The 54,904-nt window shown below is 42.4% G+C and overlaps 1 protein-coding gene, 1 long non-coding RNA gene and 1 pseudogene across 2 annotated transcripts; 1 reads left to right on the top strand and 2 right to left on the bottom strand.

Moving 5' to 3' along the window:
• Window positions 1-25,601: 25,601 nt before the first annotated feature.
• Window positions 25,602-52,517, bottom strand: LOC118722819 (annotated as a pseudogene).
• Window positions 39,742-40,373, top strand: LOC118722821. The gene is made up of 2 exons (XR_004989137.2): window positions 39,742-39,807; window positions 40,055-40,373. It is a non-coding gene; the product is annotated as an uncharacterized LOC118722821 (long non-coding RNA).
• COMMD2 (COMM domain containing 2) lies at window positions 40,105-54,579 on the bottom strand. The gene is made up of 5 exons (XM_036444820.2): window positions 54,421-54,579; window positions 54,250-54,327; window positions 53,290-53,372; window positions 52,414-52,587; window positions 40,105-40,688 (listed from the first exon to the last, which is right to left on the bottom strand). Exons 1-5 carry the CDS (start codon window positions 54,485-54,487, stop codon window positions 40,491-40,493), a joined length of 600 nt encoding a protein of 199 aa, XP_036300713.1. The 5' UTR covers window positions 54,488-54,579; the 3' UTR covers window positions 40,105-40,490.
• Window positions 54,580-54,904: the final 325 nt, after the last annotated feature.

Raw genomic sequence — 54,904 nt, 5'->3', positions numbered from 1 at the left:
CTTAGAACAACCACTAATCCCAGCAAATGCCAGCAACAATACTTGAGGAATAATACAAACTACAATATCTGCTATTATTAAGCAAGGCTACGATAAACAGAAGTAAAAAAAACAAACAAAAACAAAGTAATTAAAAAATACTAAGCAACAATAACAACAAAAGAATAAGCATATCAATTTCACTAAAAAGCATAAAAATTCAATATCATCAACATTCACGCAAACAACAACAAAAGGATAGAGAGGAAAACATTTTTTTTTTTTAAACTAGTTAATATAGTGAAGAGAGTGGTATTTATGCACTTGGAGCAGGGGTTGAAAATTAGATCTATAAGTATGGTGAGAATTTTAGCAGGGGGTATACAGAAAGAATAGGGAAAAACTAAAGCCGGAAAAAGATAAGATAAAAAGGAGACAAAAAGGGTAAAGGTTACCGTGTTTCCCCGAAAATAAGACATCCTCCAAAATTAAGACCTAGTGCATGGAAAGATAAGACATCCCCTAAAAATAAGACCTAGGAGGATCTACAGCACAGGTAAACACCTAACCACAGCCGCACACAACAATTTCAATAAAATACAACTAAAATATAAAATGGACATTGCCCAGAGCTACAGGAAAGTCCCCCGTTTCCAGGAAGGCAATTTCCCCCTGCAGTCCCTCAGGATATGCCAAACTGGGCAGTCCTTCCCTAGTACTCAGAAGCAAGGGGGTGAAGGGGATCAGGTGCAAGATGGGTCTGCGCCAAGGTATCCAGATGTTCTGCTTTTGGCGGGACAGTCCCGATTCTTAACAATTTGTCCTGTGTCCCTTGACGTTTTAAAAAAAGGTCCTGATTTTTTGGGAAGATCACGCCAAACCCAGCACTGGGTCTTGCAGAGCACTATTCTTTCTGCAGCCGCTGTCTCTTTCGGCGCAGCTCTGGGGGTGGGGCTGCTCTGGCCGGGGGGGCCGCTTGGGGCTGGGGCTACTCGGGGCGTGGGGCCGGTTGGGGCAAGGGGCCACTCGGGCCACTTAGCTGCTCAGAACTCAGCGGCTAAATACTCCCTGAGCGACTCTCAGACGCTGTTTCTATCTGTTCTGGGACCAGGCTCAGAACAAGTCCGTCTGTTTGGCCGCCATCTTGTCCCTCTCCTTCCCATAACACATCTATTACTAAACGCAATTGCCTATTATTTCTGCTTGGGCTCCAGCTTTCCTTCCCTGGATTATGGCAGAATCTTCACCATTCTCCTAATCTAATATCATAGCAGTTGTCCTCTATTTCTTTTGTTCTCATTGTCACCCTCCTATATCTACCATCCTGCTGTAAAAGGGATACTGTTTTGACTTTGTAGTATCTTTATGAATGCATACAGATTGCCAACCTCAGACTAGCATTCCTAGTTGATGACTGAACATTTCTATTTGGTTCACTACTAAATGCCGGGGCTGACCAGCAGACCCTGAACAGCAGATGAACATATTGCTCTCACACAGGTTTCTGTGAAAGATAGTGCTAAGGCCGTGGTTGGCAAACTGCTGCTTGTGAACCACATGTGGCTCTTGGTTCCTTGAGTGCGGCTCTTCCACAAAACACCACAACCTGGGCGAGTCTATTTTGAAGAAGTGGCATTAGAAGAAGTTTAAATTTAAAAAAACTTGGCTCTCAAAAGAAATTTCACTCGTTGTACTGTTGATATTTGGCTCTGTTGACTAATGAGTTTGCTCACCATGGGCTAAGGGAGTCTTACTTCAGTAGTAAAAGCAGTCCTGTTTACCTGCCTCGTTGGCTTTTTGTTGTAACAACAGCTTAAACTCAAATTAACCCTGAGAAAGTATATGCTTCTACAATGTCTAGTCTTTAAAGACTAAACATAGAGATTCTAGCAAAACACCCCTGGGGATCAGACTTGTTTGAAAAGTCAAGGTAGGGGCTGTCACCTTTGGCAAGGTCCCCTCAGAGGTCCCAGACCTTTCAGAGAATCCTCCTTACAGACATTCCAACTAGGTCTGTGCTTCCCCACAACTAAACACTATATGTGGGCTTGCAGTGACTGACTTAAAGTCTTCTTCACGCAACAGGCACCTTTTCCCCAACTTTTGTAACTCTCAACAATAAAGAATCACTATGTTCTCAACCACACTGTGTTAGCTTTCTTTTTCTTGTTTGTTTTCATTTATGTTTTATTGTATTGGTTGGTTCATTTTTGTTTGTTTTATTTTTATTTTTATTTTTAAAATTTAATAAATCTTTATTGCTCAGATTATTACAATTGTTTATCCTTATCCCCCACAAAAGCTCCCTTCCACCTGGTTCCCACCTCACCCTCTGCCCTTATTGTCCTCATCCATAGGTGTACGATTTTAGTACAGTCTCTTCCTGCACCTGCCACAACCCTTTCCTCCTGATAATTATCAATCCACTGCCTTTCTTTACCCCTGATTATATATATATATATATATTTTTAAATCAATCTTTATTGTTCATATTATTACAAAAGTTCCTCATTTCTTCCCTCCTCTACCAGGTTCCCACCCCACCCTCCGCCCCCTCCCCACCCCCCATTGTCCTCATCCATAGATGCACAGTTTATGTTCAGTCTCTTCCTCCCTCTCTTTCCCCCGAGATCAGTCCACTCCCCTCCCATATCACCGACTCTACTACAATGAACCACTATTATTGTTCATCAGGTTTTTCAATCTCCTTTTGTTATTGTTGTTGTTGTTGTTGTTTTAATTAATAAGCTTTTACACTTCTAAGAATAAATTTTAAAATCTAATAATTTTAAACCTTGTATTTTTTTCTGCCCTGGGAATTGAGAGCAAACTTGTTTACATGTAAACTTGCCCTTAGGCTATCAAAAAGTGTAGCCATTCAAGTGTAAATGGACACATTGTTTAAGCATAGCTGCTGGTTGGAATTGGATTACCTGTTCTGGGTGGGAAGGGCTTGTCATTCCCTTTCTCCATTAAAATTAAGGTGTTAGCTTTAAAACCTCTTTTTGGCAAGAGACCTTAAACTTTCAGAACTTAAAATTTTTCAGATAGTAAATCAGTTACTTAGCATTTTCTCAAATCAATAATACCTCCACATGCCCAAGGATATACTTCACACAAAAGACATTTCCAAATAGATCAATCAATCTCATCCAGGCCCCACACAAGGCACTCATAGATCAACACCCCAGCACTATACTAACTCAACACATCCAGATCTAAGCCTTCCTCATTTGATTCAGCAGACCCTCAAGTTCCTCCAAAAGTTTCCAGCCATGTCTGAGAGGCAGCCTTGGAGTGGAGGCAGCAGAGGAGCGAGCTGTTTTGGGCCTGGCTGTTCCGGGCCTGGCCTCTGCTTCTCTGGTCCGTTCCACAACCAGCTGCTCCAGGTCTGGCCACTGCCGCTCCAGACCTGGCTGCTCCGGGCGTGGCTGCTGCTGCTCCGGGCCTGGCCACACCTGACCCAGCGGCTCTGGGCCCACTTGCTCCGGGCCCAGCCACTCCGGGCCTGGCCACTCCCAGTCTGGCAGCTGCTGCTCCGAGCCTGGCTGCACCCGACCTGGCCGCTCAGGCCTGGCCGTACCCGATCTGGCCGCTACGGGCCTGGCCGCTCCCAGCCTGGCTGCTCCAAGTATGGTTGCTGCTGCTCTGTGCCTGGCTGCTCCCAACCCGGCTGCTCTGGGCCCGGCTGTCCTGGGCCCGGCCGCTCCGAGCCTGGAAGCTCCTGGCCTGGATGCTCCGGGCTTGGCTGCTGATGTTCTGGGTCTGGCTGCTCCTGACCCGGCTGCTCTGGGCCCGGCTTCTCTGGGCCCAGCCACTGTGGGCCTGGGTGTTCCTGGACTGGCCACCCTTGGCTTGGCTACCTCCGCCTCAGGCCTGGCTGCCACTGCCCCAGGTCTGGCTGCTCCAGGCCTGGCTGTTGCTGCTCTGGTTCTGACTGCTGCTGCTCTGGGGCCTGGCTGTTGCTGCTCCGGGCCCGGCTGCCACTGCCTTGTGCCTGGCCATTCTAGGCCTGGCCACCGTCGTTCCAACATTCTGTCCTTTTTTTTTTTTTTTAAACGCATTTATGTTGCAATGTTGGCTGCTGAGTTGAGTTCTGACTTAGTCTTCGATTTTTCAAGATCTTCTTTATATTATTTCTTAAGTAATTTTTACTATCTTTTGCTCTCCTTTGATTTCTTCACATTGAAAACTTCTTCAGTTTCTTCCTCCTTGTCCTGGAAGCTCAGCAGGTTGGCCTGTGGCACCCCTTTGTTCTCCGCGGGCTCCTGTGCTGGTTCAGCCTGTTGCAGGGGTTGGTGCCGCCCAGGAAGCAGCCCCCGGCCTTGGCTCAGTGGCCTGCGCTCAGCGTTCGAAGGCCCAGGGGCACAACCCCCCCGGGGGGGGCCCCGTCGCCCGGCTGGCCGGTGTCTGGCAGGGGCTCCTGCTCCTCGTTGTGTTCCTCCAATCTGGAGCTTTTTTTCTCCTTCCCACTAGGGGTGTCTAGCATCAGAGTCAACAGACTGTCCTCTGCGCGCAATGTGCGCGACTCCGGGGGCTGGCTTTTCGCCGCTCCCCCAGGACTCCACCTCACAGCCCCATCTCCCTCTGCTTGAGCCTGGGTCCCCAGGGATTTTCCTAGAACTGGGGTTCAGAGCAGTCGGGAGTGGGGCTCAGCACCGCTGGAGGCTTTGTTTCTTCCCACAGGGGCATTCCAGCATCAGGGTCAACATTCCGTCCTCTGCACGCAATGTGAGGGACTCCGGGGGGCTCTGCTTTTCGCCGCTCCCCTGGGATTCCGCCACACAGCCCCGTCTCCCCCTGCCCAAGCCTGGGTCCCCAGTGTTGGGCCCATAACTGGGGCTCAGCGCTGCCGGTTCTGGGGTTCAGCCCAGGCCGGTGTTTTTATTTCCTTCCTGCTAGAGAACGCCAGGCAGGCACCTAGCCTTCTCCTCTCCGGCTGCGTCCTCTCTGCATGCATGCGCGTGTGCGTGTGCGCAGCATGTCTCCGTACCTTAGGATTTTTCAGCTCTTCTGATTTTCCTTCTGGTTTTCTCTTTCCTTCTTGTTGTAGAATTTTCAGTCAGTCGACTACCTGAAGCTCTGGGCAATGTCCATTCTATATTTTAGTTGTATTCCATTGAAATTGTTGTGTGCTGCTGCGGTTAGGTGTCTACCTGAGCAGCCATCTTGGATCCTCCCAGACAGTTGAACCCCTGATTATATTATATTTACCGGTTTACTCTGTTCCTCAGATTTTTAATTCACTTGATTTTTAAATTCACTTGTTCTTATATATATGTACCATATTTTCCGGTGTATAAGACGACTTTTGAAACAAAAAAAATTCAACCGAAAATTAGGAGCAAAAGACCTAAAATGCACAAAAATTACCTGCAGATCTTGATGGCAAAGTAAGTCTTTTCTTTGAAGGGGGGGATAGTCTTATACAGTGAATATAGGCCTAAACCTATGTTTTAACTGTAAAATTAGGGGGTCATCTTATACTCAGGAAAATACGGTATTGGTTGATCATAATTTTTATCTTTAAAAATTATGATCAACATAATTTTCTTCCTCTTCTTAAAGAATACTTTTCAGCATTTCATATAATACTGTTTTGGAGGTGACGAACTCCTTTATATTTTTCTTATCTGTGAAGCTCTTTATCTGACCTTCAATTCTGAATTATAACTTTGCTGGGTAGAGTAATCTTGGTTGTAGGTCCTTGCTATTCATCACTTTGAATATATCTGGCCTGCATAGTTTCTGTTGAGAAAACAGCCAATAATCTTATGGGTGCTCTCTTATAGGCAACTAACTGTCTTTTTATTGCTGCTTGTAAGATTCTTTCTTTGTCTTTTGCCCTTGGCATTTTAATTATGATGTGTCTTGGTGTGGTCCTCTTTGGCTTCCTTTCGTTTGGGGTTCTGTGTGCTTCCTGGACTTGTAAGTCTATTTCTTTCACCAAGTGGGGAAGTTTTCTGACATTATTTCTTCAAATAGGTTTTCAGTATCTTGCTCTCTTCTTCTGTTCCCCCATAATATTGATGTCGGTATGCTTAAAGTTGTCCCAAAGGCTCCTTACACTATCTTCAACTTTCTGGATTCTCTTCTCTTCTTGCTTCTCCAGAGGAGTGTTCTTTGCCTCTTTGTATTCCAAATCTTTGACTTAATTCTTGTGTTCCTCTAGTCTGCTGTTGGGTCTCTGTATAATATTTTTTATTTCAGTCAGTGTTTGTTTAATTTATATTAGTCCTTTTTCATATCCTCAAAGGTCTCATTAAATTTATAGGCCTTTTCTAGGAAATTCTTGAAAAACCTTATAACCGTGGTTTTGAACTCTATGTCTAGTTGTTTGTTCTCCTCCATTTCTTTCATTTGTGATCTGTTTCCTTACCTCCTCATTTTTGCTGCTTCCCTGAACTGATAGAGCAGCTTTGTGTGTCTGGTGTTTTATATGGGCCAGTGGGTCAGCCTCCCCAGTTACCTGAGGTAGACACTCTTGGTGCTCCTTTTTATGGACTGTGTATACAGCCTTGTTGTAGTTAAGTCTTGATTGTTGGTATCGCTGGGAAACCTTCTGTATTGAAGACAGTCTTTCCAAAATTGCAAAAGCCTCTGTGCTCATCTTGAATGGGGCGGAGTCTCATGGCTGAGCTGACAGTCTTGGTTTCCCATCAGCCCTGCCCTTGTGCGCTCACTTCAGACCTCTACCTTTCATGGATCCTCTGAGTTTCTGCCTGACAGTCTAGATTCCCCCTGTAAAAGCATGGGTGCCCCAGGTACTTGTGTCTGTATATAATATTTTTAATCCCAGTGCAGTTGGATTTAGGATTCAGTGTAGTCAGGAGCTTCCGACTGCTTCCACTATGGAGAAGCTGTGGCAACCTCCACAGTCAGACCTCTCTGCACGCACTCACTCGTGTGACTCTAAACCCTTCCCGCTGCAGCTCCCAGCTCCCCCGAGTTTCCCAGTCTCTGAGTCTCTGGGTGCCTTTCTCTATAGTCCAGACTCCACCCTTATGAGCCTGGGTCCATGGGGTTTCAGTTGGGGCTGGGGTCCAGTGCAATTGGAACTGGGGTTCAGTGCAGTCAGGAGCTTCCTTTCCCCTCCCACCAGCCAGGCACTGGGCTGCCCTTCCTCTTTGCACGTGAGTCTCCCTACCTCAGCACTTTGCGGTTCCCCTGATCCGTGAGTCTCTCTCCTTCTTTCTAGTTGTAGATTTCCCACTCAGCCAGCTTTCCTGTGGTTTGGGATGATATGCATTCTGTCTTTTAGTTGTTGTTTTTAGATTATTGTGCGAGACAGCAGTTTAGGCCCTTACATAGGCCGCCATCTTGTTTTTTTCCTGTTTGTTTTATTTTTAAATGTGGTAAAATATACAGTATGTAACATAAAATTTACCATCTTATTCATTTTTAAGTGGACATTTCAATAGTGGTAACTACTTTTACATTATTGTATAACCAATGTTCAGAACTCTTTTCATGTTGCAAAACTAAAATTCTATGCTCTTTATTTTAAAAAAATATATTTTTATTGATTTCAGAGAGGTAGGGAGAGGGAGACATAGAAATATCAATGAGTCTACGGCCATACCACCCTGAACGCGCCCGATCTCGTCTGATTTCGGAAGCTAAGCATGGTCGGGCCTGGTTAGTACTTGGATGGGCGAAATATCAATGATGAGAGGGAATCATAGATCAGCTGCCTACTGCACACCCCTACTGGGGATCACTCACAACCCAGGCATGTGCCCTGACTGGAAATGGAACTGAAACCTCCTGGTTCATAGGTGGAGGCTCAATCTCTGAGCCACACCAGCCAGACAAATTCTGTGCACTGCCCACTTCACTTTACTCCCACCTCCTTCTGTTTTCTATAATCCCCATGTTGCTTTCTTTATAAATTTGACTACTCTATCTAGTACCTCACATAAGAGGTACTTGTTTTTTCTAACTAGCTTATTTCACTTAGCATAATTTGTCTATGTTATAGAATGTTTAAGACTGAATAACACCTGGCTTGCTTCCACCCTTGGGCTATGGTGAATAATGCTACAATAAACATGGTGCTCAAATATCTCTTTGAGAGTCTTCTTTTGATTCTTGTGACTACGTATCCAGTAGTAGAATTTCTGGATTACATGAATTATGTAGGTTACTTAACATCTGCACTTTGGGTTCCTTGTCTGTATAACTTATTTTATTATATTACCTATCTTATAGGGTTATTGTAAAGATTAGATGAAGCAACACCTAGAGAACACTTATAAAACATCATCATTATCCCATTTTAACAAATAATTTGAGGCATAAGGAAATCAAGTAACCTGCCTAAGTTCACGGATCTAGTAAAAAGTGGAGCCAGGATACAAACTTAAGTTCACAGCCGAAGTCTGTTATCTTAAACACTGTGCCTAAGTGATTTTACATCCCAATTGAGTGAAGCTTTTACTGAGTAACTCCACCCAACTTGATTATGGATTGATTTCATTAGATGACACAGTTTTGGAGGAAGATGGGGGAAAGGAAAGGAGGGAGCCTTAAACACCCAAAAAGAAAAAGAACAATTAGAATCTTGATGTAACAGTAAAAAGTATGACAAATCAGCAGTAAAATGTAACAAATAATTCTGCTATTATTATTAGCATAACTTGTCAAAAATGATATAAACCAGGTAGATTCAACTCTGTTTTATTTTTAAGTAGCCAAGTCTCAGTAACCTGTAGAGTATATGCCTGTAAGGAGTGAGGTTATGAGAGTTTATTTGTATGTGCTGGGAAGTGCATATGAAATTTTGCGCCCTAACTCCACTCACCTCATTAGTCATTTGACATTTACTTTTTTTTTTAAAATAAATCTTTATTGTTCATATTATTACAAAAGCTCCTCATTTCCCCCCCTCCACCAGGTTCCCACCCCATCCTCTGCCCTTTCCCCACCCCCCACTGTCCTCATCCATAGGTACACAGTTTATGTTCAGTCTCTTCCCGCACCCCCCACTCCTCTTTTCCCCGAGAATTGTCAGTCCACTCCCCTTCCGTACTTCTGATTCTATTATATTTAACAGTTAATATTGTTCATCAGGTTTTTGAATTCCCTTGGTTTTAGATTCACTTGTTGATAGTTACATATTTGTTTTTCATAATTTTTAATCTTTATTTCCTTCCTCTTCCTAAAGAACCCCCTTCAGCAATTAATATAATTCTGGTTTGGCGGTGGTGAACTTCTTTAGCTTTTTTTTATTATTATTATTAGTGAAGCTCTTTATCTGGCCTTTGATTCTAAGTGATTGCTTTGCTGGGTAGAGTATTTTTGGCTGTAGGTTCTTATTATTCATCGCCTTGAATATTTCTTGCCATTCCCTTCTGGCCTGCATGGTTTCTGTTGAGAAATCAGCTGACAATTGTATGGGTGCTCCTTTATAGGTAACTACCTTCTTTGCTCTTGCTGCTTTTAATATTCTCTCTTTGTCTTTTGCTCTTGGAATTTTAATTATGATGTGTCTTGGTGTGGTCCTCTTTGGATTCCTTTTGTTTGAGGTTCTGTGTGCTTCCTGGACTTGTAAGTCTATTTCTTTTCCTAGGTGGGGGAAGTTTTCTGTCACTATTTCTTTCAATATGTTTTCGGTATCTTGCTCTCTGTCATTTTCTGGGACACCCATAATTCTGATGTTGGTTCACTTGAAGTTGCCCCAGAGGTTTCTTACACTATCTTCAACTTTCTGGATTCTCTTGTCTTCTTGCTTCTGCAGAGGAGTATCTTCTGGCTCTTTATGTTCCAAATCTTTGACTTGATTCTTACAATCTTCCATTCTGTTTTTAGGACTCTGTATAATATTTTTTTATTTCAGACAATGTGTTCTTTATTTCTACTTGATCCTTTATTATTTCTAGTTGATCCCTTTTCATATCTTCGTAGGTCTTGTTTATTTTATCGGCCTTTTAAAGGAGATTCTTTTTTTTTCTTTTTTTTCTTTTTTTTTAAATATATTTTATTGATTTTTGTACAGAGAGGAAGGGAGAGAGATAGAGAGTTAGAAACATCGATGAGAGAGAGTCATCGATCAGTTGCCTCTTGCACACCCCCTACCGGGGATATGCCCGCAACCAAGGTACTATATGCCCTTGACCGGAATCGAACCCGGGTCCCTTCAGTCCCCAAGCCGACGCTCTATCCATTGAGCCAAACCGGTCCCGGCTTAAAGGAGATTCTTGAAAAACCTTATAAGTGTGGTTTTGAACTCTATATCCAGTCGCTTTTTGTCCTCCATTACTTTCGTTTGTTATCTGTTTCCTTGTCTCGGCATTTTCTCTGCTTCCCTGAATTGGTAAGGTGGGATGATTAGCTGTATCTATGCCAGGTGACAGCCTTATTCAACTAAACTTGGAAAACTGCAAGAGCCTCTGTGCTCAGCTTGGATGGGGAGAAGTTTCAAGATGGAGCCTACACCCTTGGCTTCCAGTTATCCCCGCCCTATGAGATTTCTGAGTCTCAGTGTTCTTCAGTGTCCTTTCATACTCACTGCAAGCACCTCTGAGAGGAAGGTGCCCTAGAATTTTGCCCGCTACCAGACAGTCTAGTCTCTCCCCCAACAAGCCCGCAACTGGGGTTCAGTGCAGTTGGAAATGGGGTTAAGAGCAGTCCGGAGCTTATGTCTCCTTCCTGCTAGGGCAATCCAGCACTTCAATCAACAGTCTGTACTCTACACAGAATGTGCACGACTCAGGGGCTCTGCCTTTCGCTGCTCCCCTGAGCTTCCGCCTTACAGCCTAGATTCCCTCTGTATGAGCCTGGGGCCCGAGGGTCTCGCCCAGAACTGGGGTTCAGTGCAGTCGGAACTGGGGCTCAGCACAGTCCAGAGCTTTTGTATCCTTCCCACTAGGGAACGCCATCCAGGCACTCAGCCGCCCCTCCTCTCTGGCTCCATCCTCTCCACACGCGCAACATGTCTCTGTACCTTAGGCTTTTACTGCTCCTCTGATTTTCCTTCTGGTTTTCTCTTTCCTTCTCGTTGTAGAATTTCCAGTCAGTCGACTTTCCTATAGTTCTGGATAATGTCCACTTTATATTTTAGTTGTATTTTTTGAAATTGTTGTGTGAGGCTGCAGATAGGCAGTTACCTATGTCGCCATCTTAGTTTCTCCTGACATTTACTTTTAAGTTATTTCTCTCTCCTTTCTCTTCTTAGGGATTTATATGAAGACCATTTTTTATAAAAAAATACATGTCTAAAATGAAAGAGGGATGTGTAATCATTATCAGTAATATTTTAAAACAATCACAGCTTTAAGTTCAGTACTTCCATTTCTTTATGACAATGCTTCTAAAAACCATGTAAACAGCTAAAAAGTTTTCCTGCAACTCTGCTTATCACACAGGGAGATTACACAAAAATATTAAGTAAGCGATTTGTTCAGAGAGGCTTACACTGTAGTCTTCCATAAAGATGAGCACATGGACAAATCTGGTATTGTGGTCACTCTGAGTGAAAGTGGTTCAGCTTAGCCACATGTTTCACTGAATTCCACCAAAGGCTGTACAGTGATACCCAAGAGAGCTGCAAGATGCTTTTGTTTTGGGAAACAGTGGCACTGGAACTTATTTTATGAAGAAAAACTTACTAGGTGCCCGGCTAGCTCAGTCAGTAAAACATGAGAAAAACTTACCTTAGCTGCAGGGCATACACAGTCTGTCCACTAGTTCTGTCCTTTGCAGTCCTCTACCTTCAGCCTTCACCAGCTGGGCTTTCATCCAGATCACTCTACTGACCCTGCCTCTGGCTTTAATCTCATAACACCTATCCTTTCAGTAGCATCAGTGGACTTAGTCTCTCTTTCTTGAAATATTTTCTTTTCTTGGCTTCTGGGGTCCTACATTTTCCTGGTTTTCTACCTACCACTCATGCTGCTGTTTCTGTTTTTGACAGCTTGTCTTCCATCCATCTGACTCCTAAAGACAGAAGGGCCAGGGCCCAAAGGGATTACATCAGGTTCCCAGCCCATAGCTCTCCATGTCCTCTCGCTGTTTACATACCAGGTATGTTTTCATCTCACAGAATTTGCACTGGCTTTGCCTGGAACTCTATTCTCCCAGGTATTTAGAGTGTCAACTCTTCACTTCTTTGAAATGCTATAGTCTACCTTCCTTACTTAAAAGCTCCACTCCTCACAAAGTGAATCATCTCTTCCCTTTTTTATAACACTTCTCACCTTCTAAGATAGTATATAATTCCTTGCTCTGGTACCAGTATATGATATACACGAGTGGCCCAGTGCATGAAGAGGAGGTGTGTCTCTCAGCTTGGTCTACACCCTCTCCAATCTGGGACCCCTTGGTGGATGTCTAACTGCCTGTTTAGGCCCAATCCCTGTGGGCTGTTGGACATCCCTCTCACAATCTGGGACCACTGGCTCCTAACTGCTCACCTGCCTGTCTGATTGCCCCCTAATTGCTCCCTTGCCAGCCTGATTGATGCCTAACTGCTCCTCTGCTGGTCAGATTGCCCCCAACTACCCTCCCCTGCTGGCCTGATCACCCCCAAGGCTTTTATTAGTATATGTATGACCCTTCCCAGAAAATTTCACTAGGCCTGCTTTACAATAAGGGCTTGACGATTGAATCATTGAGGCCAGACACTAAGATTTCCTTTCTTTGAATAGTGTAGGGAATAATTATCTTGTTTTTAAGTTGCCCTGAAATTCAAATGAGATAATAACTTAGAAAAGTATAAAAGCTCCATATAAAGACAACTGTCTTTTTCATGTACTGAAAAGACAATAAAGTGATAAAATGAAAAACACTATTTTTAATTCCCCATTCCTTCCTTTAAAGCCTGTATTTAAACTTTGAAATTTATAAAAATTTCACTCCTATTTTCATTTATTTACATTCAATATTATTTTGTATTGGTTTCAAGTTGTTGTTGTTTTTTTTAAATTTCTTTATTGATTAAGGTATCACATTGGTTTCAGGTTTTATATTACTTACAGAATAGTGGTTAGACAATCATATACTTTACAAAGTGTTTCCTGATATTTCCAATACCCACCTGGCATCATACCATCATTACAACACTGTTGACTATATTCCCTATTTAAGTGACAATGGATTTACAGGTTCCTTCCAATCTTTTATTTTGTGTTGTTATCCTTTCCTTTTCTTTTTCACTTATTCCCTCGTTTTCCTTACATAGTATCTCAATTGGCCATCAAAGGTCATCGAAGGCACTGGGACACACTTCATCCATTTTACAGGCCAGGAAACTGAGGTCAATTCCAGTTGGCTGCAGAACTGGACTCAGTGCACAGGGAGCTCTCAGAGCCATGCTCTCTCCCCTTCCTAAGGGGCAGCTGCCCAGCAAACAGAACCTTCCTGTCAGGCTTTGGAGCCTCTTTCTCAAGCACCTCTTCATCGCAGAGGCTCCACATTCTTTCCTTTACCCGCTCCCCTGTCCCCATTCTTTACTGTCCCCAGCTTCTCTGGAGCAGGTGTAAGGTTTTTCACTCACCACCTAGGCATGCTCTTGGGCTTGCTTTTGGGCCAAGGAGGGAGCAGGAGTTGCTGCCTCTGAAGTGGGAAGGCTACTGGGCAAGGCCTGGTTAGCAGGTTAGTGCCTGGAGCTTCTCTGAATTGAGTCAGTCAGTCAGGTACCTGGCAATGCACCCACCCCCCTCAACCCCCACCTCAGGCCTGGGGGTCCTTGATCCCCTGCCAGGCCCACTGGCGTCTTGGGGCCACTGCAGAACCTCTCTCTCTGCCGGCGAGGCAGATTCCCGCCTGGCCCAAGCCCCCCCTGGTGCACCCCACCTCGCCAGGTTTTTGCCTTTTATCTGTGGCATTGGTGTCAGCACCCTTCTAGCAAGCCTGCACTCAGAGGGCGACAGGGTCAGTTCTTTGCCCAGAATGTTTAGAGGTTACAATAACATTTGCAGATGTCTCCCAAAGCCTCCTGGTGAAGGCAGTGCCTGTGTGGGGTGTTCTCATAGAGGGATATAAGGCTCTGTTCAGAGCCTCTTGGAACATCCACCTCCTGGCCAGCCGCTTCACCAAAGCTGCCCCTCAAGCGGGCCTCGAGCCTCTGCTAGGTCTCCACCCTCACCCGGGTCATCTCCTTTCTTCCACATTCGGCATTCATCCATCCATCCCTCTCTCCTGCAGTGCTTGCACTCCAGGCCTGAAAGAAAAGGACTAAGAAGTACGAAGCCCAAAAGAAGTGAGTATTGAACCCCCACATCCCATTCTCTGGATTTCTTCCCACACCTCTTCTTTGTGTCACATCTTGAACAGGCACCCTGTGGCCCAGCCACATGGCCTCTGGGCAGTCTGGTAGAGTGTCTCCATGAAGCTGTGGATCTGTGACCAGAGGCCTAGCCTGGGTCTCAGAAACCCTCTGCCTGTGATGGTCCTGTGACCATCTGCCCTGGTCTCCTCAGTGGTCCCGGGAGGTTGTGGGCTTGGTGCCATCCCTCGGCTGTTTAGCACCTGTGTATGCAAATTAACCCAACATCTTTGCTGGGTTAATTTGCATACTCACTCTTTATTGGCTGATGGGTGTTGTGGAAGTGTGATCAACTTGCATCTTTCTCTTTTATTAGTGTAGATACTAATACAAAATATGCAATTTATATATATGTATATATATATATATGTATATATATATATATATATATAATTTAAAAATATATTTTTATTGATTTCAGAGAGGAAGGGAGAGAAAGAGAGATAGGAACATCAATGAAGAAAAAGAATCATTGATCAGCTGCCTCCTGCACATCCCCTAATGGGGATCGAGCTCGAAACCTGGGCATGTGTCCCTCACTTGAATCGAACCCAGGACTCTTCAGTCCACAGGCCAATGCTCAATCTACTGAGCCAAACCAGCTAAGCCTTGATATATATATTTCAATATTTAAAAAATGTGTTAATAGATATTCAAACTCTATGCCAACAACTGTCATTATATGTCCAATTCAACTTTATCTCCTGAGCATCAGAACCATATATTTAAATGACTACTTGACATCTGCATTGGAGTGTTTTAAAGAAATCTCAAAATTAACATAGCAAAAAAAAAAGAACTGTTAGTATACATCCTTCACCCAAACTCAGTTTTTCACAACTCAGTAATGGCACTATCATGCCCCAAGTTGCTCAGGTTAAAAACCTAGGAGTCATGGTTGATTTTTCCTTTTCCTGATGCTCTGTATCTTATCCATCAACAAGTTGCTTAACTGTTGTTCTACAACATATTCCCATCTTTCTACTTTTCACCTTCTTAACTGTCATCATTCTGTCCCAGCCATTATCATCTCTTGCTAGGAGTACTGACATGACCCCCTCACTGGTATCCCCGCTTCTATTCATTAGCACCAACAGTCCAGAGCAATGCATTAAGCAGATCCTTTGTTTTAAAAGCTATAGCATAAAACCCCAAACCTAACCACAGTCTAGGAGTTCTTTCACAAAATGTCAGTCCAGTTCTGTTTCTTTCCAAAGATTAAATTCATTCTCACTGCAAAGCCCAGACAGTTGCTATCCTCAATGCCTGGAAAGTTCTTCTTTCAGATTCCCTCTTCTCTCAAACCTGATCAGCCAGGCCTCAGCTTAGGGTCACTCCTCAGAGACACCTCAGGTCACACAATCTAAAGAGGTTACTCTGTCATGTTTGTTTGCTTTCTTTTCCTCATAACTTGTAGTACTCTCTGAAGTAATCTTACATTTATGTTCATTTGTTTATGTATTATTGCTTATGTATATACTCAATACTCTAACATAACTGAAACAGCAACATAATTTGTTCATAGATATTGCCCAGTTTACTACTAAAGAGGACAGAAAGTATTTTGGAACCAATTACACTTTAGCACACCCCACCAAAAAATACCTTATTAACCTTGAAAATAATTCAAGGAGGCATATGTTATTACTATGTTATTGCTGATGTGGAATCTGAGGCTCAGTCAAGTTATCTTTATTCAGGTCATGCCATAAGTAAGTGGAGAGAAAGGTGTATGATGCCCAAAGCTACACCCACATTACCTTACAAACAAACATTCACATTTGACATATCCTAGAAATGAGGATAAATCCACCAAAATTAACAGGTTTAGTTGACTCTAGGGAGCAGGGTATGCGAGGAAAAGGAACTTAATAGTAGGACATAAGAAGCAGTCTGAAACTTATGATTTGGGTTTGGGTTGGAGTTGGAAAGATCAGGCCAGCAGGAGAGGGCAGTTCTGGCGATGAGGCAGGTAGAGGCAGTTAGGGGTTATCAGGCCAGCAGGGAAGGGCAGTTAGGGGTGACATCAGGCCAGCAGGGAATGGCCATTGGGGGCAACCAGGCAGGCAGAGGATGGCAGTTAGGAGTGATCAGGCAGGCAGAGGCAGTTGGAAGTGAGATTAGGCAGGCAGGCAGGTGAGTGGATAGAAGCCAGCAGTCCCAGATTGTAAGAGGGATGTCCAACCACCAATTTAGGCCTAAACTGGTGGTCAGACATCCCCCAAAAGATCCCCGATTGTCGAGGGTGCAGGCTGGGGCGAGGGACTCCCCCTTCACCCCATGTATCAGGCCCCTAGTGCTAAAATAAAAATAGAGCCGAAGCCGGTTTGGCTCAGTGGTAGAGCGTCGGTCTGTGGACTGAAAGGTCCCAGGTTCGATTCCGGGCAAGGACATGTACATTGGTTGTGGGCACATCCCTGGTAGGGGGTGTGCAAGAGGCAACTGGTCGATGTTTCTCTCTCATCAACATTTCTAGCTCTCTATCTCTCTCTCTCCCTTCCTCTCTGTAAAAAATCAATAAAATATATTAAAAAAAAATAGAATGAAGAACACTAATCCAAAAATAAAAGAAAAGAAGGAAAAGTAAAATAAAATTTTAAAATGGTAAAATAATAGTGATAATAATAATAATAATTAAAAATAAAATATAATAATAAAAAAGTAAAATAAAGTGAGGAAAAAATTATTAGTTTCTTAGTAAAAGATAAAAAATAAAAAAGTGAAGTAGTGAAGGTCGTTTGCTTCAGCAGAGCTTCAGAGACTCATGGGGGCTGGTTTAAGACCCCTCTCCACTTACTGTTCTTCCTGGCACATCTGTTTCCTGTCAAGTAGTCAGCATAGTGTTGAAGTTCCCTGCAATCCACCACTACTCTGTGTCATAAGCCACAATTTTGTTTTCAAGTAGATGGGATCTCTCTGCTCACTTTGTTTCTCTGCCTGCCTTCAGTTGTATTTGCACAAGTGTCTATTTCTGACACAGCCCCTGGGTGGCGATGTTTCTGTATTAGTTTCAGGATCAAATGGCCCCTCAACCCAGTTTTAGCCTCTTCTTTCCCTGCTGCACTTAAGACTGGGTTGGAGGGATGGACTTTCCCAGAGTTGGTTTCCTGCTTGTCTCTCTCTATTCTGTTCCCTAGTTTCCACAAAAAACAACTTTCCTCTGCAGTCTTGGTGAGTGTTTTTAATGGGAAGATCCTATGTACTGGGCTTAGCAAGGAAAAGCAAGGAAGTAAAAAAGACAAAGCAACTGTGCTGCCCCCTGTCTTTCTCCCCGTGGCATTGTGTGGCTGGTATAGAATTTCAGGCTGCCTTTCTGGGCAAAGTCTCCCACGGCTGTTGGCTTAGATCTAGAGTCCCACTTGGCCAGCAATCCTGTGTACCCGCTTCCACATTCGAAAGCTACACTGACCCCAAGGGCTGAGTATTTGGTGAAGTGCAGTCTCCCTCTGAGACTCTAGACCCCACTGCGTGCATTTCTTCCTCCAGCCTGGATCTCAGATCTCACCTCTCTCCAGGCAAATTCTGACCTTTCTTTCCATGAATTGCCTCACCAGCTGTGTTTATTTTGCCAATTCCAGGTGGATGTTTTTTAATTCAGCTGTTCCTTCTATTTTCTGTGTGGGAAGGCCCAGGACCTGATTGCGTATTAGGCCACCTTCTTGTCTCCCACTGGACAAACATTTTAGGTGCCCACAGTTAGGGAGGCTGGAGTCTCAGTGTTCGTGGGTTCATAGCTGAGGCATCTGGTCCTTGGGCATTGTGGCTGTAGGGTCCTGAGAGGTATCCAAGGTCTCCCCAGTTGAAGGTAAGGCTGGGCTTCTGATTATAGCTGCTCTCCCCTTCAAGATGGACTGGCCTCTGTGGCAGAGCCCGCCACTCTGGGGGAGATTTTAGCGGTAGTAGGGGTTGCCTGGCCAGGGATCCCCAACAGTTCTATGGAATATAACTGTATACTCCCTGCACGTCCATTAACTCTCCTTTAGCTCTCTCACTTGCACACTTCTTGCAGCCTGCTGTCCTATTGGCTGCCATCTCCCCAATTTTACTCTTAAAAAAAAAAAAATCTGTCCCTAGCAATCATTGTCAGCCATTTATTGATTACTTATTATGCAAATGGCCTGGTCTCATTTATCGATCTCCTACAGGTAACTCTATTTTGCAATTATATAGTGCTTCTTTCTCCTTAAAAGGCAGTTTCACTTCTACTATCTCACTTTATAAGCTTTGAAAGCTACAATAAGGATTAGAATTTTAGATAATCTTCAGCCTAAAAACAAGAACAAAAATAGATTATGAACTAATTGTTTACAAAGACTTTACAAGGACAATTCCTTGAATTGCACAGGCTGATAAAGGGTAGCAGACTTCTGTGTAATCATTACTTTCTGTCTCTGATGGGTGTGGTGAGCCATCAGGGAAAACATTAATTATCAGAAAGAGCAAAGCTGAATTGTTCCTTTAAGCTTCTTCAAGGTGTTGGAGAAAATCCAGAGAAAACTTTGATGTGGGAGATGAAAGAATTTTTGTCCCAGATAAGTGAGCCTTAAGTGTCTGCCCTCTGGTGCTCAAGAGGTGAAAAACAGGCTGACAAGTCCAACGTGAACAATTTGTAAATGTGAAACGTGTTAATTCACTGATTAGTTGTGGGGTGGGGTTAGTGATGGAGAATATTTTCAGTTTGCACAAAAGACATAAATATTACACTTGGAAAATGGACTCTAATAACTGAATATTTAAACATTTTTAAAAGCATTTATGTATCTCTCCAAGATTTTTTCACTGTTAATAAAATGAGTAACATTGTTCTCCTCATTTTGGAAAGAACATCTCTGTAGAGGGTTTGCCCAAGATGTTTCATCACTGGAAGATCTCTGTGTTTTCCAGAATAACGGGACCTGCAGCGCTGTAGATGAAATCAGTCTCCCCCTCTTGAAAATAAGCTTCTTCCCTCCCTCCACATATTTACTCAATGTAAATTCTGGCTGCTGAGTTCTTCCTTACAAGAACTCTCTTGAAGGGAACTTCTCATATTCAGCCCTAGGATGATGGTGCCTGGGGGTCTTGTTCTCCTTTCACTATATTTAAGATATGCCATCTTGCTAGGTAAATAGACAGAGGATTAAGGCACTGCATTTCTAAATGGGGGGAAAAAAAATTCTACCTGTGTTATTTTATTCCACCTTTCAAAAGAATTTTACCGGTACAATTTGAATGGAAAGGTGTCTCATCAGGGTGGCTTGAAGAATGACTTTCTGACCACCAGGACAGGATAACATCTCTGCTGTTAGTAAATTTTATGGCAGGGGCCTTGTTCTGGAATGTGGTCTTCAGTTTTATAAACTCATAATCTGAAATGTTAGCACACAATGAGCCTCCAAGGGCTGGTGAATACAATAATAAACTTGCAATGGGGACTTAATTACAAGCAGATCCCAAATTCATGTTTGATGGTTAGCAAATTTCTGCCTATGGGAAACTTTTAATGCAAAGCCAAATTATAATCAGAGGGGCATTTGGTAAAAGCAACTCTAGGACAGTGAGTTTTCAACTGGGGAGATTTATCATCACCAGGGGGATGAACAGAGGGAGGGAGCTTTTAGAGGAATTTTTCTATGTTGTGTGTTTTTTTGTTTGTTTTTGTTTTGTTTTGTTTTTTTACCATGTCATTAGAAATGGCATACTCAGTGTTATAATTCAATAATATATTTTTTGGGGGATTTAAATCATATTTCTTTCATAATGAAAATTTTACAAAGCAAAGTTCCATAGAATCTTCTTGGCTGGTGACACTGTTTGGAGGGTGGAAATCCACAAATTAGACTCTCTGGAGGGTCTAGACTTTTTGTTTTTCAAAATGAAGCAATAAGACATTGTTCACTGAGGCACTAAGCAAAACCCATACATGCAGCAACTTACATTCACAGGATGCAAATCAAATTTTCTGTTAAGTTCTTTCTCACTAAATAATTTTGTGATGAATATAATCGTATTTAATTTATGATTAGTCACTATGAAAATTGATGTAGAAATGTGTTTGTTACTTATAAAATATCATGTACTTTATAATATAGTATCAATCCTACATAATAAAAGAGTAATATGCAAATTGACCACACCTTCACTATGCCCAAGCCACACCCACCAGCCAATCAGGGCAAGTATTTAAACTAACCTAACCAAGATGGCAGTTAATTTGCATATCAAGACAGTGTAGAAAGAAGCCAAGTGCTGCAGAAGGGAGCGAAGTTGTGGAGAAGCAAGCAAGCGGGATGGCGGAAAAGAAAGGGAAGTAGACAGGGTGGGGATTGAAGATATAAACTTTTTTTTTTTTTTAGTTTATTTTTCTAATTTTTTTTCCGGCTTATTTTTTTATTTTTAATAAATCTTTATTGTTCAGATTATTACAAATGTTCCTCATATTTTCCCCCTCCAATGCTCCCCTCCACCAGGTTCCCACTCCACCCTCTGCCCTTTCCCCACTCCACATTGACCTCATCCATAGGTGCACAGTTTGTGTTCAGGCTCTTCCTGCACCCCCCACTCCCCTTTTCCCAAAAAATCGTCAGACCACTCTTTTTCCATAGCTTTGATTCTATTATACTCACTAGTTAATATTGTTCATTAGGTTTTTTAATTCCCTTGGCTTTTAGTTTCACTTGTTGATAGTTACGTATTTGTTGATCATAATTTTTATCTATATCTTCTTCCTCTTCCTAAATAACTCCTTTCAGCAATTCATATAATTCTGGTTTGGGGTGATGAACTCCTTTAGCTTTTTTTTTTATTTGTGAAGCTCTTTATCTGGCCTTTGATTCTGATAGCTTTGCTGGGTAGAGAATTTTTGGCTGTAGGTTCTTGCTATTCATCACCTGGAATATTTCTTTCCATTCCCATCTGGCCTGCATGATTTCTGTTGAGAAATCAGCTGACAATCGTATGGGTGCTCCTTTATAGGTAACTACCTGCTTTGCTCTTGCTGCTTTTAATATTCTCTCTTTGTCTTTTGCTCTTGGAATTTTAATTATGAGGTGTCTTGGTGTGGTCCTCTTTGGGTTCCTTTTGTTTGGGGTTCTGTGCGCTTCCTGGACTTGTAAGTCTATTTCTTTTCCCAGGTGGGGGAAGTTTTCTGTCACTGTTTCTTTCAGTATGTTTTTGATATCTTGCTACTGTCATCTTCTGGGACGCCCATAATTCTGATGTTGGTTCACTTAAAGTTGTCCCAGAGGTTTCTTACATTATCTTCAACTTTCTGGATTCTGTTGTCTTCTTACTTCTGCAGAGAAGTGTCCTCTGGCTCTTTTTGTTCCAAATCTTTGACTTGATTCTTGCGATCTTCCATTCTGTTTTTAGGACTCTGTATAATTTTTTTTTTTATTTCAGAAAATGTGTTCTTTATTTCTAGTTGATCCCTTTTCATATCCTCGTAGGTCTCGTTTATTTTATCGGCCTTCAATATCCCTCATGAACTTAGATGCTAAAATCCTCAACAAAATTCTAACAAATCGGCTCCAGCAGAACATCACAAAGATCATACACCACGACCAAGTAGGATTTATTCTGGGAATGCAAGGATGGTACAATATCCACAAATCAATAAACGTGATACATCACATAAACAAATTGAAAGATAAAAATCATATAGTCATATCAATTGATGCAGAAAAAGCATTTGATAAAATCCAACACCCTTTCCTGATAAAAACTCTCAACAACGTGGGAGTAAAAGGATCATACCTCAACATAATAAAAGCTACATATGATACACTCACAGCCAACATCATACTCAATGGGCAAAAACTAAAACCATTCCCTCTAAGAACAGGAATAAGACAGGGATGCCCACTCTCACCACTCCTGTTTAACATAGTACTGGAAGTACTAGCCATTGCAATTAGAGAAGAAGAGGAAATAAAAGGCATCCAAATTGGAATAGAAGAAGTAAAGTTATCCTTATTTGCAGATGACATGATATTGTACATAAAAACCCAAAAGACTCCATCAAAAAACTAATAGACTTAATAAATGAATTTGGCAATGTAGCAGGATACAAAATTAACACCAAGAAATCTATGGCATTTCTATACACCAATAGTGAACTTGCAGAAACAGAGACTACAAAGCCAATCCCATTTACCGTCGCACCAAAAAAATTAAGATATCTTGGAATAAACTTAACTAAGGAGGTAAAAGACCTATACGCAGAAAACTACACAACACTGAAAAAAGAGATAGAGGAAGATGTAAACAGATGGAAGAACATACCATGTTCATGGGTTGAGAGAATCAACATCATCAAACTGTCCATACTACCCAAAGCAATCTATAGGTTCAATGCACTCCCCATTAAAATACCAATGGCATATTTCACTGACCTAGAAAAAACTCTTCAAAAGTTCATTTGGAACAACAAAAGACCTTGAATAGCCACAGCAATCCTGAGAAAGAAGAGTAAAGTAGGAGGGGTCTCAATACCAGATTTCAAGCTGTATTACAAAGCCACTGTTCTCAAAACAGCCTGGTACTGGCACAAGAACAGACATATACATCAATGGAATAGAATTGAGAGCCCAGATATCAACCCAAATCACTATGCTCAGTTAATATTTGACAAAGGAGGCAAGAACATACAATGGAGTCAAGACAGTCTCTTCAATAAATGGTGTTGGGAAAATTGGAGAGATACATGCAAAAGAATGAAACTAGATCACCAACTTACACCATACACAAAAATAAACTCAAAATGGATACAGGACTTAACATAAGACGGAAACCCATAAAAATATAGAGGTATCCACAGGCAGCAAAATCTCAGACATATGCCAAATGAACTTATTCACTGATACTGCCCCTAGGGCAATGGAAGCTAAAGAGAAAATAAACAAATGGGACTACATCAAAATAAAAAGTTTTTTTTACAGCAAAAGAAACCATCAACAAAACAATAAGAAAGCCCACTGTATGGGAGAACATATTTGCAAATGTTATCACTGAGAAAGGTTTAATCTCCAAAATCTACAGACAGCTTATACAACTTAATAAAAGGAAGATAAATGACCCAATTAAAAAATGGGCAATGGATCTAAATAGAATCTTCTCAAAAGAAAACAGAAGAAAAGCCAAGAGGCACATGAAAACATGCTCAAAGTCACTAATTATCCAAGAGATGCAAATCAAAACAATGCGGTACCATCTCACACCTGTCAGAATGGCCAACATCAACAAATCAACAAACGACAAGTGTTGGTGAGGTTGCGGAGAAAAAGGAACCCTCGTGCACTGCTGGTGGGAATGCAGACTGGTGCAACCACTGTGGAGAACAGTATGGAGCTTCCTCAAAAAACTGAAAATGAAAAAAAACAATGAAATATATTGAAATAAATAAAAAAACAAAAACAAAAAAACAAACAAAACAAAAAAAACAAAACAAAAAAACTGAAAATGGAACTCCCATTTGACCCAGTAATCCCACTCCTAGGAATATTTTATCAGCCTTTTCTAGGAAATTCTTGAAAAACCTTATAAGCGTGGTTTTGAACTCTATATCCAGTAGCTTCTTGTCCTCCATTTCTTTTGTTTGTGATCTGTTTCCTTGTCTCGGCATTTTCACAGCTTCTCTGAGTTGGTAGAGTGGCTTTGTGTGCTAAGGTGTCCTATATGGTTCAGTGAGTCAGCCTCCCAGTCTTGGTCTAGCCCTTTGTGGGCTGTGTGTGCAGTCTTGTTGTTAAGTCTTGCTTGTTGTTCGTATCCCTGGGAAGCGTTGATCTCCAAGCCAATTGGCTATGAGGCTCAGAAGTGTCTCAGCTAGGACGGTTTCTGTATTCCACTTGAATAGGACAGAGTCTTGGGGTGGCACAGCCAAGCTTTGTTGAATCCCACACAATTGGTTGCAGGCACACGCACCTCTTTGGTATAGGTGCAGACAAGCTTTGGATTCGCGGCGAAAGAGAAAGCTAGCCACTGGAAGGGCTTCTGTGCTCCACTTGGATGGGGCAGAGTATCGGGGTGGTGCAGACAAGCTTTCTTCAGGCCCTCCCTATGAGGGTCTGGTTTCTGAGTCCTGCAGTAATAGCCACTGGCTTCACACACCTCCAGAGATCTCTGCCCACTGCCTGACAGTCTGGCCTCTCCCTGTCTGGGGCTGTCTATCAGAGCAATAGGGTGGTTCTGTTTTCCTCCCGAACAAGAAAGCTAGCTGCACATTAGCTGTCTGCCCTCTCTGTGCACAGGGAGTAAGCCAGCAGCAAACTCGGCACGCCCTCTCCGTGCTCCGCAAGCAAGCCAGCAGCGAAGTCAGGCGGCTACCTTTTTGTGCACACAGTTCTCCATACCTTCATAGTTCCTGAGGTTCAGTGTGCCTTCTCTCTCCTTCCCAGAGGGTAGAGCCTCCTCTCAGCCAGCCATCTGGCGCTTCAGGGCAATGCTTCCCCTGTTTTCCAGTTCTAAATTCAAATTTGTTGTGGTAAGCTGCATTCGGGCGTCTACCCTATGCCGCCATCTTGGTTTCTCTGAAGATATAAACTTGATAATCTGTGTGATTCTGCATATTTTCTCCTATAGGTTTCAGCACCCCATGAACTATCAAGAAAAAAGATGAGTAGTCGAATTCACCTATGGTGGGCAATATAGGTGAAATGAAAAGTATTTAGAAAATTCGCAGAGATGGGATGTTTGAAGTGATGGATTTTGAATCGAGGCTGGATAGGGAGGGAAATACAGATAGGCAAAGGCTGTCAAATAGAAAGTAGGGTAAGAGAATTAAAGGCCTATTTGAAGATCAACAACTTGACTCTTAGAAGTAAATGACCAATGAGCTGGATCAATTTCAGAGGATAGGATGTCTACAATTGCGACTTCAAAAATAGACCAGTTCAGGTGGGTACAGTATCCAGAATGTACCCATGGGAACAAGAGGCTGAAAGAAACTGGGAAGATCTTAGGAAATGAGATTCTGGAAATGAAGCCAAACTGTTGAATGGATCATCCACATACCCAATTTGATTGAAGAACATGTGGGAGAACAACTGGAAGCTAAAAGGCCTTTCAGAATATTGTGGCTGCCCATTCTCTGATCACTTCTATCCCCATTTAACTCCAGCCACACTAACCTCCTCATACTTACCTCAGGGCATTTTATATACCTGTTCTTCAGTCTGGAGTACACTTCCAAATATTCCATAGTTCACTCCTTCATTCCATTTAGATTTCTACTCCAGCATCACCTCTTCAGTTTTCTCTGACCAGTCTTACCTCAAATGGCAACTCTTGACTCTGACCTCGCACTTTAAGCCCTAATCTGTTTTTATTTTTCTTCAAAACACTTAGCACAACCCAAAATTATAGTAAGCATTTTTTCCTATTTCAGAAAACTTTTGCAAGTTGTTTTATTTACAATGCCAACTTTTAAAAAGTCACTAAAGTTAACTAGACAATAAACTAGGCAGAAATTGCTTTGCAAAAAGAGGGAAATCCCAAATTGCCACTTTCTATAGAGAAGCCACAATTCAGTTTTATTCAGAGCAAAGTAAAAAGATACTTTTGATCATACTGGAAGAAACTCAGCCATAGGTTTGGAGTCTGTACCCAAACTACACATGCAATGAAGACAATATTCTGCTAATGCAATTGATTTGCTGCTGCAATTGTCTACTGTTGGCCTAATATTAACAATTATAAACAGAGCAGTGCAACTAGTATTTGGAACAATCCTTACAGTGTTACAGTGTCAGGCACAACTTTTCACTTCTCTTCACACCACTGGTTCTCTCTGCATACCTGGGCTTCCTCTTCTTCAGTAAAGTCACTTTTTATATTGAAGGTCTTGCAAATCTCTTCAGGGGTTTTCCCCTTGATCATATTGGCAACAGTCTTGCATGTAATATCAAGATGTCTAAATAGTTTGCAGCCAGAATTAGTTCAAATAGTGTTCCTTGGTCAACTTTGAGGAATTATTGGTCCCAAACAGGAATATCATCTGTTCGATTTTCTTTGTTCTCATCATCCTTAGGAGGAGGAGGGTCATCCTTATGGTGGGTGCACCACTGAATGACCTTTTTTAGTATTGCTGCATTAACATTTGGTAGAGGAACTGGGTCATCATCGCCTTCATCATCCATTCCCAAATCTTCTAACATGGTCTTGATAGTCATAGATTGTTTGGCAATTCCAACATCAATTTCAAATATCTCTCCATCAGAACTCTGCAACTTAATTGAAGGCATGGTGCTCAGTCTCAAGGAGAGAGCGGGCCGGAGGCTGATGAGAGCTGGGCAGTGTCAGCAGAACCAAACGAAAAAGGTGGAGAACAAGGCCTCTTACCTATAGGAAACAATTATTAAAATATTTTTATTGATTTCAGAGAGGAAAGGAGAGGGAGGGGTAGAAACATTAATGATGAGAGAGACCCATTGATTGGTGCCTCCTGCATGCCCCCCACTGGCGATTGAGTCCACAATTCCAGCATGTGTCCTTAACCGGAATCGGTCCTGGGACCCTTCAGTTCACAGGCCAACACTCTATTCACTGAGTCAAACCAGTTAGGGTTCTTTTATTATCTACTAGTGGCCCGGTGCATTAAATTCGTGGGGATTAGGGGGGTGTCCCTCAACCTGGCTTGCAACCTCGCCAATCTGGGACCCCTGGGGGGATGTCCAACTGCCAGTTTAGGCCCAATCCCACAGTCCCTCTTGCAAACCATGACTGCTGGCTCTTAACCGATCACCTGCCTGCCTGACTGCTTACCCCCAACTGTACCCTCCCGCTGGCCTGCTCATCTCCAACTACCTCACCTGCCAGCCTGCTCACCCCCTCTGCTAGCCTGATTGTCCCCAAATGACCCCCACTGGCCTGATCACCCACAACTGCTTTCCCCTCTTGGCCCCTAACTGCCTCTATCTTGGCCCCACCACCATGGCTTTGTCCAGAAGAATGTCTGGAAGGTCTCCCAGTCTAATTAGTTTATTACCCTTTTATTAGTAAAGACAGAGGCCTTGTGTATGGGTGGGGGCCAGCTGGTTTTCCCTGATCAGGGTGGAGGGTTCTTTTGGGGGGGGAAGGGTGGCCTGGGTGAGGGGCCTGTGGTGGTTTGCAGGCCAGCCATGCCCCAATTGGGGTGGTGGTCCCTACTGGGGGTGGTGGGTGAGGGGCTGGGCAGTTTGCAGGCTGGCCACACCCCCTTCAGGGAGGGGGTCCTTGCTGGGTGCCTGGCCAGCCTGGGTGAGGGGCTGATGGCTGTTTTCAGGCCAGCCACACCCCCCAGTGGGAACCCTCACATCCTGAGGGTATGGTCAGCCTGAGTAAGGGGTTGAGGGCTGTTTTCAGGCTGACCACATCCCCTTCAGGGTGAGGGTCCCTGCTGGGGTGCCTGGCCAGCCTGGATGAGTGGCTTATGGATGTTTATAGGCCGGCCAAGACCCCTAGCAGGGATCCTCACTCTATGGGGGCATGACCAGCCTGGGTACGGGGCTGAGACCCATTTCAGTCTGCTCACATCCCCCAACAGGGACCCTCACCCTGATTATAGTGTGACCAGCCTGAGTGAGGGGCTGAGAGCTGTTTACAGGCCCCTCCCTTGGTGGCCAGCCTGGATGACCCAAGCCTCCCACGCACTCAGGCCAGCTCTGTAGCTGCCACCCACAGGCCCCTCCTTCAGCAGCTGGCCACCGAGGGCAAGAAGCTTGGATTGACCCTGGTAACCTAAGCCTGCTCCATGGCCGCCACACCCACAAGCTCCTCCTTTGGCGGCCAGCCCAGGGGGGTGGGAAGCTTGGATTCCTCCATCACTAGGGGCGACCCAAGCTTCCTGCTTGCTCTGGCTGGTTCCATGGCTGCTGCCATCTTTGTACTGCTAATTTGCATATTCCCTCCTGATTGGCTATGAGTGTCATGGAGTGATGGTCAATTACCATATTTCTCTCTTATTAGTATAGATCCTACCATTAGAATGTAAACTCAATGAGGGCAGTGATTTTTCTCTTGTTACCATTGTATTCTCAGTACCTAAAACAGACCCTGTGATATAGTAGGTGCTCAATAAATACTTGTTGAATAAATACAGGATAGAAAAGAAGAAGAATCCAGGAAGTACATGAAAGGCAGCTATTAATGAACAGCATACATTGTAATGAGTTGTGCTTTGAAACAAGAATGAAAAGGGAAAGTTTGAAAGGCACAATGGTAAATGACACTGAGACCTCCTCTTCCATTACTGACATACCCAAAGCTCCAGAGAACACCCACCTCCACTAAAAAAGGCAAAAGGGAAGTGCAACCTGAAGAGAGAACAAGATCTATGGTTGCAGTGACAGTGGGTCATTCTGCATAGGAGCCACAAAAGTCAGCAGCCACAACCCATACCACAGCAAAGGTGACAAAGGTACAGTCTCTGATTTCCCACTTCTGTGCCTTCTTCATCTCCTTCTTAGAATGCCCATCTTTCCCATCTATCTGCTCAAATCATTCCCTCCTCTCAACAACTCATAAATTTTTTTGACCACTTCACGCTAAAGTGCTATTTCCCTATGCTAAATTTCCAGAGAGCTTACTGTATGTACTATTCACTCACTCATTTACTCATTAGTTTATTAATCTACACTAATAAGAGAAACATGCAAATTGACTGTCACTCCACAATGCCCACCAGCCAATCAGGAGTGAGTATGCAAATTAACCCAACAAAGATGGCAGCGGCCATGGAACTGAAGCTAGCAGGAGATTTGGGTTGCCCCTGGTGATGGAGGAAGCCAAGCTTCCTACCGGCCCTGGCCTCTACTCAAGGCTACAAAGTTTCAATTATAGAAGATAAATAAATCCCAGATACCTGCTTCCAGCCAACTCTGGCCTCCAGTCAAGGAGGTGCTGAAAAAAATAAATAAATAAAGGAGGAATTGGGAGCCTGGAGAGCTAGGAGGTGTGGCCAGCCTGCAAACAGCCATCAGCACCTTACCCAGGCTGACTAGGTACCCCAGTGGGGACCTTCACCCTGAAGGGGGTGTGGCCAGCCTGAAAATGGCTCTTAGCACCTCACCCAGGCTGGCCAGGCACCCCAACAGGACCCCCCATTCTGAATGGACCATGGCCAGCTTGAAAACAGCCCTCAGCCCCTCACTCAGGCTGGCCATGTCCCCCAGTGGGGACCCTCACCCTTTGGGGGCATGGCCGGCCTGCAAACCACCACAGGCCTGGCTGCCCCATGCCCCAAGGGAACCCCCACCCTGATCCGGGACACCCTTCAGGGAAAACCAGCCAGCCTCCACCCATGAACCAGGCCTCTATCTATACTAAAAAAGGGTAATATGCTAATAGACTGGAAGACCTTCCAGGAGACCTTCACGAAATTCTTCTGGACAAAGCCATGGTGGTGGGGCTGAGGTAGAGGCAGTTGAGGCCAAGAGGGGAGGGCAGTTGTGGGTGATCAGGCTGGTGGGAGGCAGGGCTGTTGGGGGTAAGCAGACCAGCAAGAGGGCTAGTTGGGGGTGAACAGGTAGTCAGTGGGGGTCAGTTGGAGGTAATCAGGATAAGAGGGGATAGTTTGGAGTGAACGGGCCAGCAGGGGGGTAGTTGGGGGCAAGCAGGCCAATGGGGAGGGAAGGTGAGGGTGAACAGGGGAATTGATTGGACATGTATCAGGTACTCTCCAGAATCAAGGGGCAGCTCTTGAAACAAGAGTGAGACTCTTCTTACAGGACAAGAACAGGAATGTCTCCAGGAGGCCATGTAACAGGTCAGCAAGTATCTTGCAGCTGCCATACCACTCTCTCTGATTCCTCAGATTTCAAAGTCCCAAGAAGCTCAGCGTGAATGGTGGAAGGCATGGACTCTAGTCTGACAGTACCACAAAACTCTATTTAATGGGGAAAAGATTACTCCCCAAACATAAATGGGAGTGTAATTACCAAAACAGCAAAAACAATAAAGGAAAAAAGTGCCTTCCTATATGCTTCAAGAGCTTATCATTGCCTCTTGTGTATGCAGAACTCCTTATTTGCTGTATCCAGCTTGTGAGTAATCATGCATTGACTGAATCAGTGTTGCTTAACTCTCATTTCCTCTGTCCTAGGAATCCCAGAGCAGGGGCTGTAGCAGCTGCGTCACCTGAATACTGGGATCCCAGAGACACCTCAGGACACTATTTCAAAACTAGTTTACAATATCCTGGACTATAGGATAAGGCAGTTGGGAAGGACAAGGCCTGCAGGGGAAGTCATTTGGGGGCAATCACACTGGCAGGGAAGGGCAGTTGGGGGCAATCAGGCCTGCATGGGAGGGCAGTTGGGGGCAATCAGGTTGGCAAGGCAGGGAAATTAAGGATAACTGGGCCAGCAGGGGAGGGCAGTTGGGGCAAACAGGCCTGCAGGAGAGGGCAGTTGGGGGCAACCAGGCTAGCAAGGGAAGGCAGTGAGGGGTGACCTGGTTGGCAGGGGAGGGCAGTAAGGGGCAATCGAGCCAACAGGGGACCAGTTATAAGTCTATCATGCTGGCAGCAGTGTGCTTAGGGACAATCAAGCAGGCAGGCAGGCAGGCAAGCTGTTGGGAGCCAGCAGTCCTGGATTGTGAGAGGAATATCCTACTGCCCATTTAGGTTCAATCCCACCGGGATCTGGCCTAAATGGGCAGTCAGACATCCCTCAAGGGGTTCCAGATTGGAGAGGATGCAGGCTAGGCTGAGGGACATACCCCTCCATGCACAAATTTTGTACACCAGACCTCTAGCCTACACTAATAAAACACAAATATGCAAATTGACCATACTTCCACGACACCCACAGCCAATGAGGGTGAGCATGCAAATTAACCCAACATAGATGGTGGGTTAATTTTGCATACATAGGTGCAGATTGGCCAGGCGAGGCAGGATGCCTGCTATGAGGAGGAGGGCAGAGGGTGGAAAGAGCCTCAGGAGCGGTGCTCCGGCTGGAACAAAGAAGATTGAAGGCTCCAGCCGGAGCGAGGAAATCACCCTCACACTTTTCTAACTTGTTATCTGGGAAAATAATTATAGAAAATATATTATTAAACCTGCCAGAGGTTCTTTTATAAACACTGTAAAATAAAATATAAGATTATTTTCATTGCAAGAGCAGGAATACTGTAAAAAGCAAAGGAGTGTCCACACAATGGAATATTACTAGTACTCAGCCATAAAAAGGTAAGAAGTACTGACACATGCTCCAACATGAACCTTAAAAACATGATGCTAATTGAAAGAAGCCTGACACAAAAAGCCACATATTGTATAATTCTACTTATATGAAATATCCAGAAGACTCTGGCTGGAGTGAAGACGGAAGGCAGTGGCCAGAATGAAGGCCTGGGTCCCAGGTGCCAGAGAAAATCCGGTGCCAGCAGCCAGGGGAAGGAAGGCCTATTGCACAAATCTTCATGCAACAGGCCACTAGTCTATCTGTATAATAGAGGAATATGCAAATAAGCTGAGACACCGTAATGTCACAACCGAAAAGCAGGGACCCGAGACTGCATGGTGCCTGGCTGGGGTGAGGGACCTCAGGTCACACCCCTTGCCAGGCAGGGCTTGATGGGGGACCATGCGTGTCCCCCTCCTCCCCCGGCGTTATAGGGAGACCTCAACCCTGCACGGTGGGGCTTGACGGGGATGGGGCCAGCCAGGTCTGGGTCTCCTGTGTTTTCGAACCACGTGCGGGTAGTGGGCAGGGATTTGACTCTAGGTCCCTCAGCATGTCCAAGACTCTGACAGGAGGGAAAGTTTCAAATACATTTTACTAATTTTCTTTCAACTCTGACACTTCTATTATAGAGAAAGGGCAAATAACAATATTAAAATATTTCCTCTAATTGATTCCCTTTTAATGTGCACTAATTTCATGCACAGATCCACTAGTTATGTATAACAGGATATTGTAAAAATTAAGTTACAAAATTTTTATTAAAACGTTTCTTACATACTATCATATTGGTTGGGCCACAAAAATATTTGTTGTGGGCTGCACAGGGCCCACGGACCACAACTCTGACATGCTTGGACTAGTGAGAGGGGAAGAGGGGACGGTTACTATATTTGGTTTCTTTTTGAAGTGATGAAAATGTTCTGTAATCAGATAGTGGTGATTATTGTACAATTTTGTGAACATACTAAAAACAACTGAGTCGAAACCGGTTTGGCTCAGTGGTAGAGTGTCGGTCTGTGGACCAAAAGGTCCCGGGTTCAATTCCGGTCAGGGGCATGTACCTTGGTTGCGGGCACATCCCCAGTAGAAGGTGTGCAGGGGCAGCTGGTTGATGTTTCTCTCTCATCGACATTTCTAGCTCTCTATCTCTCTCCCTTCCTCTCTGTAAAAAATCAATAAAATAGCCGAAACCGGTTTGGCTCAGAGGATAGAGCGTCATCTGTGGACCGAAAGGTCCCAGGTTCGTCTCCGGTCAAGGACATGTACCTTGGTTGCGAGCACATCCCCAGTGGGGTGTGTGCAAGAGGCAGCTGATTGATGTTTCTTTCGTCGATGTTTCTAACTCTCCCTTTTTCTTCTTCTCTGTAAAAAATCAATAAAATATATATTTTTAAAAAATCAATAAAATATATTTTAATAAATAAATAAATAAAAACAACTGAATCGTACACTTTGAAAAGATAAAATTTATGTGAATCATTTCTCAAAAATAAAATTTTAAAGGAAAGGAAGAGGCTTAATGAGAGGTTTGGCATGAAAATAAATTGCCGTAAGGGCCTAAGAAAGGCATGGAATTTTATATTCATGTCAAGGCAAAGACAAAGAGAGGTAGAAAAAAAGCAAAGCAAAAAAAAACCCAAAAAAACAAAAAACTTGGGGGTCAATAAGGGAGTTATTTGTAATAAAACCTGGGACCTTTCAGTCCGCAGACCGACGCTTTATCCACTGAGCCAAACCGGTTTCAGCAATAAAGATAAGTTTTAAAAAATTCCCAATAAACATTTAAAAAAGGTTTTAATTACATTGCTTGTATCATGAGACAAATCATTTTTTACCTTTAAGTACTAAAAAAAAAAAATTGTCTGCAGCCATTCTTAGTTCTTAGTCTGTGAACTGTGCAAGTCTCAGCTGCAAACCAAGCAATTTTATGATGTTGCAGCACTTAAACTGACTAGAGCTTTTTAAGAACTTTTTATTTATTTGGAATAAAAGCATGGTTTGCACACCATGCCAGAAAATCATATCCTAACCATCTATATTTGCCCCAGTGAAACTCAAAGACTTCCCTGGATTTTCTTTTCCTCATTCTCTGAATTTTAATCTGTGTGTTTTTAGTCTTTGAGTTAACTGAGAAGCCTTTTCATTCTGTGAACTAAGCACATTCCTTCAAAACCACAGGCATCCACTTCTCATTGGATTTATGACAATCGCAACATTGGCATGCAGGTAAAAAAAGAACAAAACTCAATTTGCTTTTCCCATCACACCTCTGATTACCTCAGGGAACCCCACTTTAATAGGAATGGAGGAAGGATAATTTCTGGCATTGTAACCATGTCCAGGTATTCCTCAATATTATGTATTGGTCTCCCATTTCCTCTGCACATTTCTACAGCTCTATCCAATTAATCATGTTTTTGCCTTCTAAAAGAAGGTGGAGTTTCAAGGAAAAGAGGTTCCAGTAGACAGCAGCACAGAACATCCCTCTTTCAAAATAGCTCCCTTACGAGACTCTTTTCTGCAGCCCAATGAGTTTATGGATTAAACTAGAATGAAAAGCATGGGAGCATTCTAAATTGAGATTAGGACTTTATCCTTTGTTCGACACATAACGTGGATCACTCTAAGCACTTAATAAATATTTAACAAAACTGAGTTAGTACCATTACCTAAAAGAGCTAAGAAATGCTTTATATTTGCTTTGTTTTTCTGATCAACAAAATGCCATACACAAACTGGTGAATTATAGTTCAATATAAGGGAGTAAAGAATAAAAAAAATAAGAATAAAAGAGGTAAAAAACTTCGTGGTTTGTGAGAAAGGGCAAAAATCTTTTTTCTCTGTTGCCTCTATTTAGCTGGTTGTTGGCAGACTGTTTTGCAAGAAAAGATACAATTGCAAAAGAAAATTAAAATTAAAATCTTTGCAATTAAAAAGCATCAATTTAGCCCTGGCCAGTTTGTCTCAGTGGATAGTGTGTCAGCCTGCGGATTCAGGGGTCCCGAGTTCGATTCTGGTCAAAGGCATGTACCTTGGTTGTGGGCACATCCCCAGCGGGGTGTGTGCAAGAGGCAACTGATCATTGTTTCTCTCTCATCAATGTTTCTAACTTTCTCTCCCTCTCCCTTCCTCTGTAAAAAAAAAAAATCAATAAAATGTATATATTTCTAAAAAGCATCAATTTATAACCCATGGCCACAGACAATAGGGTGAGGGGAGGGGCTGGCTGGAGGAGGTCAATGGGGGACATATGTAATACTTTCAACAATAAAGAGTTATTTTTTTTTAAATATATGTTATTGATTTTTGTACAGAGTGGAAGGGAGAGAGAGAGATAGAGAGTTCGAAACATCAATGAGAGAGAGTCATTGATCAGCTGCCTCTTGCACACCCCCTACTGGGGATATGCCCGCAACCAAGGTACATGCCCTTGACCAGAATCGAACCCGGGGCCCTTCAGTCCCCAAGCCGACGCTCTATCCGTTGAGCCAAACCGGTCCCAGCAAATAAAGAGTTATTTTAAAAAATAAAATAACAAAACCTAAAAATAAAATGCATCAATTTAACCTGGCCAGCAATGTGGCTCAGCAGTTGAGCTTTGACTGATGAACTAGCAGGTCAAGGTTTGATTCCTGGACAGGGCAGGGCACATGAAGGTTTTGATCCGATCTCCAGTGTGGGGCATGCAGGAGGCAGCCGATCAATGATTTTCTTTCATCATTGATGTTTCTATCTCTCTTTCTCTCTCTGAAATCAATAAAAATATATTTTAAAAAATTAATTAATTAAAAGCATCAAATTGGGCTCAAGCACAGTAAAAGAGCATGGCCTCCAACTCTGATGGCCACATAATTAGTACTATCCCTAACGATAATAGACAATCTCTCTCTATATAAAAGCTCAAAATGCAAAGTGTCCCCTTGGGAGTTCGACTAATTGGGAGTTTGGCTGCTTGCTATGATGTGCGCTGACCACCAGGAGGCAGCATGGAACGAGGAAGGTCCTGGCTGGTAGCTGCAAGGCCCAGGGCACTAAAGGCCCAGTGCACGAATTTTATGCACTGGGCCTCTAGTTTACAATATAATTATTTTAAGAACTCATGTAAAGTTGTTTGTGTTTAAAATAGCAACAACCTGAGCATAAGCCACATTCAGAATACATTAATGCAGATTTTTTTATTCCTCAAGCTCTTTTTCAGATTAAGCCCATTAAGGAAATAGAACTTCCCCCACTAAGGAAAAATATACTTCCCTACTATGGACTCATGGCTATCAAGCATAATTAATCATTTGAGTTCCTGGGCAGAGCAGTGGAGTTATATAACCATAAAACAAAGAGCCATTACTATTCAGGGAACATATATGTACTTTATTGAAATAAAGTATGTTATTGTTTTTTCAACTCCATAGAATACTGTTTTGCAAATATGGGAAATAAAGGGATAATTCTGCTTATATAATTAAAACATCATAAAGCTCACTGAACTAACCACATTAATGATGGAGTTAGGCTTGCTTGTTTTTAAAAATAAGTTTTCAAGTTTGAACAGTCACAATGGTTTAAAAGTGAATATATTTAAATTAGGGCTAAGTGTTTTATGATATCCTTTTCATCAAAATATTTTCTACTGTTTGTGACATAAAGGAATAGAGAATAACCTAGGATTATGGAAACTGTGGAAGGTAAACTAAGGAGGGACTTAATCAAATATATATACGTATTTAAAAATAAGCACAGATGTGAGTTACATAAACTACAGCAGGAATACTTTAATATAGCAGTTGACAGAACTTTCTAACCATAAGGGCTATAAAAACTACTAATGTGCTGCTTTTTGAGATTAAAAACAACACATATAATTCTTCAGTTAGGTGTAATATTATCTGAAAAAAGAGTTGGCTTAGATAATATCTTGAGCTTCTCCTGCCTTTTTCACTAGTAGGGAGAGAAAAAGGTAGAAAAAAGAGACTCCTGACCAAGTTTCTGTGTAAAACCCTCAGCCTGTCCACCTGAGTTCTTTGGGAATGACTACTTTTGAATAGTTGAATTTTCTGGAGAACTATGTGTATATCATTCCAAGAATTAGAATTTGGATGAAATATTATTTTAAAATGTACTTAAATTCCTTGATCTTTTTTTTCTCCTTACTTCAAATTTCAAAGTTGTTTTTTGTTAATCCTTACCCAAGAATATTTTTCCATTGATTTTTAGAGAAAGTAAAAGAGAGGTGGGAAGACAGAGAGAGAGAAACATTGATTTGAGAGAGGCACATCAATTGGTTATCTCCTACACATTATGGGCACCAGGGATCAAGATACGTGCTGTTGACCAAAATCAAACCTAGGAACCTTCAGTCCACAGGCCAACTGAGCCAAACTAGCTAGGGCTCAAAGTAGTTTTTTTAAATATTATAAGTTACAAACTCGTTCTAGAAGGAGAAAAACAAATGGCCATAATCCTACTATCTAGAAATTATTAGGTAACATTTTCTATTTCTTGAATTATGTCTCAGTGAATATAGTAAGACATAATTCAAGGCCATGAAAAAATGAGATCTCAGTCTACACAAGTATTTTCTAAAGCCTGGTATTATGATAAACATTCTAAAATATGGTCTCACTTTAGCCAATAAAGTAGGTATTGTTATTCCTATTTTAGAAATGAAGAAAACATGACTCAGGGAATTTATCAAGGACCATAAGCCACAGAGCCTAAATTCAAATCCTTTTATCCAGCTCCAAAGGCTGACCTGTTAACTTTTTTTCTTTTTTTTGGCATTATAGCCTCAAAGGTCACATATTGCTATGAATTTTAAGGGCCCCATATATGCATCCTTGACACACACACACACACACACACACACACACACACACTTAATGATTTTTCAAACTTTCCTTACCGTCAAGTTATTTTTCAGATTTCAGAGAAGATTTATTTTCTTCTTACCACTTCCCCATCACCTTTCCAATCTGCTGCTTTAGGTTTGTATAAGCGTGAACATATCAATAGCAAGCTAATTGAAATCTTGTGAAACACAAACGAGACTTCCAGAGGGTAAAGTATATACAGACTATGTGACACATATTTATTTCCTTCTCACAGCTTTGTCTTGGGTTTAATGAAGGATATGACACTGAAGTCTAAAAAAGCATCAGCCAATCCTGAAAAGTCAGCACAATAATCCAAAATTTCTATATAAAACCCTAATATGCAAATAAACCGAACAGCAGAACAACTGAATAACCTGTCGCTATAACGTGTGCTGACCATCAGGGGGCACATATGGAACATGGCAGGTGTCAGCTGCAGTGGGATGGTGGAGTAGGTAAGTAGAGGCCAGACCAAGGTGGGGTGCCCATTGCTGTCATCGGGTTGAGCCTCTGGTGATTACTGAAAATTTTTTGCTCCAAGCTGTGGACTCACCCTGTGCTCGCACCTGCTGCCAGCACTGGAGTCATCACTCACATCCACTGCCAGAGCACAGGGCCATTACCAATCACTTGGTGCAGTCAGCAGGTGCAAGTGGTGGCTGCCAACCCTGATTGCCCCTGCGGGCTTCTACACCTTCCCCTGCTCCTGAGGGGAGATTGAGGCAGCAGCCTCTGCTCACACCTGCTGCTGGCACCGGCCCCAATCATTCTGTACGATCAGTGGGTACAAGCAGGACCGGCGCCAACAGTGCATGGGAGCAGCAGCGGTGGGAGTGGGGCTGCCAGCAGAGGGGCTGGAGACCATGGCAGAAGGGGCCAAACAGGAGTGCAGAGGATGTGCTGAAACCCGCCCGTTCCCTACCACAGCCTCGAGGTCCACAATTCCTTTCAAGATGCATGAATTCGTGCCCCAAGTGTTTTAATAAGAATTTAGAGAGTTATAGATGGAAAGACACATTACTCAGAGTGAGAAAGTTTGATCATAGAGGAGAGTAGAACAGAGAATACATTTGTAGAAAATATGTTCATATATAAGCTCCCCCCCCCCCCCCCCCCGCAAAAAAAAAAGGCCAAAATCAAATGGCATAAAACCAACAAGGCAGAGTTGCCCATAGGGTATGGAGTGTTTAAACAAGAAAAGGAAGAGGCTTATAGATGGGCTATACTAAAAAGTGAGCCCTTGGTTCAAAAAGATGTTAGGAGACTGCTCCCAACTCACTCTGGCCCCCAAGGTAAAGAAGACAGAACATCAGAAAGAATAATGGAAAATAGAGAGGAGGCCAGGAAAGTTTGATACAAATGGAAGAGTAACACATGCTTTCTTGTTTAGATTGGCGTTAGGAACAGTGGATATGAGGTGGAAGAAAGGCTGCCCTGAAGGGACACAGAACTATTATTTCAGTCTTGGCTGTGGTCAGTCCTGCTTATCTTCCACCAAATATGGACAAAGAAGCCGCCTCACAGAGCTTTTTCTTTTTAATCTCTAAGCGCTATTTATATCATCTAAACTTGGCAGACATATGGCTCTATAACCTGATGACATATGCTATTTCATGTAGTTTTAGTTTGTGAGGTAAATATGAAATCTTCATTACTCATGTTATCATTATAATTAAAAATTATTTGATTATGGTTTGCTACTATCTGATCTAGTTATTTCATAACTGCAGAAATATACTTCTAGGAAAGGGCTAACCCACATGCCTGCAAGAGCTGGTGGGTGGCAATTTCTACTGTGCTTTTCTTTCAATGGTCTGTTTCCTTATTGGCTCTCTCATAAAAGAAAGAAACATGATGTCACTCTGATCTAAAAATCTTTCATTCTCAGGAGGCAAAGTGTTGGCAGAGCCTAGAGTACAGCTTAAATCTCATGGTTCTTAGGCCTTCTTGGGTTGTTCCTTGGGATGACACTCTCAGAATAAAGCCCTGGACAAATACTTAAGACTGAATCCCACTTCCATGTGATTTTTCTCTGTAAGTCTTCTTTTTTCCTTAAGTCTCTATCAAGTTGACCTGACACACCAGCATCTGAGTTTTGCAGGCCACACAGCTTATGGTACCTACTAAAACACAAAACAAAATAAAAATCAAGTTTGTAAGGAAGAAAGCCTGGAATGTAGGAAACATGGTCTTCCTTTGCCTTCTTTATACTTTATTTAAACAAAAATATAAAAAGTGACTGTAAATTTTAGCTAGTTAATTAAGAATCAATTATATTACTCCTGCACACATTGTTTATAAATGTAAATGACAGCATGTCTCTAATATTTTGAGTACTCAGGAAAAAGTAGTCCTTGATAAAATGTAATATATGATTGCACAGATTTGATTACTATATACTTAAACTAATTAGCCATGACAACTCAAACTTAAGCAATATGCAAAAAAAAAAAAAAAGCCAAAAAAAAAAAAAAAAAAGCATGAACTGCCTAAGCTATAGAGTATTTTTAAAATTTATTTCCAATTATTCTGTGGCTATTAACATCCATGAGTTGCTTTTATTTATTTCTTTTTAATTTTTTTTTAAAATACTTGATTTTTTACAGAGAGGAAGGGAAAGGGACAGAGAGCTAGAAACATTGATGATGAGAGAAACATCGAGTAGCTGCCTCTGCATAACCCTTACTGGGGATATGCCCACAACCAATGTACATGCCCTTGACTGGAATCGAACCTGGGACCCTTCAGTCTGCAGGCTGATGCTCTATCCACTGAGCCAAACCGGTTTCGGCCATGAGTTGCTTTTAAAGTTCAAAAACACTGAACTGTCTAGAAACATTATGAATAGTAATAGTAATACCGCTAATTTTATTTTCAAATTTTGGTCAATAAAGAGGAAAATAATAGAGTTAAGTAGTCAAAAGAAGTACTAAGAAAAGTACAATCATTCATATATACAGATAATATGAACAGTATAGATTCAATCCTATTTACACATTTAAAATATAAAACACATCCTAATTTATCAAGATGCTGACCACATTTAGCACCAGGAAAGAAACTTTATGTTAGCTTTTGAACATGACTTCCTATCTTGTCATAGGAAAAAAAAACTTTCATAGAATCTATATGTAGTTATGACTATCAATTAACTAAAAATTAGTTTTTAAAAGTAACTGCTGCATATCATTAATTCACAAGCAATTAAAAAGGAAATAAACCTTAAAACCGGGACTACTTGATACTGCGCACAACTCTCCTACAATGATTTGTTTTCATCTCCTCCAATGCTTGTTCCAGTTGCTGAACCAAGTGCAACAGTGTAGCTGGATCTGTCTGCAGAACTTTGGTGTTGCGATCTCCATTCTGATTAAGGTGTAGCTTTATAGTCACCAATGGTTTTATCTGTTGCCTGAGGCTTCTGCTTGCAAGCTTAATTTTAAATGGAATAAGAGCATAATATCTATTTAATAATCAAGCTGAATACATTACATTTATAATTACTTATATCATGTACAAAAATAAAACTTCAGATAAAGCATAGACCTCAAAATAAAAAGTAAACTTTAAAACTTTTTTTGGGGAAAAAAAAAGAAATCAGAACATACATGCAATGTTACAGTGTGGGAAAATTTCTTAAACATGATATAAAAAGCACAAACCATAAAGAAAAAAGTGACAAATTTAACTATTTTAAAATTATTACATTTTCTTCTAAGGATACATAAAGATGGTGGAAAAACAAGCCACAAACAGTGTATTTTGTAACACATACAAGCAAAAAAAAAAAAATATATATTAGTATCCAGAATGTATGAATAACTGCTCTGATTTATAAGGAACAAACATAAAACCAAAAGAAGAACATACAGAAGACTGAAAATAAGCACTTAACAAAAGAATAACACAAACAGATAAACAGGAAAGTATGCTCAACTTTATTGGAATCAAGAAAATGGCCAATAAAACCATAGTGAATCATGCATGATTCACTAGCATGATTAAAAAGCTTTCCATATGGAGCGCTGCAGGTGATGGGAATGGAAACTCTCATCCACTGCAAGTGAGTAAAAAAATATAAACAAAAATTAACAGAAAATTTAGGATGGTCATTGCCTCCAGGAAGGAGATTCAAAAGTACTGGTTTTGTTCTAGTTCTTTAGCTTGGCAATTGGGTAGGTACTTGTTTTATTATTCTTCTTAAAACTGAATATCAATAATCTTTCGTTTGTATGATCTATTCCAAAGTTTAAAAAAATAAGCACTATTGTCCTGGTCAGGTGGCTTGGTAGGTTAGCACATTATCTCATACATCAAAAGGTTGTGGGTTTGATTCCTGATCAGGGCACATAACTAGGTTTTGGGGTCAATCCTGGTCAGGGTGTGTATGGGAGGAAAACCAATCGATGTTTCTCTCTTACATCAATGTTTCCCTCTTTCTCCCTTCCTCTCTCTAAAATCAATAAAAACATATCCTCAGGTGAGGATTAAAAATAAAAGTACTAGCTGAAACGGGTTTGGCTCAATGGATAGAGCGTCGGACTGTGAACTGAAAGGTCCCGGGTTCGATTCCGGTCAAGGGCATGTACCTTGGTTGTGGGCACATCCCCAGTAGGGGGTGTGCAAGAGGCAGCTGATCGATGATTCTCTCTCATCGATGTTTCTCTCTATCCCTCTCTCTTCCTCTCTTTAAAAAAAAAATCAATAAAATATATTTAAAAAAAATATAATAAAAAAATAAAAGTACTAGTGATATATTATTAAAGGATAAAAAACTACTAGAAACAATGACCAACTTGGAAATTATGGCATTTAACTCAATACCAGAATGTGTTCTCTACAGATGATTTTCCATTAAAGTAAACCGGGACCTCCTTGAATAGCTGATTCAATTGAAGTCTGGGACAGAAATTGTACAAGATGAACCTGAAACACCTTGTTACACAAGAGAGCAAGATTGTTATCTAAAACTACTGCAGTAATGTCAAAAGGACAAGAAGCCAAACTGAAGAGATTTCCAAGTGAGTGACAAATCTAAACCTAAGATTTCAGGTTAATACCACAAAAGAATATTCTTTTTTATATATATAAGCCAAATTTTTATTTTTATTATTATTTTTTTAATTTAATAAATCTTTATTGCTCAGATTGTTACAATTGTTTCTCCTTCTCCCCTCCCCCATAGCTCCCTTCCACCCAGTTCCCACTCCACCCTCTGCCCTTACCTCCCCCACTATTGTCCTCATCCATAGTTGTACGGTTTTAATCCAGTCTCTTCCTGCACCTTTCACACCACTTTCCCTCTGATAATTATCAATCCACTCCCTTTCTTTGCCCCTGATTCTATTATATTCACCAGTTTATTCTGTTCCTCAGATTTTTAATTCACTTGATTTTTTAGGTTAACTTGTTGATATATATGTATATATTTGTTGATCATAATTTTTATCTTTACTTTTTTCTTCTTCCTCTTCTTAAAAAATACCTTCCAGCATTTCATATAATACTGTTTTAGTGGTGATGAACTCCTTTAGCTTTTTCTTATCTGTGAAACTCTTTATCCAACCTTCAATTCTGAATGATAACTTTGCTGGGTAGAGTAATCTTGGTTGTATTGGGTCGGCAACTAAGTAATTACGGATTTTAAAAAGAAAATCAAAGACAATTTTTTCATGGAACTAAATAACTTTATTCTGTAATGTATTGCCCATTTTGATCAATGACCTTTTACCATCTTTCAGGCAGCATCATAATCCCACGTTCAAAAAACTTCTGGTTTTTATTAGCAAAAAACTGAATCAGGTACGATTTGACATCATCATCATTATTGAAATTTTTACCATTCAAGGAGTTTTGTAAAGATCGAAACAAAAAGTAATCAGATGGTGCAAGGTCAGGACTATATGGTGGATGTGGCAAAACATCCCAACCAAGCTCCATTAATTTTTGCCGAGTGACCAAAGATGTGTGTGGCCTTGCATTGTCATGATGGAATACAACACCTTTTCGATTTGTCAATTTGGGCCGCTTTTCTTCAACTGCATTGTTTAATTTCCTTAGTTGTTCAATGTAGACATCAGAATTGATCGTTCGGTTGGGTGGTAAGAGTTCAAAGTAGACAATTCCTTTGTAATCCCACCAAACTGATAACAAAACCTTCTTTTGATGAATATCAGCTTTTGATGTTGTTTGAGTTGGTTCACCTGGCCTGCTCCACGATCTTTTCCGCTTGATATTGTTGTAAACAACCCATTTTTCATCGCCAGTTATCAGTCGTTTTAAAAATGGATCATTTTCCTTCCTTCCCCACCGAGGGGAAGGAAGGAGGAGGGAGAACCGCGCGCACGCGCCCGGCCCGGCGGCCGTTGCCTCCTCTCCGCGAACCCCGCCGGGGCCTTCGGGCCGCGGACTGGGACAGGGAAAGCGGGGGTGGTTGGCGGCGGACGCGGCCCCTTTCCCAGGGGGATCGAGGGTCGGCTCCCTCCTCGTTAAAAATAAACAAAAAAAAAATTAAAAATAAAATAAAATAAAAAATAAAAATGGATCATTTTCATTACGTTTCCTTAGCAAATCGCAGCTGCTAATGCGTTGCGTTAACTGTGATTCTTTCAGTTCGTGAGGAACCCATGTATTGAGTTTTTGAACATAGCCAAGTTGTTTTAAGTGATTTTCAATGCATGTATGTGATACATGAAGCTTCTCTGCAATCTCACGTGTAGTACTGTGACAGTCCGAATTGATTATTGCTTTGATTAGGGCACATGTGTCAAACACAAGGCCCGCGGGCCAAATCCGTCCCGCCAGGCCTTGCAATGTGGCCCGCACCGCGCTGTCATCACTGCACTCCGCTGTGTTTCCATCACAATGACAGTTTATGACTGTTCAGTAAACCATTCAGCCCGCGATTTAGGCTGGATTTTAGATTTTGGCCCCTTCTCTGATTGAGTTCGACACCCCTAGATTAGGGCGTCATCAACTTCAACTGGACGACCAGAGCGTTTTTCATCTTTGAGTGAAAAATCACCAGAACGAAATTTGGCAAACCAATTTTGACACTGCCGTTCTTTTAAGGCTTCGTCACCATAAACAGCACATAACTTTTTATGAGCTTGCGATGTGTTTTTCCCTTTGCGGAAATAAAAAAGCAAAATATGACGAAAATGTTCCTTTTGATTTTCCATTTTTCAACGAACACCAAACGAAAACTACAAAACAGATCAAAAAACTTTTTTTTACTGATTAACAGCTGAATAGCCAACTATCAAATAACAAAATGTGTTTTACATTTGTACGTCTGCAAACCTAAAAATTCAACTGAAGCCATGTGTGAAACCCGCAATTACTTAGTTGCCTACCCAATAGTTCTTGCTGTTCATCACTTCGAATATTTCTTGCCACTCCCATCTGGCCTGCATAGTTTCTGTTGAGAAATCAGTTGATAATCTTATGGGTGCTCCCTTATAGATAACTTTTTCTCTTGCTGCTTCTAAGATTCTCTCTTTGTCTTTTGCCCTTGGCATTTTAATTATGATGTGTCTTGGTGTGGTCCTCTTTGGATTCCTTTTGTTTGGGGTTCTTTGTGCTTCCTGGACTTGCATGTCTATTTCTTTCACCAGGTGGGGGAAGTTTTCTGACATTATTTCTTCAAATAGGTTTTCAGTATCTTGCACTCTCTCTTCTTCTGGCACCCCAATAATTATGATATTGGTACACTTGAAGTTGTCCCTGAGGCTCCTTACACCATCTTCAACTTTCTGGATTCTCTTCTTGCTTCTCCAGAAGACTGTCCTTTGCCTCTTTGTATTCCAAATCTTTGACTTGATTCTTGTGTTCCTCTAGTGTCCTGTTGGGTCTCTGTATAATATTTTTTATTTCAGTCAGTGTATGTTTCATTTCTAGTTGGTCTTTTTTCATATCTTCAACGGTCTCATTAAATTTATCGGCCTTTTCTAGGAAATTCATGAAAAACCTTATAACCGTGATTTTGAACTCTATATTTAGTAGTTTGTTCTCCTCCATTTCTTTTGTTTGAAATCTGTTTCCTTGTCTTTTCATTTTTGCTGCTTCCCTGAGTTGGTAGGATGGCTTTGTGTGCTTGGTTTCCTATATTGGCCAGTGGGTCAGCCTCCCCAATTACCTGAGGTAGACACTCTTGGTGTTCCCTTTGTGGACTGCGTGTACAGCCTTGTTGTAGTTAAGTCTTGATTGTTGTTGGTATCACTGGGAGGAATTGACCTCCTGGCCAATTGGATGTGAGTATCAGCTGTATCTACGCCAGGGTACCTTTTGTATTGGAGACAGTCTTATAGGATCAGACTGCAAAATTGCAAATACCTCTGTGCTCAGCTTGGATGGGGCAGAGACTCAGGGCTGAGCTGACAGTCTTGGCTTCCCGTCAGTCCTGCCCTTGTGCACACACCTCAGATCTCTGCCTTACATGGATCCCCTGAGTTTCCCCCTGACAGTCCAGATTCCTCTTGTAAGAGCTTGGGTGCCCCAGGGGCTCGCCCGGAACTGGGTTGGGTCTCTGTATAATATTTTTAATCCCAGTGCAGTTGGACCTAGGATTCAGTGCAGTCAGGAGCTTCCAACTCCTTTTGCTATGGAGAAGCAGCAGCAACCCCCGCAGTCAGACCTCTCTGTGCACACTCACTCACATGCACACCTCTAGACCCTGCCCGCTGCCGCTCCCCGCTCCCCCAAGTCTCCCAGTCTGTGAGTCTCTGGATGCGTTTCTCTACAGTCAAGACTCCACCCGTATGAGTCTGGGTCCATGGGGTTTTGGCAGGGGTTGGGGTTCAGTGAAATCTGGTGCTTCCTTTCCCCTCTCGCCAGCCAGGCACTCGGCCGCCCTTCCTCTCTGCGTGCACGTCTCCCTACCTCAGCACTTTGCAGCTCCCGATCTGATCTGTGAGCCTCTCTACTTCTAATTATAGATTTCCCACTCAGCCAGCTTTCCTGTGGTTTTGGATGATGTCCGTTCTGTCTTTTAGTTGTTGTTTTTAGATTGTTGTGTGAGAGGGCAGCTTAGGTGCTTACCTAGGCCGCCATCTTGGTTTCTTCTTTACAACAGAATATTCTGACAAATAACTTCTTCCAATTAATTCTGGATCATTTGTACCTCAAAAAACACCCAAGAATACTGATTCAAAGCTGAAATTTAATGTCTCAAAATAATTTGGAAACAATAAATTAATTCCTTTGGTTAGACTCCACATATAAAATAGGTATTTATAAGGCAAATTATCTCTTAAAGATTATTTCTTTAGTTGAGAAGAATAAATATGATTACTGGAAATACTTATTCATTCAGCTATGCGTTATTTATATTTCTTTTTCCTCTATATCTGCACTGACAGATGGGGACCAAATGTACCTAGGTGTAATTAAGCCAGGAATTTTTTAAAAAATATATATTTTATTGATTTTTTACAGAGAGGAAGAGAGAGAGATAGAGGAAGAGAGAGAGATAGAGATCTAGAATCGTCGATGAGAGAGAAACATCGACCAGCTGCCTCTTGCACACCCCCTACTGGGGATGTGCCTGCAACCAATGTACATGCCCTTGACCAAAATCGAACGTGGGACCTTTCAGTCCGCAGACCGATACTCTATCACTGAGCCAAACCGGCTTTGGCAAGCCAGGAATCTTTTGTTGAAAAGACTTAAGGTCACTCAATCTATCCTCTCACTTTTAGATAACATGATATCTACTTTTTAAAAAATACATTTTTATTGATTTCAGAGACAAAGGGTGAGGGAGAGAGAGACAGAAACATCAATGATGAGAAAGAATCATTGATTGGCTGCCTCCTGCAAGCCCCCTATCAGGGACTGAGCCCACAAACTGGGCATGTGTCCTTGACGAGAATCAAACCTGGGACCCCAGTCCTCAGGCCGATGCTCTATCCACTGAGTCAAACTCGTTAGGGAAACAGGATATCTATATGTACTTATAAGATACCATTATCTATATAATTTTTTAAATTTTCTATTATAGATAAGGATTACATAATACTAGACAGCCGGTGCACAAAATTCATGCACAGGGGTGGAAGTTCCTCAGCCTGGCCTGCACCGTCTCCAATCTGGGACTCCTTGGGGGATGTCCAGCCACCAGTTTAGGGTTTGAGTCTAAACCAGCAGTTGGAACTGCTAGCTCCTAATTGTTCCCTGCCAGCCTTATTGATGTCTAACTGCTCCCTTGGTGGCTCAATCACCCCCAAATGCTCTCCCCTGCCAGCCCGATTGCCCCTAATGGCTCTCCCCTGCTGGCCTGATTGTTCCCAACTGCCGTCCCCTACTGGCCCGATGGATCCAAATTGCCCTCGCCTGCTGGCCTGATGGCCCCAAACTGCCTTCCACTGCCAGCCTGATGACCCTCAACTGCCCTCCACTGCTGGCCTGATGGTCAACTACCATCCCCTGCAGACTTGATGGCTCCCACTGCCTTCCCCAGCCGGCTCGATGGATCCCAATTGCCCTCCCCTGCTGGCCCAATGGATCCCAATTGCCCTCCTCTGCTGGCCTGAGGACCCTTAATTGCCCTCTACTGCCAAACCGATGACCAACTGCCCTCCCCTGCAGACCCAGTTGCCCCCAACTTTCCTCCCCTGCAAGCCCAGTTGCCCCAACTGCCCTCCTCTGCCAGCCTTTTTGCCCCCAACTGTCCTCCCCTGCAGGCATGATCACCCCCAACTGCCCTCCCCTGCAGGCCTGATCATCCCCAACTGCTCTCCCCTGCTGGTCACCTTGTGCCGGCCATCTTGTGACGACATTGCATAAGGGCATGATGCCACCTGTTTTATTATATAGGATATCTAACAAAACCTAGTAAGATAAAATTACACCCAATTCTTTCTCAGAAAGAAACTAAATGACACTCAGTAGTACTACCACAGGATAAAGAACAGTATCTATCCAACAAAATTCTTGATATAAACTTATTTTTAATGGGGATGAAATTCTGCCTTCTCCCTGTAAAAATAACAACAGCAACTTTAAAAATATATTTTATTGATTTTGTACAGAGAGGAAGGGAGAGAGATAGAGAGTTAGAAACATCGATGAGAGAGAGTCATCGATCAGCTGCTTCTTGCACACCCCCTACTGGGGATATGCCCGCAACCAAGGTACATGCCCTTGACCGGAATCGAACCCGGGACCCTTCAGTCCCCAAGCCGACGCTCTATCCATTGAGCCAAACCGGTCTCGGCACAACAGCAACTTTAAATACTTTAGTGCTAAGGTAGCATCCTCCTCCACCAATGCCAGATGCATCCAATTTACTGATGGTATTAATAAAGGTATTATGTTTGTAATTTATGAAGCATAGGAAGTGTGGGTTTTTTTTTTAATTCAACTGATTAATTTATTTCCCATAAGCAACTGCACAATAATTAGGTGGTTCACTACCAATCTCTATAAGACAAATCAGTTACTCAAAAATGAAAGGTTCTGTATTGTTATTAGTTCCCTAGCCTTTTCGCTAGTTTTCATTGTTAAGTCTTCCTCCCATAACAAAAAAATCCACTCCAGTTAAAATCCCTTGTAATAATATCAACCAATGCGTACACAGAATCAATTAGTTCTCTGAGTAGCTTTTTTAGCACTTAAATACATTTTACCCACAGAATTAATTAGTTCTCTGAGTAGTTTTTTTTAGCACTTAAATTCATTTCACAATGAGGCAATATTCATTCAGTACCCCCTTAACTTTAAATTGTATTAATTCGTACAGTAACCCAGCTATTCAAACTAATTTTAGTGGATAAGTGAGCTCTCTTGAGTTTAATTTTAGAAAATTCAATTGCTTGTTCTTCTAATTTCTAAAATGTTTTTATAATGAAAAACAAAATCAATAAAGCAAAAAAAAAAAAATTCTAAGGGCTACTGGATCCCAAGATTCAGAAGATATTCCCACATAAGAGAGGTAAAAATGTATAAGACAAATTACCGGTGAACCTCATGACCTCCCCTACTTCTCCTCCACCTGGTTATTATGAAAGGACCTAAACTTAAAAGCTTCACCAATGATCTCCTCCACAAGAGCTCTGCAGGACTTGCTGCTTAACCTGTACCTTGTCCTTTGCTGTATCCACAGCCCATGATAGGTATATAAGAAATATTTGATAAATCATTTCTTTAAGGTGGTGCTTACCACCACTAGCCACCCTCCCAACTGTTTTTATTTTTAGCAGGGAATTCCTGTTATGTGCCAGGCACTGTGCTGGGGACACAGTTGTTAACAAGACACAGTACCTGCCCTCATGGACTTTATAATCTGGTTTATGCCATATCCTGTGTTAATATCTATTCAAGTGTTCATCAAACTAAATTATAATTGCTAAACTCCTCTAGCAGAATTTCTATAATCTATTTGAACCACCTATTCAAGTCATATGAATCCACTATAACAGTGGTTTACAAACTTTTTTGCATATTAGAATTACCTGCCTAAATGGAGAGCTTTTTAAAAAAATCCTAAACCCTGGCCATTATGGTTCAGTTGGTTATGCATCATCCCATGTACTGAAAGGTCACCAGTTTGATTCTGATTCCCCATTAGGGCACATGCCCAGGTTTCAGGTTATGTCCTTAGTCAGAGTGTGTGCAGGAGCAACCAATTGACATTTCTCTCTCATGTTGATGTTTCTTTCTCTTTCTTTCCCTTTCCCTTCATCTCTCTCTAAAGTCAATAAAGACATTAAAAAAAAGATAAAAAATACGATGCCCTGGCCAAATCCCTTAACAATAAGACAGAATCTTTAGGGGAGTGGAGTGTGGAATGGAGCACAGTATTTTTTTAAAGCTCCCAGGTCATTCCAATATGCAGTTCAGTTTGGCGAGGCTAGTGTGCTAAAAACCACATATTCCAGCAGTCACCAACAGGTGGTCCACGGAGGTCTGAAAGGTTGGTGACCGGTGACATATTCAACATGCTCATTCCCATATGCATGTGGGCCTTTACAGCTTACACTGTTTTCTCTGTCATGAATATTTATCCTGTTTTTTTTCTATTCATTTATCCTTCTGAGATTTCACCCTTTCACCCCCTTTTGTTGAAACTTTTCTGGATCATTCCTGTATACCTTAAGAACTACCTGAACTATAGCTTTTTTAGAAATACTCAAGTGTATCTTGATTTACACAATTCTATTCTTTTCCCTCCTCCAAAACCACCTATCTATATATATGAAACCCTAATATGCAAATAGACCGAATGGCGGACAACTGAATACCGGTTGCTATAACGTGCGCAGACCACCAGGGGATGCATGCAGATGAATGCGGGTGTTGGCAGCAGGAGGCAGAGCATGGAACATGGCGGGCATCGGCTGTGGTGGGATGGTGGAGCAGGTGAGTGGGGGCATCAGACCAAGGTGGGGCGCTGGTCACTGTCATTGGGGCAAGCCTCTGGTGGTTACTGAAAATTCTTTGCTCCCACATGCTGAGGTCTGCCGGGTACTTGCACCTGCTACCAGTGCCTGCTGCTGGCCCTGATCACCCCTGAGGGCTTCTCCACCTCCCCCTGCTCCTGAGGGGCGATCGGAGCAGCCACCGCCACTCACACCCACTGCTGGTGCTGGCTCCAATCATCCCGTGCTATTAGCAGGTATGAGTGGTGGTGGTGAGAATGGGGCTGCCATCAGACAGGGGACTGGGGGCTATGATGGGAGGGGCCAGGCTGGGGTGTGGAGGATGGGCCAAGACCCGCTCCTAAGCCCACCACGGCCTTGTGGCCCATAGTTCCTTTCAAGTTGTACAAATTCATGCACTGAGCCCATAGTACTATATAATAAAAGCCTAATATGAGCCCCTCCTGTTTGACCAGTCACTATGATGCGCGCTGACCACCAGAGGTTTGTCAGCTTGCTGCTGGGATCTGGCCAATCGGGACTGGGAGAGACAAGTCGGACATGCCCTGGAGCCCTCCCCTGGTCCCTCCCTGGCTGGCCTGCCCCAATAGGGACTGGGCAAGACTGGCTGGACACACCCTGGAGCACTCTTACAGCCCCTCTCCAGTCCCAATTGTGCACCGGTGAGGTCCCTAGCAATTTAGGACCCCTTGGGTGATGTTGGAGAGCTAGTTTTGGCCCAATCCTCGCAGGCCAGGCTGAGGGACCCCAATGGTGTATGAATCTGAGCACCAGGCCTCTAATATTTCAATAACTATCTTTAATTATTAGTTTTTTGAAGAACATCTAATATTCCTAAATGACAATATCTTTTCCAGCTGAGAAAGCATCTTACACTTTTGTTTACCAAAGCATTTAGCAAAGCAAATGGATGACAATCAACAAACATTGTCTTAATCTGTCACTGCTTAAGGGTTACGAGCAATAGTCTGAAAACTCCCTTTTGGTTATCTTTATGGCTTTAAAAACAACTGAATCTCACAAATATAATATGTACAAAAGCCAGAGCCAGACACAAAAGAACACTGCTGAGTCATTCCATATATAAAAAGTTAAAGAGCAGCAAAAGTAATCTATATATATATATACTAGAAATCAGGAAAAAAGAAAAGGGGAAGCAGTTAGCAGGAGGTGGGGAAGGCACTTCTGGGATGCTGGTTATGGGTAAGTGTTGGTTTCATGGATGTTTTCACCATAAGATAACTCACTGAACTGTACATTCACTGACCTGTGCACTTTTCTATATGTGTATTTATTTAAACAAAAAAGTTTTAAAAAATCTAAGCATCACTAAAGAAAATATGCATAATCATCTCATTTTCCAAAATAACCCATTTCTTACAAACTTTGCAATTAAACTGATTTGACACATTAAAAATATAAGAAAATGAACTATTTGTGAAATGGCCTGAAAAATGAACATTAAAAAACTAAAGTTTCAGGCCTTCACCAAACAATTGTCTGTGTCCATGGGTTATGCATACGTATATGCATATAAAGCCTGGGGAGGGGGTTGGGACTGGGGGAGAGGGTTAAAGGGGGATGGGAAGGAAAAAGAGTACACCTGTAATATTTTCAATAATAAAGATATATTTTAGAAAATGTTACCTAAAAGACAAACAAATAAAACCTCTCAAGTTTCAAACCAGAGTTTGGTTAAGGTGGTAAAGAAAAGGCCTAAAGACATAAACCTAAAATTAATCTTGTATCTAATTCAGATTAATAATAATAAGCCATACCTGTACATCTAGTCGCCATTCAAGGCTGTGGTAACTGGGGAGGTCTGGTGCCAGTTCACTCAGAATAGTTCTGATCTCCTTTCTGTTATCCAGATAAAGCTGAAGCAACAATTTGTTCAATTCTTCCGAGAATCCCAAAACAAAAACAGAGTCTTGGAAATCCAGTTCAGAAATCTAAAGTGATTGAATTTAATAGAACATCAAAATTGATCTTTGTCTAGAAAATGCTAAAACAGTTGATATAAACAAAAGAATATGAAATCCCCAAATTCTTTTAGCAAATTCCCAAATTCTGTCTGGAAAAGAAACAACACTCCTTAGTTAAAGGCAACCTTTGTCACTATTTTAAAATCTGAGTTTCGGAGACATAAAAGTACTTTATGAAAGTATATAGAATTATTAAAATGCCCCGTTTTCTCTCCTGTTCTTCATCATGCCAGATGCTGCTAATATGCAAAAAAGTAAATCATATTCTCCCTTCTCTTCAGTAACATGCAGAATTAATGGCAATTCTAATTTATACTAACACTAGAGGCCCAATGCACGAAATTCATGCAAGAGTAGGTCTTCCTTTCCCCGGTTGCCAGCTTCCCTCTGGCAGCAGGCAAGCACCTGGGACCCGGACTTCTCTTTCAGCCCTGGCTTCGCCTGGAAGGTCCAGTTTAATTAGCATATTATACTTTTATTATTATAGGTGGAGGTATTCATGACAGCAGACTGTTAGTCACATTGTTTAGGCCTGGCTTCATCGAATAAAAAATAAGCCATGAATAACATTACTGAAATAAGCAGGTATAATACTTGCCAGCACTATGATGTAGAATATGCATGACCTTAAAGTTTGGGAAATGCAAGACAGTCCATAGAAGCCCTTACCATGAGCTTTGAGCTTTCAGTGAGCAGGTATATTAATCCTTCCACACCATGCTGGACAGTGTCACTACTCACATTGAGTTTTCCTGAGAAAAACGGAAAAATGAGCAAATAAATTATTGTGTGATTTTTATCCTTTTATTCAAATGAACAAATTGTTGCTTCAGCTTTATCTGGATAACAGAAAGGAGATCAGAACTATTCTGAGTGAACTAAATATTGCCCATTATTCCTTTTTTTTTTCTTTCAAATACTGCAATTAAAAATAATGAGTTGGATTGAACATAAACTGTGCACCTATGAATGAGGACAATGGGGAATGGGAAAAGGGCAGAGGGTGGGGTGGGAACCTGGTGGAGGAGAGCAATGGGGGGGGGGAGGAACATTTGTAATAATATGAACAATAAAGATTTATTTAAAAAAATAAAAATAAATAAATAAAATAAAAACAATGAGTTGGTAATAGCCTGCACACCACCTCCACTCCCAGCCCAATGCCTTCAGTAGTGCGAGCTGTAACCTTCCCCACCAATGCAGACCCCGGCTCAGGCCTGCGGAAGGGGAACGGGGAACGCAACGGGGACCGACTTAATCTGAGAACCCGCCCCTCGTGTAGCGGGAAAAAACAATGCTTCACTAAAAGATGTGTGAACAAGTAATAACAACAAAACATTTGCGATACGGCTCATCGGGCTAGTCCACACACTTCGGAGAGCGTAAGCCTTATAGTGTTTCTCGCAGTCGGTAGTATGTCTATTGTACACTCGAGGAAGCCGACTAATAGAAGCTCTAAAAACCTCACAGCTTCTTAGGAAGCCGGCAGGACCTGCGCTCGGACTGAAAGGCCCTCTCGGTTTCACTCTACCACAAGGGCCCTAGACCCTCGGAGTCGCAATGACCCCTTTCTCAGGGCTACAGACAATGGCTAGCACAGCATGCAGGGCCGCGCCCCTTTCCTCTTACTGGCGGCGCCCTCGTAGATCTTGGGGTTCGCGCCTCGCCTCAGGAACTCCACCGCAATCCGCCCAAACTCGGCGACCACTGCAACGAAAGCCAGGAGGCCGTGAGCAGCGGGCGCTCCCGCGGCTTCCCTCCCGGACCACCCAGCGCCACCCCCCGCTGCCGCGCCCGGACCCGAGCTGTTCACTCGCGGCAGAAAAGCCAGGTGCTCCTTGTGCTCCTCGGACAGATCCAGCAGCATCTTTGCTGGGCCGCCACCTTCCCCTCAGCACAGACCCCGCCTTCGCCACTTCCGGTCCGCGTCCTACAGCGAAGGAGGTCCGACGCCTCAGCGACCGAGCTTTGGGTTCTGGGCTGGGTTGGTTCCCGGCCCCAGGGAGCCCATGGGGGTGGTGCGTGCAGCGGCGCGGGGGTTAGCGGATTCTTCTGATCGCAAATATCAAATATGCAGCAGGCTGGGGGCAAGTTTTAGGATATATGGGAGACAAAAAGGTGTTTAAAATCCGAACGTCCCCCCGCCCCCGCAGAGTTTACATTTATATCAATAGCTATCAGTTATTAAGCACTGCATCAGGAACTGTTCTTACCATTATTGTTCCTATTAAAGGTAAGGAAACGGAGACTTCTTTCTTTAGATTTTTTATTACAAATATATTAT

This window comes from Pipistrellus kuhlii, unplaced genomic scaffold, assembly GCF_014108245.1.
Source record: "Pipistrellus kuhlii isolate mPipKuh1 unplaced genomic scaffold, mPipKuh1.p scaffold_m20_p_2, whole genome shotgun sequence".
Lineage (NCBI taxonomy): Eukaryota > Metazoa > Chordata > Mammalia > Chiroptera > Vespertilionidae > Pipistrellus > Pipistrellus kuhlii.
The sequence above is the reverse complement of the archived record's forward strand: the minus strand, read 5'-3'. Positions and strand labels throughout refer to the sequence as shown.

Excerpts from the sequence above, each read along its gene's own strand:
- COMMD2 (XM_036444820.2), bottom strand. The coding sequence starts at position 54,487 with ATGCTGCTGGATCTGTCCGAGGAGCACAAGGAGCACCTGGCTTTTCTG. Across the intron at positions 53,373-54,249 it reads GATCTACGAGGGCGCCGCCA|GAAAACTCAATGTGAGTAGT; the intron begins GTAAGAGGAAAG and ends CGTTTTTCTCAG. Across the intron at positions 52,588-53,289 it reads CTGAAAGCTCAAAGCTCATG|ATTTCTGAACTGGATTTCCA; the intron begins GTAAGGGCTTCT and ends CAATCACTTTAG.